Below are 68959 nucleotides of genomic sequence, written 5' to 3'. Positions count from 1 at the left end.
CACAGCTAATGATCCAAATCGAACTCAAATATGTTCTTTGTTCCAATGTTACAATCGTCAAAGCTATTAAAATCCTGCATTTGAGAACACCTTTTAAAGTCTTATAGCTTGATTATAACCCATCTTTTGGGAAGGAACAAAGCAAGACAACAAATGTCTGCCATTGCCTGGGGAAACTCAGTGTAATAGTGTCAACTATGAAGTTTAATGAGTAAAAATAAATATTAAAAGCTAAAAACACCATGGCTTGAATTTGGTGGGAAAAAATGTGAACAATATTATTTGACATGTTAATCACATTAGATTGCCAAAATGATGACCAATATTCTTTAAGTTATATTTTAGTGAAAAATACTAATTTATCTTCCAAAATTGTGTGAGATTTCTAAAATTATAATGTCTGAATATATACTATCTATCATAATTAAGGATAAAGTTATAAGCCACGGAGATAACTAAACTTTTTTGTCAGCCATGTTTTTAACTGTAACTATCTGTGGGAAGGAGTCTTTGAAATAATAAATAGCTGTGCCAAAAGGGTTGAGCCAGAATGACATGTGTCTACGGATTATTAAGGGGAAAGTTTACAAACACATAAGTATTTGTTCCATATTTTATTATAGTAGCAATATCATTTTCTGTAATGTCAGCTTCTTGCCTAAACCTCTAGGTTTATCTTATGAAATTTAATATAATCCCTCATTCCCTGGGCAAAATTTACATTTCCATGCTTTCTCTTAATCTTTTACTAAAGACTCATATTACTATTTTCATACACCTCACATATAAAACTGTATAGTTATCTCAAATACATGTTGCACTGTTAACTCTTAGCAACTTCTTCTTTTGGTGAAAAACCTAGTTAGTAAGTGAATTGAATTATGTACTGGGTTTGGAGCCTAGGACACAGACAGAAGTAAAGATAAGGTTTGACTCTTTTCAGCACCTAACTCCATGTGTCCCAGGCCTTACCTATCCATAAAGCAGGTAGTATACAGCTTTGGAACATTTAGCAAACATAGCATCTAAGCTGTATAATTTAGACTATTTGCATTTTGACGACACTTGCATTTTACCAATAATCCTTAATACTATTTTTATTTCTTAAAGATTAAAGTCTCATGAACTAAAAAATATTGTATTTAAGCACTTATCTTTCTTTAAGCCAATCAATTAGAGCTCTTTTTATAGACATTACACACAACACACATAAAACCACACAGACAGAAGATTTTAGCACCTGTCAGATTTTTCATTTGCCAGTTTCTTAATTGGATTACTGGCTTTTGGGTGGAGACTTTGGAGGAAAGGGACAGGTAGCATGCATTTTTAGGGCCTAATAAGCAGATACAGCTGAAGGCATAGACAAATCCCTAAAATTAAGGGTGCCATCTTATACTAGATTTTGGATCTCCAAAAGAAGGAAGATACTGTAGAGAAGACAGTGTAGTGCTTCTACTATGCAAGGTAACCCAAAGCCAATTGGCTTATTAAGTAATCAGTCCATCCCCAATGGGAATCTCATCCCTCAGTGAGAGTGGGGATGTTTTCATATCTTTCAGGTGGCCAAGAGTATGCTTCTCTGATTTATAACCACTATTAGTCATCTCTTAAACTGCATTTCCTACCTAGTTATTACACACCAAAACTCTCCTAATGTGAAGTAATTTAGCACCCCCAAAACTCAAAACAGTCAGATAACAAAATTCCAAACAGAACAGAGCCTTTGATTTTGAGAGGAAACTATCTGCTTTTAATTCCTGGGGTTTCATGAGGAAAACAGTTTTTTCCCAAAATGGGGTCTGTGGCACCTCTTCTGTTTTTTTCCAAAGGAGTCCCATGCTACCAGAAGTTATCTTGGGGCCTCTCATGCATGTATTAAGAGTGACAAGAAAAAAAAGTGGAGTAAAATAATTCAGTTGACTGACAAGAGAAGATTTTTCCAGGAAAACAAGATCCAAGAAAAGAAAAACATAAAGGCCTTTTAAATATACCTGTAACTTGAATATCCACTTTTAATTAAGCTGAGCACTCTTTAAGAAAATCCTTTTAAATTCCTTGTTATTCAACTTTAGCCATGCTAAGCAGTTGGATTTTCAGCTTTTAAACTTTACAAGGAATAAACTCATAGGTGAAACCAACAAACTTTAATTAGGTTATGACTTAACTATGAGTGTACAAGGTATTTTTAAAGGGGTGATAAGCAGCTTTTGAAACTGTCATTGCAAAATTATGACTGAGACAATGAAAGAGATCTGACCCAAACAACTCCATTTTGTTTCTTGCCCATCTCTGGGCATAGGCTGAACCAAATTTGGAGGAGCCTGGTTTACTGTTTATAGTCCAAACCAAAAATGACAACAGCCCCTTCTGAAGGTACACTTCCCTCTTGCATAGGGACCAGACCAAGAAGCTAGCCACAGTATTGAAAACCATGGCTTAGGAGTCATGCAGCTGGAGGCTACAAAAATTTGACCCTCCCTTAATTGCCCTAAGGATCAGTATTTAAGATATTTTGTAAATCCTGCCCATGATGAATCAGTTTGCAACACTCAGGTTGACAAATTGTTTTATTTGATTTTGTGGCCCCACCCAAGAACTGATTAAGCGCAAGAAGACAGCCACCATTGTAAAATGGTGGAGACTAAAATGAAGTATTGCCACAAGGTTACAGGTCATGTTGTCAAGCACATGAAACAAGATGGTGCCCTAAGTGCACCAGATTGGCTACAGCTTAAGACCAACCTCACGAATCCTTTTTCATTAATTAAAACTTTACAGATGATATAACCAATGATCCTTATTATCCATTTTGCCAGTTTGCATAGGGAGAGAGAAGTTGAAAACTTGACTGGTAGAAAGAAAACTTTTACCTTTTTGTTGACATGCCAGGCTTCTGGGTTCCCTTCCCCCAGCTCAACTATAAGTCAAGCATTATAAGGTTTGGGAAAACTAACTTTTTCCATGTTGGAAGAATATTGTAAAAGAGCCATTTTAAACTAAGAAAGAAGGAAAAACTATATAGAAAAGGATGCAGGTTCTAATTAGGGTGGTCAAGAGGTACTGCCTCTCTTCCTATTGGGAATGGTGTTTCCCCTATTTCTTTGCCTTTCCTATTTTCTCTTTTCCATCTTGGCCTACTATAGGAGACATATTGCTCATCTCTGAAATTCTCTGCTGCTTCTGGAGATGGCTACTTCTCAGCTGTGGTTAGGGTTTGGCTTAGGAGCAGCATAACATCCCTCCTTGAGAACTGAAATACCTGAGTTAAATTTTGGAAGGCTTCTATATACCTATCAGGGCCATCAGAAAATAAGCCTAAGCCTCCCTTTACTTGCCTAAGGTCCTGTAATGAGAAAGGAACTTAAATAGGCCCCAAATAATGGTTATCTTTAGATGGTTTCCCTGGAAGTTGCTTCCCTAATTTTGGGGAATTGTTCTCTTTGGGCCTACCTGATATGATTGCTAAAAAACTGGGTTTGTTTTGTAATACCTGCAAAAGGTCTAGTAAAAATGTCATGCCCTTATGCAAAGGAAAATGAGCCACTTTTTCTTTAAAGCATTGGGGTGAAAGGAGATCCAGTGCTTCAGAAGGCACTCCAGGGAAGCACAGGCTGAAGATGATCTGTTACCCAGCTAGAAAGATAAGTGAGAAAAAGTTGTCCCCTTTGTCACTTTCTTTTTGATGTGACCTGGGAAGGAGAGGAAGACAGTGGGGACACCCTCTTGCTGTTTTCTCTCCAAGGTTCCTACATCCCAGCATGTGATTAAATGAGCTACCCATGATTGCAGGCATAACCTCCAGCCATGGAACCAGAGGAACAAAGCAACTGGGACTAGTCACACTCACCCAAGTGGCTCTAATCCTCTGCTTGTGATTTCTCTCTGACATCCTGGGCTTGTGTGATCTGTCTGGCTCCCTGAAAAACAGACCTCAAGAAAAACTATTTTGGGGCAAGACTCCTTTAATGGAGGGTGTGCGCTAAAGTGAACTCTATATCCCGCTATTATGGCCCATGCTGAAGCATTTACACGTAGAGAATGGTTCCAGTTAACCTCTGACATTAAAATACTCTTATTAATTAAATACCTCTAATTGGAGGCACAATAGGTGGCTTAAAAGAACATAGGGAGAGAATGGTCATTTTCATGCTGATGGGACAGTATCAACACTAAAATTTGGCTTTGGAGACTATTTTACCCCTAATTGTTGAAGGCAGAATTTTCCTATTTACAGAAACAGCATAAAGACTGGTTTCTAGTAGACAGGTGCAAAAAGGAAGAGAATTGGGAGGCTAGGGTGTTTCAGTAAAGGACCAACACCTTTACTGTTGTGCCTCATTAAGAGGATCCCTATTCCACTAGGTGGCACTGTTGTCCTTGAAACACCATATGCTGTCTAGACCAAGGGCAGAGTGACCTTGATATGCCATGTGCTCTCCAGACAAAGGGCAGAGAGAGGCCTGGAAATGTCAGGTGCTCTCCAGACAAAGGGCAAAGAGAGATCTGGAGATGCCATGTGCTCTCCAGAACAAGAGCAGAGAGAGAAACACTAACTGTGGAGGGAGGGAACCCTCTGTTCCTAAGAAATTATAAAGATATCTTTCCTTGAGCTATATCCCTGGTTACTACGACAGTCCCTGATCTTGCCAAACAAGATTACTTCCCTAAACTGTAAAACTTGCTACACATTTCATATACAATGAGGATAAGAGATATGACGATTGTGAACAGGAAAGGAGGAAATTATGATAGGAAATTTGGACATCCCCTTGCTGACACCACATCAGGGTGGTCAGAGGCTGAGGTCAATCCAGAAGCCTTTAGATAACACCTGGGGGTAGTCTCAGCCAGAAATTCGCAGTTGCCCCAGGACTTCTTCCAGCCTCACGCAATGGCTAAGTCCTCTGTGAAAGGTCTAAAATTGACGCTGAGAGCCTCAGAATGAAAGGGCAGACTCCACTCCTCTACTCACCATTTCAATGAATGTTGTATCTTTGTATCCCAGACAAACCCACACTATGAAGTGGCTATTTTCTGGGTGATATACACTGGGGTTCATTGTCACACACCTGGAAAATTTAGGACATGAACACACACAAGGATTTTAGAAGTGGAGGTTTAATAGGTAGACAAGAAGAGGAAGAGAAGCAGCTTCCTCTACAGAGGAAGGGGTCTCTGAGCAGAAAGGGATGGCTTGTGGTGAATATGATGAGATTTATAGTCCAGTTTGAGGAGGTGGTGTCTGATTTAGGTAGAGCTCACAGATTGGTTTGATCAGGTATGAGGTTTACATAGTGTGAAGGGATGGCTGGTTTCCCCACCCTAACCTTCTTATGCAAATGGGCTTTCTGGTTGATCAGTATCATCTTGTCTGCCCCTTTACAGTACACGTGGCTGTCAGAAGAGGGAAGATGAAGCCATTATCTCAAACATGTCTAGCCCTTAGTTCCTGCTGGCATTCACCCAAGCACACCTGAAGCTTGCAGGCTGCTCTTTGTTAGAAAATTATTTAGGGCTGCTTTTCATTAAAAAAAAAAAAAAAAAAATCTTACCAATTCTCCCATACCCTTGCTATCTGACAAAATTATTTCTTCTTAACTCCTGTATCGGAATCATATCCTGAAGAATCAAAACTGAAGAAATAATATATTTGTTAAAGCAATGTAGATTATATACTGAAATTTCAGAGATTTAGCAGAATAATATAGTTTCTGCTCACACCACCATCCCCAGTGTGATTTTTTTTTTCCTCTGGCTAAAAGAAAAAAAATTATAATTTTTGAGTGATCATATCTTCTTTCATCTTCTACCTACATCCTCCTCTTTCTTCAGCCAATGGATTAGGAAAAAGATGCCCAGAAGACACATTTGCTATTTATCCACACATTACTTCCACTCACTATTAGTCAATGTGGGTAGAGTTGAGAATAGAGGTTTCCTGGTAGAAAAGCCGTTTCTCACCAATAGACAGCACACTGAAAAAAAGGATAAATCTTTCATTAAAAGCTAATGTATTTCAAGCAAAGTAAGCGTATGCATCAATAATAAACTGCTTGTGGTAAAATAAAGATTCATTTTGTGGATTTCTTTTGAGCTCAGGTAATGTTTGACCAAAAGCTAGCAAATATAAAGCAGAAAAGGGAATATTATTTGAAATAAAAATATTGTGAATAAATTTATTCTGTCAATAGAAGGAAAAATATTATGACTTCATACAAATAATCTCATATATAGCTTTATAACATTAAATGTCACTTTTTGTTTTAAATTGTATTTCATATAAGTATTTAATTTATATGACATTCCTTCACTGTTTCAATGCCTTCTCCACTTTATATCAGTAGCAAACAGGCCAGCTGGTTCCAGGAGTGCACATGGTGCTATTGCTATTTTAATGATGATGATGAAGAGCACATGTTTGGGTGATACTCCTGTGCCAAACACTGTTATTTGGCACAAAGTACTGGTTTTCTATTTTTCTCTAAATTTACTGATTAAAAAACTCTCAGCTAAGAAGACATGATCTCATTTAAATATGTTTTATCAAATTTGGTTGACATTTAAATGTCTCCAATTTACCTGGAATATTAAAATTTTTCATGATTCCCAATTGAGTATATAACTGATCTTTTATTAAAAGCCCAACTGAGGCAAAGTAAGATTCATAAAATTTCTTTATAATATGGAAAAAAGAAAAAATATGTTAACCATGTTCTCAGTGATCACTTTGAAAATAGCATTCTCAGTTTCCATTATTCACCATGAGTTAACTCAGGGGAAATGCTATCTATGTAAACATGCAGAAGAAGGTGCTGAGTAGTGATCCACCACATTGCACATAAATGCTTTCCACATGCACCTACTAGAGTCATAGTTTAATTGGGCTGTCAATGGCATGGCTACTTACTAAATCTAGTCATACTATTTTTTGGCAGCTAATGGCATCTGTTACCCATTGGTTTTATCCAATTATTTGCTTGTCCAAAAAATAAATCTTTCGTTAATTTTCTCTAAATTGAGAAACTAATTTGCAATAATCGATCTTTCCATTTTAAAGCAAATCACAGAAGAGCAATGCATGTATGTAGAATGCATTTTCCTGTGTAACTATCAAAATTCTTCGTGTATTGCCTTGGAAGCCCTAAAATGCCACCTAAGAATATTTTCTTCAAATTTTTTAGCCAGGATTTTAGATTTCAAAAGGACAAGGACTTCATGATTGAGCAAAGCCAAAATCTTGTCTTGGTTTCTTGTTAGTAATCTGGCCATTTCAAAAATCACAGCAATTATGCTAAGCCAATTAAAATATGTGGTTTTCATTTTTTATTTTAAATATTTTCTCTAATTGTTGTTTTTATCATATTATTCTAAGAGAAACTACATAACAGTTCATGCAGGCAATAATTATGTAGATTAAGGGGTTTAAAGTTTAATACAGTATAACAGTATATAGTAGACTCCTCTAAAATTAGAAGAGGTGTACTATTCATTATGTTAAGGTTTTTCCATTGTGAAAACAAAGAATTAGATATGCCTTCTTTATGATAAATTTAATTCTAGGAGGGTACCCCCTGGTCTCCATGGTATTTCTGTAATGGACAGTGTATGACTGGGTCATCAGAATGGTGCAGATATGCTGATTTAATCCAAATAAGAATGAGTTTGGCTTTCTTGGTAGACTATTGGTGTCCCAGAGGCTGATCATTCATTACAACTTAGTAAATGTTGCTCCATAATGTCAGTGAGCGTTTTCAAACAGATTGCCTTTTTCCTCCTGGTGATGTGGTATGTTGTGGTCTCCTCTGTTTATCTTAAGCTATCACAGATAAGAAGTGATTATTTCTTGCAAAAGTGAGACCCTCCCTCTTTTATTCCTCTGCTATAGGATCCTCCTTTCCTCCTGATAAGGTTTCACTCTGTGTTTGCCACCCAAATCCCATCTTGAATTGTACTCCCATAATTAGCATTGTGTTGAGAGAGGTACCTGGTGGGAGATAACTGAATCACAGAGGTGGTTTCTCCCATACTGTTCTCGTGGTATTGAATAAGTCTCACAAGATTTGATGGTTTTATAAGGGGTTTCCCCTTTTGCTTCTTCGTCATTCTCTCTTGCCACCAGTATGTAAGAAATGTATTTTGCCTCCCACCATGATTGTGAGGCCACTGTAGCCATATAGAACTGTCAGTTTATTAAACCTACTTTTCCTCCCAGTCTCAAGTATACCTTTATCAGTAGCATGAAAGCAGACTAATACAGTAAATTGATACCAGTAGAGTGGGGCACTGCTGAAAAGATACCTGAAAACGTGGAAGCGACTTTGGAACTGGGTAACAAGCAGAGGTAGGAACAATTTAGAGGGTTCAGAAGAAGACAGGAAAATGTAGGAAAGTTTGCAATTCCCTAGAGACTTGTTGAATGGTTTTGACCAAAATGCTGATAATGACATGAACAATGAAATTTGGGTTGAGGTGGTCTCAGATGGAGATAAGAAACTTGTTGAGAACAGGTGTAAAGGTGATTCTTGCTATGTTTAAGGAAAGAGACTGGTGGCATTTTGCCCCTGTCCTACTGATTTGTGGAACTATTGTGAGATCTTTAAGGAATTAGAGATTGATGGAGTTCAGGAGGATATGATATTTATTAATTATTTAGGTGCACCAGCCCAGATGGATTAACATCCAAAGGACTGAGCCCTGAACAAAGAGTTAAGTTACCTTTTAAGCATTTTGTGGGATGGTGGGGGGAGATCTGTGCAGGGAGAAGCATACTACAGAAGTAAGAAACAAAGGCAGTTATTCAATTGAGACACGCATTATATCATTTCTTACTTTTCAGGGAAAAACATGTTTTGCAACTTGAGTATATCTGTCTAGTGACATTGCAGCTGCACAGCTAGGGAAACAGGTCTTCACAATGCCTGGGAAGGGAGGAGAGATAAGACTCACTAGCCACAGAAAAACAGGCAGTTATTTTTTTAAAGGACTCCAGCTCTTTCTCTTTCTCAAGGGGAGTTGGGTTTTCTTACATATAGCTGAGTTTCTGCTTACCCACTCTTTAATTTCTTTTAATTCCTGTTTCATTCCCCACTTTGGAACTTTTTATAACAGAGATGTTAATAGAAGGCACTACTATTTGCCACCTCCTCGCGGAGCTGAACTTCTTCTACTGGCAGGGCTGATATCTGGTTAATGCCATCAACTGTGTGGTAGTGTGTCAAGCCACTATTGCCTCCATAGTTGACTGAATACTCCTAATAAACAGGGGTAAAAGGCAAGGAAGCATGAGGCAGATGACAAGAATAAGCAAGAACCCATGAGTGAGGGTTTTGAATCCTCCAAAGGCTGAGAACCATCCTTCAAACAAGGAATCAGGGGACCACCCGGACCAAATCTGAACTGAAACATGGGCCAACTTGCACATTCTAGCTGTGATTTCCGGGACACCTCAGCCATTATCATCGATTTCTAGGCAACAGTTGGTTAAATTAAATTTTCCACACACTTGTCCTTCGAAGTCTAAAAGGTTATCTAAAGCCAATCTATTTTGATATATAGCATTTCTCATCTGTGTTGCTTGTATTGCCAATAAATCTAGCGCCCTTGATGTTTCATTGGTTATAATTTCTAGGAGTGTCTGCAAGCTTATGATGTGGTTGAGCATATAGATTGGGGTGTGATACCCCCATGACCCATCTTGCACCCAGGTAGCTGGCCCATAGTATTTAATGATTATTTCAGGAGGCCATTCATTATCTTTCCAGTCTCCTATGTCCACATCTTTGATATTTGTGTCTATTTTTGTGATTATGCTTCTTCTAGTACTTCTTTTATTTTTATCATAAACTGGATATCCTGAGTGCCCCTTACTTTAGAGGAATTAGAAAGAAGGATGGCTTGATTGTTCCTAACACACATGCCCCTGTCCATTTAGCCAGCAGTTGCCCATATGCCCATGCTCCACAGATCCCATATAGGCTAGAGGGTGCTTTCCAAGCAGTTGGAGCCTCTATCTGATGCCCAGAGTAGATTAGAGTAGAGAATCAAGAGAAAGTCCTTGGATCTGGTAAGTAGGAGTTATTCTGGGAATTTCTCCATTACGTTTTGTTTTTAGTCTCATCATAATACTGTTGCCCTATGAGGGTTGTTTCTCCTACTGCCTCAGTGAAAGCCCTTCCCCATCAGGCGATACAGTACTTTTCAATTATGAAGGTTTTTAACAACCGAACACTGGCTGAGGCTGTTGGTTCACTGGTAGGGTTAGGTGAAGTGAAGTTATCTTGTGGCATTAATTCCTTTGTCTCCCATTGCCACTGGTCCCCCATATTAGTTCCTCCACATACATAGCATGGGGAAATCCCTAAGCTGCCAGCTGTTTTCAGCTAGTTGAGAAAATAAGTTTTTTGTTGATGGAGGAAGCTTGTGCACTGACTGATCAAAATGCTTATAGAATGACTTATGGACTGGGAATTGCTGGGTTGGATGCATTTGAGTTCTGCTAGTCTTTTTGACAATTAGTAATGGAACTCCATGGCCTGCTCCTTGTCTATCAACTTGTAATAATGCTGTCTGTCCTGTAGACCAAAAAGTGCTATCTGTCCTATAGACCTGGCTTTAACATAGTAAAATTTAAATGATTGCATATCCTTGTCTTACAATCTGGTTTGGTTGATATGCTACTTAGCAGAGCAGTCCTTCCTGAATATGTGTTGGAGCTGTGTTAGCGAAGACCACTGAATGTTGGTCTGGGCAACCGATTTGTGGTTCTCCACACAGATGTTTAGGACTGCTGCTGCTCGCGTCAAACCATTGCAGACTGCCTCTGGTTTTTTAGGATTATGAACATACGTGGCATGGCAGGCATCAAAGTACAAGGAAATAGGCCCTTTGTAGGAGGAAGGGGTTTTTTTGGTTTGAGCTATAAACTCTCCTTTTTCTCCCTATGATTTAATATATATCTCAAACCAGAATTCATAGGGTAAGAGCTTAGGATCAGAACATACATATAGCTGACTATTTCCTGTGTCACAGATTGATTAGGTGGTCTAGTTGGATGTGCAGATTCCTAAATTGGTTCCTGTACATTCATAGTAGGTATAGTACAGTAGAGTTTTAACTGTGGTATTCCTTACTCAGGTAGTGTGTACACAGTGTGAGCATCCTTCTAGAGATTTCTCTTCTTTCAATATAGGCAGAAATGATAACAACATAGTGTATGTAATAGAAACATGCTTACACTACACATGGGCATGACAAACCTTCCTCTGGGCATAGATATTTGCACCATTTGCAGTAATAACATGACAACAGAACAATCACTCTTGACAGAATTATAGCTAGGCTTATAAATTGTATCCACATTTACTTATCCAGAGAGGATCCTCTTAGCTTCGACTATGTGTAGACTAGTCCGCTTCTGGGATGTGACTAGAGCAGAGCTTGTAGGATCCTCAAGCTTCAGCCATGTGTACACTGATCATCCACTGGTGTGGTCAGAGCAGGGCAGTTGTCCTTCTTACCAGTAGTTGGGTTTCACCGTAGGACTATTTGGGTGGGGTGATCTGGGTCTTGACTAGTCCACTGGTAGAGGTTGGGAGTCACTGCTGTCGCTGGTTTCAGCCAGCTGTGGTGAATCCAAGATGTGAGACCTGCAACTTTAACAGCAGTGGGATCACAATACGGGTCCCATCCCATAAAGGCCCCAGAGTTGTTGGATTCCATCTTTTAACCCAGATAGAGTCCCCCAGCTTATGTGGATGCACTGAGTCTGTTAGACTTATAGGTATCCTTTCATTTACCCAGCCTTGCAACTCCTGCATTGTCAGTCCCAAAGCCTGCATCTGTCTTCTAAGGGTTAGCTCTCCTAACCCCTTTAAATCACCTCTAATTTGTTTAATGATTGGGGTGGCCTTCTGAACAAAACTTCACAGGGTGAATATCCAGTTTGTTTTGTAGGTGTACCCCTGACCTGGAAGAGGACCGTGAGCAAGACCTGATGCCACCTTAAGTGAGTTTCCTGGCAAAACTTTTTTAGTAGCTATTTGAGTGTCTGGTTCATCCATTCCACCTTCCCTGAACTCTATGGTCAGTGGGCTGTGTGCAGTTTCCATTTGATCTTTAAAAGTTGAGCTAGCTATTGTAGTACTTCTGCCACAAATGTAGGACCATTGTCTGATCCTAGGGTTAAAGGCAATCCAAACCTTGGTATAAGATCTTTTAGAAGCACCTTTGTTACTTCTCATGCCTTTTCAGTCTAGGTGGGGAAGGCCTCCCAACCCACCCAGAGAAGGTGCAAATAAACACTAGCATATACTGGTAACCTCCGGCTCAAGGCAACTTGGTAGAGTCTATAAGCAAGTTCTCACAAGGCACAGCTCCCATTTCCTGAATTCCTAGAGGTTGAGTAAGTCCTTGTTTTGGATTATTCTGGGCACAAGATAGACATTTTTTGCAAACAGCATGGGTGATGGCAGAGAGCTGTGGCACATAGAAGTGTCGACGTATTAAAGCCTCTAGGGCCCTCCTTCCCCTGTGTGTTCCTTGATGGATCTGCTTCACAAAGCTTGGGGCTACTGTCTCTGGGATGGCTAGCCTCCCATCAGACAACAGTCACCATCCACCTCTAATATATTGCCCTTCCTCCTGACCAAACCAAACTTTTCACTTGAAGAGTAATTGGGTACCTCCGACAAAGGAGGCTCTACAAGGAGAGGCATTGCTAGAGTTCTTTCTTCAGGTAAAACTTTGCTTGTTGCTGCCTGTCTAGCCTCTAGATCCGCCTTTCTGTTGTCTGTGCCTCATAGCTTTTCCCAATTTGGTGTCCTTTGCAATGAATGACAGCCACCTTCTCCAGAGCCCATATGGCTTCTAAGAGTTGTAGAATTTCCTCTTTATTTTTTTATTTCTTTTTCTTCAGTAGTCAAGTTCTCTCTCTTTGTATATCACCCCCTGGGTGTGCAGAGTTGCAAAAGCGTATTTAGAGTCAGTATATATGTTTGCTTTCTTCCCCTTGGCCAGTAACAATGCTCTGGTTAATGCTGTTAATTCAGCCTTCTAAGTAGAAGTCCCAGAAGGTAAGGCTTGAGCCTCAACCACTGAGTGTTGGGTTACTACTGCATGCCCTGCATATCACACGCCATCTGTTATGAAACTGCTACCATCAGTGAAGTATTCAACAACTGGGTTCTCCAAGTGGGTATCTCTGAGGTCTTCCCAGCTAGAGAACACTTTATCCACGTATTTATGCAACAGTGGGGAAGGTCCTGCCAGCAGTAAAGCAATCTACCATCCTTCCAATCGAGTTCCTCCACAGGCAGCAAGGTAGCTGGGTTCAAGGTATTTACAGTCTCTAGTGTTATCTGGGGATTTTCACACAGAAGTCCTTGATACTTTAACATTCTTTAGTTGGCTGACCAACAATGTCCTCTTTGCTTCATTAAAGTGACCACAGCATGTGGCATCCAAAGTATTAACTTCTGACCTAGGGCTAGCTTGTTGACATCTTCTATAAGGATTGCAGTCGCTGCCAATGTCTCAAGGCAGTGGGGCCAACCTAAGGTCACTAAGTCCAGCCTTTTGGATAAATATGCTACTGGCTGATGCCAAGAGCCCAGCAACTGAGTTGACTCTGACTGCCATTCACTTTCGTTCATCCATATACAAAAAGAAGGGCTTTTTTACATCTGGCAACCCTAGTGCTGGGGCCTGGATGAGAGCTTCCTTTATATTCTTGAAGGCCTTTTCCTGTTTCTTTTCCCATAGGAGAGGCTCTCCCCTTTTTGGTAGCCTCATGTAAGGGCCTCACTATAAGAGTGAAGCATGGAATCCAGATTCAGCAGAATCCCACAGCACCTAGAAATTCCCTGACTTGTCACCCATGGGGTGATAAACAAAGAGAGAGAACTTGACTACTGAAGGAAAAGAAATAAAAAATAAAGAGGAAATTTTACAACTATTAGGAGCCATATGGGTTCCGGAGAAGGTGGCTGTCATTCATTGCAAAGGACACCAATGTCCTTTGTAACTGGGGTAGGCAATGCACATACAGCTTCCTTGTGTGCACTTCCAAGCTTGTGCTGGCCTTGGGATACCGTGAATCCTAGATATCCAACCTCTCAAAAACAGACTTGTGCCTTGTCCCTGGACACTTTATAGGCAGCTTCACATAGCAGGTGAAGAAGCTTCTCTGTTCCTTGGAGGCATTATTCCCTCATGGGGGCAGCAAATAAGTCATCAATGTATTGTAATAGCACAAAACTGACCATAGGTGTCGCATAAGCCTCAAGATCTGTAGCCAAGGCTGCCTCAAAAATGGTAGAATTCTTAAATCTTTGCAGCAGCCTTGTCCAGTTATATTGCAATGTTCTCCACTGGAAAGCAAATATAGGCTGACTTTGGGGAGCAAGCCTCAAACAAAAGAAGGTATCCTTTAAGTCCAGACACATGAACCAAGTGACATCAGCAGGAATCTGTCCCAGCATTGTGTATGGGTTGGGCACTATGGCATGAATAGTGACAGTGGCTTTGTTTACTGCCCAGAGATCCTGCACTGGCCTGTACTCCCCATTTGGTTTGCTCATGGATAACAGAGGAGTATTTCATGAGGACTTGTATTTTACTACAATCCCATGCTTATCAAGTAGATTTAAATGCTTTGTTATTCCATCAATTGCCTCTCTGGGTAGTGGGTATTGACAGACTCATAGAGGGGCAGCATGAGGGTTAAGCTCTACTACCACCGGAGTTCTGTTTGAAGCAAGTCCTAGGGGGTTATCCCTGGCCCATACACCCGGTACCTTGAAAAGCATCCCCCACATATTGTGTAGGTCCAGCTCTGGTGGCCTTCTGGCACACATAGAGCTGCCATTCCTCAGCTGTTGGGACAGTCAGCGTCAATACCACCGCCTTAGACTTCCCAAACTCTGGAGTCATAGTCCCTTCAGGTATAAAGGAAATTTGTGCCGGTAGCTTCTGGAGTAGGTCTCTCCCCAAAAAGGTCACTGGACAATTTGTCATATACAGAAACTCATGCTGCACTTCTTGTCCCCCAATAACACATATCCCGTATTTGCAAACAGGTGTCTTTTCTTTGGCCCCAGTAGTCCCTAGGATAGTGGTACAGTTCTTTCTTTGGGGGCTAACTGGATGAGTTACCACAGAGAAATCAGCACCAGTATTGACAAAAAATCCATTAACTGGCCCCCTACTTCCATAGCGACCATAGGCTCCCTGGGGCCTAAAAAGATGGAGGCTGGTCTGTCTCAATCCTCAAAATTCTTGGTCCCTGCTAAGCTGATCAGATCAGGTTGTGCCCTTGAATCGCCATGACTAGCAGCCGAATGCCACATTCAGGTAACGACTATTGACCATCATCTCCATCCTTTTCCTTTTTGGGGCCCTCATCTTTCCAGTGGCCTATTTGCCTGCACCTTGCACATTGGTTCCTGTCCAACTTGAACCGGCTTTCCTCTCTCGGTCTTGTTTGCCCCCTTCCTCAGTCTCTGCCTCAGCTGCACCCTCTAGCAAGCCCAGGGTTACTTTCTGCTAGTGCAGAAGATATAAATTGAGCTGCCTGTTTGTTCCTATTTCTGGTTTTTGTTTCTTCCTTTCTCTCTGCCTCTTCCTCCTGGTTTATTTATACTTTATTTGCTATTTCCAGGAGTTCACTAATATTTTTCTCTGCAAAACCCTCCAGCTTTTGAAGCTTCATCTTATGTCTCCCTGAGCTTGCCCAACAAAGGTCATATTTATCATATTTTGGTTTTCAGGAGCCTCTGGAATAATTGGAGTATACACCTATATGCCTCACCAAGTGCATTTCATAGAATGCACTTGGGCTTTCATCAGTCTTTTGGTGCACTTCTGATATTTTACTCATATTCATTGACTTTCTTCCTCCTGCTTTTATCCCACCCGGGAGTGCCTTTCTAAATAGCTGCAGCCATTCCATGTCCCTTGCCTCATTTGAGTCCCAGTTAGGGTCCTCATTTGGGTATCGCTCCTGAGCAAACTGGCAAGGGTCAAGGGTGGCCCCTGAGACTTCCCCTTCTAACCAGCTGACAGCTGCCTGTTTAACTCTCCTACACTTCTCTGTATTAAGTAAAGTTAGCAAAAATTGTTGACAATCCAGCCACGTCAGGCTATGTGTCATAATACTAGAATTCACTAAATCAATGAGAGCTGGAGGCTTTTCTGTATAGGAGGGGGTGTGTTGTTTCCAATTTAAGAGATCAGTAGTGGAGAAAGGCTGATAAATGTAAATTATAGGGCCACCTTGTATCAGCCCCTGGTCATCATAAACTTGTGTTCTGGTTTTTCGAAGTGGCATCTGCGAAGTCCACGGTCAGCTGGAGCAGAGGTGCCCAGCTGCATCACCCTGTCCAGCTTCCTTGTTTGTTTCTAACGGATGCTTCTGTTCCTTGATAGGGAGAGACTGAACCTCACATTTTTCTGAGCCCAACTCTCTGGATGCTGCTCCTGACTCTGCCTCCTGCCTTATTCTGGCCAAAGATAGGTAGATCAGCACATATCGGGGTGGACATTCCCTTTCCTCAGGTGGGGCCTGAAGAATTGGTTTCAGCTGAGGCTTTGGGGATTCCTTTTCCTGGGAGACACTAGGGGATTTGGGTTCCTCTGCTCTCTTTGGTTGGGCTGCTCGAGTCACTAATGCCTTGCAATATCCTCTAGGCAGGGCTATAACTACTTGGGGCATATTTGTTCCACATTGAGCAAAGAGTGTATATAGAGAAACTGGTCCATGTATCCTGGTTGTCCTCCAACTCCAGTAACCACCTTAAACACATGACCAATTAATTCTCTGTCTATTATACCTTCAGAAGGCCACCCCACATTGAAAGCAGGCCAATGTATCTTACAGTATGTCCTTAACTTTTGAGCATTATGTTTCATTCCATAATCACCTGTAATTCCTTTTTTAAAATTATTTATCATGCACTCCAAAGGAGTTGGTTTTGACAACTTTCCACCCATTTCTTCCCTTGTGGCACATTTTCACTCTCATTTTCACTCTCGGATCCACCAGACCATGTCTTATTATGGGAGTTTTGGACATTGCTTAGCCAGGAACATGCTTTACCCTGTCACAGTCTGCTGCAGCTGCAGAGCTGATCCTATCATCTGTACGCAGTGTTCTAGGTCTGATTCCCACACACACACTCCTTGGAGCACACAACCCATGCTAAGGGATCTGTGCCTCCCCACGTGACTCCCCACATTGGCCTCTCCCAATACCATCTCTTTCACATACTCTCACACACCTCCCCTTTCCTAGTTCCTGTCTTCAGATCCAGTGAACCACTTTCACTTTGTTACTAGGAACACGAGGTTCATCCAAATTTGCAAGTCACTCTTGCTGCCCCCAGTGGCTCTGGGTTGGATTAGTGGTAGTTCCCCAGGAGGTGATCAAACTCCCCTTCATCCTTATGGGATGGGCTTCCCTGCCTCGGGCCCTTGCTCCTTGCTGTAGTTCCTGAAGTGCCAGTATCATCCTGTATCCCCATTCCATTGTGCTGCCAAGCAGGGTGCTGGGACATGGGGAGAGCCAGTCTCCATTCGGGTGAAGCTCCCCTGTGGCATGCCTTGGGTTTTGGGTCTCCCCAGATCCCCAGAGCTCTAGTCCCATAAGCAAAGGAGACAGTAAGTCTGTCATCTCCAATCCCCATATGGGCCACCAGAAAATGTTATGGGATCTTTAAGGAATTAGAGAGACTGATGGGGTTCAGGAGGATATGATATTTATTAATTATTTAGGTTCACCGGCCCAGTCAGGTTAGCATCCAAAGAAATGATCTCCGAACAAAGAGTTAAGTTACCTTTTAAGCATTTTGTGGTGGAGGCGGAGATCTGTGCGGGGGAGGGGGGCTGCATGCTACAGAAGTGAGAAACAAAGGCAGTTATTCAATTGAGACATGCATTACATCATTTCTTACTTTTCAGGGAATAACATGTTTTGCCACTTCAGTTTATCTGTTTAGCAACCTTGCAGCTGCACAGCTAGAGAAACAAGGTCTTCACAATGCCTGGGAAGGGAAGAGAGATAAGACTCACTAGTCACAGAAAAACAGGCAGTTAATTTTTTAAAGGACTCCGGCCCTTTCTTTTTCTCAGGGGGAGTTGGGTTTTCTTACATACAACTGAGTTTCTGCTTACACACTCTAATTTCTTTTAACTCCTGTTTCAGAACTTTGAACTTGAGGAAGATAATCTTGGATATCTGGAAGAAAAAATTTCTGCATGGCAAAGCATTCAAGAGGTGACTTGGGTGCTGTTAAAAACATTCAGTTTTAAAAGGTAAAGAGAGGATAAAAGTTCAGAAAATTTGCAACCTGATGATGTGCTAAAAAAGAAAAACCCATTTTCTCAGAAGAAATTCAAGTTGGCTGCAGAAATGTGCATAAGTAATGAGAAGACCAAGTGTTAATCACCAAAACAGTGGGGAAAATTCCTCCAAGGTGTATCAGTGACCTTTGAGGCAGCCCCTCCCATTACAGGCCTTAAGGCCTAAGAGGAAAAAATGGTTGCGTGGGCCAGGCCCAGGGCCCCCGTACTGTGTGCAGCACAGAGACTGTGTCCCAGCCACTCTAGCCATGGCTAAAAGTGGCCAAGGTACAGCTTAGGCAGTGGCTTCAGGGAGTGCAAGCTCCAAACCTTGGCAGTTTCCATGTGGTGTTGAGCTTTCAAATGCACAGAAATCAAAAATTGAGGGTTGGGAACCTCTGCCTACATTTCAGAGGATGTAGGGAAACATCTGGATGTCCAGGAAGAAGCTTTTCTGCAGGGGTGGAGCCCTCATGGGGAACCTCTCTTATGGCAGCACAGAAGGGAAATGTGGGGTAGAAGCCCCCACACTGAGTCCTACTGGGGTGCTGCTTAGTGGAGCTGTGAGAAGAGAGCCACCATCCTCCAGACACCAGAATGGTACCATGCTCCTGGGAAAGCCAGACACTCAACACCAGCACATGAAAGCAGCCAGAAGGGAGACAGTACCCTGCAAAGCCACAGAAGTGGAGCTGCCCAAGACCATGGGAACCCACCTCTTGCATCATCATGACCTCAATGTGACACATGGAGTAAAAAAAAACAAAAATCATTTTGGAGCTTTAAGATTTGACTGCCCTGCTGGATTTTGGAATTACATGGGGACTGTAGTCCCTTTGTTTTGGCCAATTTCTCCCACTTGGAATGGCTGTATTTACTCAATGCTTGTACCCCCATTGTATCTAGGAATTAACTAGCTTGCTTTTGATTTTACAAGCTCAAAGGCAAAAGGGGCTTGCCTTGTCTCAGAAGAGACTTTGGACTATGGACTTTTGAATTAATGCTGAAATGAGTCAAGACTTTGGAGGACTGTTGGGAAGGCATGATTTTGAAATGTGAAGACATGGGTTTTGGCTTGAGCCAGGGATGGAATGATATGGTTTGGTTCTGTGTGCCCACCCAAATCTCATCTTGAATTGTACTCCCATAATTCCCATGTGTTTTGTTTGGGAAGGATCCAGTGGGAGATAATTAAATCATGGGAGTGCTTTCTCCCGTACTCTTCTTGTGGTAGAGAATAAGTATCACAAGATATTATGGTTTTATAAGAGGTTTCTACTTTCACTTTTTTCTCATTCTCTCTTGCTGCCACCATGTAAGAAGTGCCTTTCACTGTGATTGTGGGGCCCCCCTCAGCCACATGAAACAGTGAGTCCATTAAACCTGTTTTTCTTCTCAGAATTGGGTATGTCTTTATCAGCAGCATGAAAAGAGACTAATATATCTCCCCACTGGAAGCAACATGTAGGATGCAGGAATAATGACAATATACAAATATATTTCCTGCCATGTGGCCACCATAAGCAGCTTACAACATGGCCTACCTAGAATTCACTTACTTCCAGGCCAGGAGAGATGTTTTCTCATTATGTGACTTTTTCACTTAAAAGCACCTCTGATTAAGTTTAGACCAATCAGGGTAGTCTCCCTTTAGATAAACACAAAGTCAACACATTAGGAATCTAATTTCATGAGTGATTTTCCATCATAGTCACACATTTTTTTACACTCAAGAGGAAAGAATTACACAGTAGGTGTGTAAAAGACTGGAATTCTGGGGATCATTTTAGAATTTTGCCTACCCACCTGAACAGACTATTAAAACAGACTATTAAACAGACTATTAGTATTTTAGTTTCTTTTGTTATCTAACAAAAATATCAAATAAAATTACTACTTCTCAATTTCATTCATTGCAAATAATGCCTTTTTTTCTGGCCTATATTATTTCTCCTTAATGTACTGTTTTATATATTTACACACATATATAACAATAAAATGTATGAAATTATTCAATTTTTATTAATTTGTATTAAACTCTGTTGTAGTCAAGGGTGTTATCTCTGGAGATAAAGTTGCCTGTGTTTTAATATTGGCTCTGCTATTGTGAGCAAAGCATTTTTTTCAGTGGCTCTGTTTCTTCCTCTGTAAAATGAGGATAATTATAATACCTATTTTATTAAGTTACTGTGAGAATTAAATTTATTTACACATATATGGTGTCACTGAGCACTGTTAGTGCTCAGTACAAATTAAATATTCTTAATAAGATATTTCTATGCTGAACTACATTAAATACATGCTTTAATACAGAAATATAAAAGAATATGGTAGTATAGATACACAATAGAATACTATTCAGCCTTAAAAAGGAGGGTATTCCATCATTCAAAACAATGTAGATAAATATGAAAGACATTGTGCTAAATGGAATAAGCCTGACCCAAAAAGATAAATGCTACATGATCTGATTTATATGTAGAATCTAATAAAGCTTAACTCTGAAAAAGTGGAAAGTAAAATAATGGTTAGCAAACGCTGGGGTTGGTGGAAGGAAATAGGACGTCATTGATCAAAGGGTACAAAGCTTCAAATAGATAGGGTAAATAGGTTTTGAGATCTATTACACACCAGTGTGACTATAGTAAACTATAATGTCTTGTATATTTCAAAATAGCTAAGAATAAATTTCAAATGTCTCATCACAAAAAATAAGTAAGCAAGTTGATAGATACATTATTTAACTGGACTTCAACATTCTGTATTATATACGTATATATACACACATATATAAAACACATTACATATACATATATAATACATTGTATATATACATATATAATACATTATATATATACACATATATATCACATTGTGTTCCATAAATGTGTATGACTCTGGTTTTCCTATCATAAATACTATTAATACATTTTTTTTAAAAAAGAAAAATAAATTTTAAGAAATCGAGCCAGGGAAAATTTATTTTTTTCAACTTAAAATTTTAGGAAACGTACTTTTTTATTTCAAACGGCTTGGTCGTTTAGTGATGTAGTAAGTAAACTTTTAATATCATGAATAATCTGAACCCAAAACTCAGGAATAAAATACTTTAATTTTTAATTTTCAAAACAATGTAATACTTTAAAAGATTCTAAAGCAACTACTTGGAGTAAAATTTTCTAAATGCCTAAATAAACGAGTTTTACATGTTAGAGAAAAAAGTGATTTCAATATATATTTTTAAACTACATTTAAATTTATCAAATGAACATAAATTTATTAAACAAATAGATGAAGAAACAATTTGTTTCCTTCTCTAATTTTAAAACTAACACAGAGTAAGCATTTAAGTGCTTATTTATCTAGTGTTACTGGAGTGCTAAAGAGAAGTACTCAATGAGAAATCTTTCCATGTTTATATCCATGCTGTATGTGAATATATGGGAATTTGCCAAGGATAGTATTAAAAATGTTCAGCTACTATTATAGCCCCAGACTAACTGATTAGAATGAACATGCATGGGTTGCAATCTACTGATGTGGTCACCTTGTTTTCAGGCTTAACATTAATCATGATCTAATAGAATCAACAAATAAAAGCTTATAAATTTTCTGTGTACTTACTATGAGCTGGGAGCTCTTTTGGAAACTTTGTTTGCATTAAATGCTTTAATTTTACCCAAACCTTAGGATTTAGGCAGAATTATCCTAACTTTACAGCTGAAGAGTCAGACATAGAGACATCAAGAAACTGTATTCAGGTCATACAGCCCATAACTGGCAGAATTGGGAAGCAATCAGGAACCACCTTATCCCAGAGTTTCAGTCTTAACCATTATGCCCAACACCCTCTCACTCAATGCTTTTTTAAATTACTGACCTCACATTTTGACTTTGACTTTTCTAACTTAGTAGAAATAAAAACAAATTTTAAAACGACTTTTTAAACCCTTAGAAAGTATGTAGAACTTGATTTTTGGTTTCAAGTACTCAATACTAAGCCTAAAATAAATACTTTAGTAAATGGATTCTAACAATTGTATCCCTCTCAGACTTAAAAAAGCCATTAATTTTATTTTTAAAATATATTGCATTTTTCCCATCAATGATAGACTGGATAAAGAATATGTGGCACATATACTCCATGGAATACTATGAAGCCATGAAAAAGGATGAGTTCATGTCCTTTGCAAGGGCAGGATGAAGCTGGAAACCATCATTCTCAGCAAACTAACACAAAACTGAAAACCAAACACCACATGTTCTCACTCATAAGTAGGAGTTGAGCAATGAGAACACATGCATGCAGGGAGGGGAGCATCACATACTGGGGCCTGTTGGGGGGTGGGAGGCTAGGGGAAGGATAGCATTAGGAGAAATACTTAATGTAAGTGACAGGTTGGTGGGTGGAGCAAACCACCATGGCACATGTATACCTATGTAACAAACCTGCACGTTCTGCACATGTATCTCAGAATTTAAAGTATAATAATAATAAACAAGTTATATATATCGCATTTTTATAATAAACGCTAGAATGAGTCTATCATTATATAGAAAATTTGTGGTCTGCATGTGCATCATTACCCATTGAGTGGTCTACAGTTCCTGAAGTTTTGAAAATACTGACGTAAGAATATTTTTTCCAATTGTATAATTTAAAAATATTAAGTTTTCTGTGACTAAAATGAAATAGATTGGAATTACTGATCAGTCACTTACAATGTAGTTTTAAATGATATTTGATGAACATATGTGAAATTTCTCTTTTTGGAATTTTAAATTCACAATTAATAAATATTTACTGAGTTATATCAGGTAGAAGCTAATCCTATCAGTTGCGTTCTTGGTCTGTTTTTTCCTTCCTTTAGAATAGGGTTTCTTGACCTCCACATTGTTGGCATTGGCCAGATAATTCTTTGTCATGAGGGGCTGTGCTGTATATTAAAGAATATTTAGCAGCATCCATGGCTTCTACCTAGCAGATCCTGGTGACAACTCCTCTAGCCCAGTTGTGACAACTGAAAACGTTTCCAGATATTGAATGTCCCTGGTTGAGAAAAACTTTGCACACTTGGTTAGTCCTTCTCTCCAGTCTTCATGTTCAGCCTCTATTGGCTCCTTTCCATCATAAAAATATGCTATTTTCTACAGTCTTTAAAAGCAAAACAAATAAAACAACCACAAAACTCGCTCACATCATAGTCAAGCTCTCTAAAAGTACAGACTGCATTTACCGTCACTTTCCATCCATTCTTCCACCTGCTGAAGTGAGGCTCCCTATATCCTACTTCCTAAAGGGTCTTGGCAAAGCTCCTACTGAGAAATGGCAAAACCCCATGCCCTCTTTGCACTGTTCACCTCAATTTGCCTGTATGACAATTCACAGTTGGTGAATTTCAGGATTTTCTTTCATAGTTCTTTGAACCTCCTTCCCAGACCCTAGTGTTATCTCCTTTGCTCTGCCCCTTAAATCCTGGCATTCCCTAGGGATCTATTCTGTTATTGTTGTTGTTGTTGTTTGTTTGCTTTTGTTTTTCCTGAGACAGAGTCTTGCTCTGTCACCCATGCTGTAGTGCAATGGCATGAACTCAGCTCACTGCTACCTCTGCCTCCTGGGTTCAAGCGATTCTCCTCCCTCAGCCTCCCGAGCAGCTGGGGTTACAGGCACCTGCCACTGCACCCAGCTAATTTTTGTATTTTTAGTAGAGAAGGGGTTTGACCATCTTGGCCAGACTGGTCTTGAACTCCAGACCTCTTGATTGACCCTCCTCGGGCTCTCAAAGTGCTGGGACTACAGGTATAAGTCACCACATCAGGCAACTAGGGCTCTATTCTTTTTCTTAAGTTCTATGGTACATGTGTACAATGTGCAGGTTTGTTACATATGTATACATGTGCCATGTTGGTTTGCTACACCCATCAACTCATCATTTACATTAGGTATTTCTCCTAATGCTATCCCTTCCCCAGCCCCCGACACCTCGACAGGCCCTGGTGTGTGATGTTCCCCACCCTGTGTCCAAGTGCTCTCATTGTTCAATTCCCACCTATGAGTGAGAACATGCAGTGTTTGGTTTTCTCCTCTTGTGATAGTTTGCTGAGAATAATGGTTTCCAGTTTCATTCATGTCCCTGCAAAGGACATTAACTCATCCTTTTTTATGGCTGCATAGTATTCCATGGTGTATATGTGCCACATTTTCTTAATCCAGTCTATTGATGGATATTGGGTTGGTTCCAAGTTTTTGTTATTGTGAATAGTGCCACAATAAACATATGGGTGCATGTGTCTTTATAGACTTATTTATAATCCTTTCGGTATATACCACCCAGTAATGGGATCACTGAGTCAAATGGTATTTCTAGTTCTAGGTCCTTGAGGAGTCAACACACTGTCTTCCACAATGGTTGAAGTCATTTACACTCCCACCAACAGTGTAAAAGTGTTCCTATTTCTCCACAATCTCTCCAACATCTGTTGTTTCCTGACTTTTTAATGATCGCCATTCTAACTGACATGTGATGGTATCTCATTGTGGTTTTGATTTGCATTTCTCTGATGACCAGTGAGAATGAGCATTTTTTCATGTGTCTGTTGGCTGCATAAATGTTTTCTTTTGAGAAGTGGCTGTTCATATCCTTTATCTACTTTTTCATGGGTTTGTTTTTTTCTTATAAATTTGTTTAAGTTCATTGTAGATTCTGGATATTAGCCCTTTGTCAGACAGGTAGATTGTAAAAATTTTCTCCCTATTTCTATGTTGCCTGTTCACTCTGATGATAGTTTCTTTTGCTGTGCAGAAGCTCTTTAGTTTAATTAGATCCTATTTGTCTATTTTGGCTTTTGCTGCCATTGCTTTTGGTGTTTTAGTCATGAAGTCTTTGCCCATACCTATGTCCTCAATGATATTGCCTAGGTTTTCTTCTAGGGTTTTTATGGTTTTAAGTATTACATTTAAGTCTTTAATCTACTTGAATTAATTTCTGTATAAGGTGTAAGGAAGGGATGCAGTTTCAGCTTTCTATTTATGGCTAGCCAGTTTCCCAGCACCATTTATTAAATAGGGAATCCTTTCCCCATTTCCTATTTTTGTCAGGTTTGTCAGATATCAGATGGTTGTAGATGTGTGGCATTATTTCTGAGGCCTCTGTTCTGTTCCATTGGTCTATATATCTGTTTTGGCAACAGCACCATGCTATTTTTGTTACTGTAGACTTGTAGTATAGTTTGAAGTCAGGTAGCATGATGCCTCCAGCTTTTTTCTTTTTTCTCAGGATTGTCTTGGCTATGCAGGCTCTTTTTTCATTCCATATGAACTTTACAGTAGTTTTTTCCAATTCTGTGAAGAAAGTCATTGGTAGCTTGATGGGGATGGCATAGTGAAATTTCTTTTAAACACATTTTAACAACTCATTTCTATTGTTTTTCACTTTTATTGGAAAATATTAAAATTTCTGTTACTAGGAGCCTATAAATTTTATTCAAATTTAAACATAGTGATAATCTTAAATGATCTGTATGCTTAGGATTATGAAAAGCCTATTTTCTAATTACACTTAGAAGATAACTGCTTTCCAGTGAATCCACTGGGGCAATTTTGACTCACTTAAGCTATTAAATACTAATATTATCATCTAGACAAAACTTTTAGGCATCTGCATGTTCAAGTTGCTTAAGTTAATATTTCAGAAACTTTTTAAAAACTATAAAAATGATTAAAAATATAAAGTATCAATTTCTTTGCCTCAGTTTTGAAATACTGTCATTATCTCTAGTTAACATAATACTAGATTTCAGATTCTGTGTCTGTAGAAACTAGAAATGTCATTGTTGACTCTGCTTCGCTACCTGTCTTCCTATTTCACTCAAACTCAGCAGCACCAAAAAAAAAAAAAGGGGGGGGGGTCACAAACGCTACACCTTGATTGCAAACACGTAAGTGACCTTCTAGGAAGAATGCATGCATCAGTATATTAACTTGAAATTTATGACATCTTTCATTGAAGTATAAACTTCAGTATGGCAAATACTGAAGTCAAAAATTTAACACAAAATGATCTGCGGATATAATGCAAACTCTAATAAAGTATCCGTGATATACTTACTAAAAATTTTATAAAATATAGCTAAAATTTGTATGATACCACAAAAGACCCTAAATAGCCAAACCAATCAAGCAAAAAACAAAACAAAACAAATCAAAAAATACATTGAAGGTATCATCTTGACTTTGAAATATATGAAAAGGATATGGTAACCAAAAGAGTATGGTGCTTGAATAAAAACAGACACACTGCACAATGGAGCAAAAAAAAAAAAAGAGACCAGAAATACATCCATGCATTTACAGCTAACTGATTTTAAGTAAAGTTGACAATTTCTTAGGAAAAGGACAGTATCTTCAATAAATGGTGTTGAGAAAACTTCATATCCACAAGCAGAGGAATAAAATGAGACTCTCATTTCACAACTCAAAATAAATTATACTTAAATGTAGGCTTGAAACTCTGAAACTACTAAAAAATATATGGAGAGAGTGAAATCACCAAAACATTGGTCTGGGCAGTGACTTTTGAAATTTAAAAAATTTCAAATAACACGAAAAATAGATGAGTCAGATTGCTTAAAATTAAATACCTGCTGCATGTAATCTGATACAATCAACAGGAGGAGACAACTAAAAAATTGGACAAAATATTTCCAAATCATACATGTGAAAAAGGATTAAAGTCAAAAATACATGAAAATCTCAAATGACTATACAACAAATGACCAACAAACTATTAAAATGAGCAAAAGGCTTAAAAACTATTTTTTGAGAGAAGTTATGACCAACAGATATATTAAAAAATTCTCAGCCAGGCACAGTGGCTCATGCCTATAATACCAGTACTTTGGGAGGGCAAGGTGGGCAGATCATTTAAGGTCAAGAGTTTGAGACCAACCTGACTAACGTGGTTGAAACACCATCTCCACTAAAAATACAAAAATTAGCTGGGCGTGGTGGCATGAAGCTTTAATCTCAGCTTTTGGGAGGCTGAGGTGGGAGAATCACTTGAACCCTGGAGGTGGAAGTTGCAGTGAGCTGAGATCACACCATTGCACTCCAGCCTAGGCAACAGAGCAAGACTCTATCTCAAAAAAAATTTGTCAATTATTGTCAGGGAAAGGCAAGCCAAAAAACTATACAATATTTACTTACTTCTGTTAGGATGACTCTTATTATAAAGAAGAATAAAGATGTGAAGAAAAGGGAATTCTTGCACATTGTTGTTATGAATGTAAATGAGGACCCCATCATAAAAAAAAGAAAAACAGAAATTTCTTAAAAATTTAACATCAAACTACCATATAACACAGCAACTACACTACTGGATATATATCCAAAACAAATTAAATCAGAATGAAGAAACATTTGCATTTCTATGTTGTTTGCAGCATTCTTCACAATAGCCAAAACATAGAATCAACAGTTCAACATCTAATGATGAAATGAAGAAGACATGATTTATATACACAATTAAATACTATTCATCTTTAAAAAAGAAAATTCTATGACTTTCAATCACATGGACTAACTTAGAGGACTTATTAGTTGAAATTAGTTGAAATAAGCCAGTTACAGAAAAACTAATATCTCATGATATAAGCCAGTCACACATGGACTCTAAAACACTTAATCTCATTGAAGTAGAGAGTAAAATGGTGACCACCAGATGCCAAAGTATTTGGGGGTGGGGGCGGGTTGAAAAAAATGTCTGTCAAAGAATAAATAATTACAGTTGTTTAGGAGGATTACGTTTGAGATATTTTTTGTACATCATGGTGACTAGTTTAATATATTTGTACTTTATAAAATGCTAAGACAATCTCATGTGGTCTCACCACAAAAATGTTAACTATGTGAGTTAAAGCATTAATTATCTAGAATTAAGCATTTGATAATGTATATATACTTCAAAATGTTTTACAGAATATACATTTCATCTGTCAAGTTAAAAAACAGATTTTTAAAACATTATAGAAGGTTAATAATGTTTCAAATGTTTTCTATATATTTGTCATAAACTTGACTGAATAGTATCAAAAATACGTAGTTTTTGTGCTGTTTTGCTGTTTTGGTCATTTATCAGTCATAACCATAGAAAGTCTGATAATTCACTGCATGTTCTGGACCCAACACAGCGCATGGGAAGAGCCAATGTACTTTAGGGCTTTTAGTTTAAGGTTGAGGCACCTGGAGTTTCTGGTGCTGATGGTAATGGAATGAAAAACAATAAAAGGGTATGTGTTGCCTATGGTACCATGACTGGTCACTCTGTAAACACAGTAAACAAGTTTGCAAGCAAAAATCACAGAAAATCTTTTGATCCAAAAGCTGACATGATCTCCAGAAGTTTACCAGAGAAAAATACCAAGAAAAATTATGTAAAAGAGAAATAGGCCCTAAAAATTGTAATGTCAGCATGGAAAAAAATATTATTTTAAATTTCAAATCCACAGAGGTCATTTTAATATTTGCAATCTTTAACATTAAAACTTAAGAATAGGAGATTCTGCATGGAAATGTAAGTTGTGTTATAAGTATATCATAAAAAAATTACATTTAAAATTCTTGGCCAGGCTCAGTGGCTCATGCCTGTAATCCCAGCAATTTGGGGGGCTGAGGTGGGTGGATCACCTGAGGCTATGAATTCGAGACCAGCCCTAGCCAACGTGGTGAAACCCTGTCTCTACTAAAAGTATACAAAATATTTAAGAATTAAGGAACTTAAAATATAAGATATATATATATGCAAATTAGCCAAGCATGGTGGTACACACCTGTAATCCCAGCTACATGGGAGACTGATGAAGGAAAATCATTTGAACTTGGGATTCAGGGGTTGCAGTGAGCCGAGATCCAGCCACCACACTCCAGCCTGTGTGACAGAGCAAGACTCTGTCTCAAAAACCAAATAAAAAATAGAATTCTTTACTTACTATTAACCTTCTTAAAAATTTAATTTCAGAAATATATTTCCTAGAAAATTTTATATTTATAAACACATTGTGTTAGAATCTAATAATATATTCTTTTTACAAACAGAGAAAAACAGTGCTGATTTAATCATCTCACCTGTGGACAATGTATGCCTTTATCCCAAATGATCTAAAAGTTATATTGATAAGCAAACCCTCAAGTTAAAATAAATTTTTTGGTACATTAAAAATATCAACTTTCCCATCAAAACCTAGGACGTATCGTGTGAAATGATGTGGCATAAAGACAAGTGAGAAAACTGTAGCCATAACACAGAAGAAAAAGAAAAGGGGCTTTGAGGCATACATAGTTGGAATACTCATAAAAAGACAAGCAAAACTGAAGATCACTAGGAAATGAAAGAAGAGAATTTCTTTTTTTTTTTTTCTTTTTTTTTTTTTTTTATTATACTTTAAGTTCTAGGGTACATGTGCATAACGTTTATATCATGTATAACTCCCCAAAGCGATCCCTCCCTCCTCCCCCCTCCCCATGATAGGCCCCAGTGTGTGATGTTCCCCTTCCGAGTCCAAGTGATCTCATTGTTCAGTTCCCACCTATGAGTGAGAACATGCGGTGTTTGGTTTTCTGAAAGAAGAGAATTTCTTTCTAAATTCAGCAAGAGTCAGCTTTACAGTCTGGAAAAAAAAATCCTCTTTACATGAAGAATCAATCTCATTGCTTCACCACTGATATTTTCCATCTCTGACTTGAAGTTACAGACACTCCAGCAGGAATATTTATGGTTTTATCTTGAAGCATCTGTTGCACAGCAAGCATTATGTTTGTTCCATACATGTACATATAAAAACATCCTCATGACTTATGAAGCCTCCCTAGTACTTACCCAAACAAATTGGCTCAATAAATAAACTTCATACACTAATTCTGGAATTATATCTAAAAATATTGTGTATCCCAAATTTCACTAAAAAATCATTTTTATAATCACTGATGAGCTCACATAATGAATCCTTCATAAACTATAACACACAAAAAAATAAGAAACAAGAAAATTATGAGTCTAGCATGAGTACTAGGCAAGTAAAAACAGAGAATATGCATGGGGAGATTCTGAAGCATAAGCCATAAGTTTTTACAGTGCAGAATTAAATACAAAGCAGAGAGTATAGATTTGTGTTCATTTTTGCTTTTCAGCTTCCTACTAAATTAGTCACTTTATTAAATGATTTTTTTCAATATTGTTCTCTTCTTATGAAAATAGTACCTATTTTCACAAACTCATACTCACCCAAACACACTTACTTCATAATTTCCTTACACCTAAGATTTATCTTTGGGGGCTAATATACGTGTATTTTTTAACTCCAGGTAAATCAAAACTGGAAGTCCATATGTGTTTGCAGAGCAGAGAAGTCACATGTTTAAAGAAAAATACATAACAAATTTTAAAAAATACTTAGAACTCAGATATGTATAGATTTTATATATACCCATATATAACATTCCTTGAATATTTGTGACCATAAAAATGACCATGTAGCCAATAACAATTTGATTATACATTTTTAAATAAAAGTGTGGAATTGGACTGTCTGTAAAACAAAGGAAAAATGCTAGAGGTAATGGATACCTCATTTACTTTAATGTGATTACCATACATTGTAGGCCTGTATCAAAATACACCATGCCTGACATAAACATATACACATACTATATACACACAAAAATTAAGAAAAATAAATTTAAATTTTAAAAAAAGAATAAAATTTTAACCTACAGGAACAAGATTCTTTAACTTATTTGCAACTTAAAGCCATTGGCAAAAGAGATCACCAGAGAGGTAAGTTTAGTATGTTACCAAATAGTATATTGTTACCATCTTTTACCTGCACCCTTGAGTAAGATGGGATAGGATAAAGTTAGTGACAAAATAACAACTTATTGAATGCACAGTTGTCTTCACATGTTAAAAATGTTGTTAAAAAACTAAATTCACATGAACACTAAAATTTTAAAAATGTACTGCGTTTTATTGCATAAAAGTACAATTAATAAAATAATATACCACTAAACTTAATTAATTTAATTTTAACTATAATTAAAAATGATTTTCTCTTATGATAATGCAGGAAATTACTCTGAACACCTAACTCATGCATCAGTATTATAAGTTAAACACTTATATACATTTCTCCATTAGATTTTCATCATCTTCTTACATTTTAATGTCCTTACTCTTCTCAAGGTTATAAATAATGCAAAATTAATAAAAAACATATCTCGGCTGGGCGCGGTGGCTCAAGCCTGTAATCCCAGCACTTTGGGAGGCCGAGACGGGCGGATCACGAGGTCAGGAGATCGAGACCATCCTGGCTAACACGGTGAAACCCCGTCTCTACTAAAAATATAAAAAACTAGCCGGGCGAGGTGGCGGGCGCCTGTAGTCCCAGCTACTCCGGAGGCTGAGGCAGGAGAATGGCGTGAACCCGGGAGGCGGAGCTTGCAGTGAGCTGAGATCCGGCCACTGCACTCCAGCCTGGGTGACAGAGCGAGACTCCATCTCAAAAAAAAAAAAAAAAAAAAAAAATATCTCTGATATAGCAACAATTGATTACATGCGTTCACATATGAATATAATAGAAACAAGTTCAATTACATCATTATTCACTTTTCAAAAATTCTGTAATTTTTTTCAAGGAAAAAGTATACTTTGAATATAATGATAACTATCTAAACAATCTTGTATTCGTTTTGAAGTTATATACAAATAATTTATCTAACAACTTTAGTTTTGGATTATTTTCTATGCTGAACACTCTGATACAGTGTAATGTCTGAAGTGACTTTGTTATTTCTACTGTGAATTCTCTGATGTTTCCATTGTCTTAATTTTGGATTAAATATTTTTTCATATTTTCTGCATGAAATATATATTTTAGTATTTTAGTATAAGATATATTTTAGTGTAAACTCTCTGGTGTTTTCTAAGCCCTAGGTTTTGGAAAAAAAAATCTTTTTTCAAATTCATTACATTTCTATGTTTTTTTACTCCAATATAAATTCTGTGATGTTGAACAGGGTTTGAGCAACTGCTTCAGGGTTTTTCTCTAGTACAAAATGTATACAATAAGATCTGTGATACAAATAAATGTACTATAATCTTCTTTATATTTGTAATGTTTGTCTTCAGAATATTCGTCTTCACTTTAAAGGCTTATATTTTCTGAAAGACTTTTTGACAGTAATTGTACTTATAATGCTTTTATTAGGTATAAACTCTCAGAAGTCGAGTAAGATGTGAGCAGATACCAGTAGCTTTTCCACATTCCTTATATTTATACAATTTTTTTTCAAGTATAAATTGTTCCTGTGCAATAAGATGTGAGCATTGGTTAAAATTTTTGTCACATTTTTCACACTTGTAGTTTTTCCCAATATGAATTATCTTATGTACAATCACAGGTGACAACCACTTAAAGACTTTGACACATTCTTCACATTTCAAGGGTTTTGTACTAGTATGATTTCTTTTATATTTAAAACAGTTTGAGATGTTGTCAAAAGCATTGTCTCATCTTTGAGGTTTGTAGAGTTTCTCTCCGGTATAATTTATCTTATGTCTGTTAAGAATTGAGGACCTGTTAAAGACTGTACCACATTTTTCACACTAGTAGAGTTTCTCTCTGGTAGGAATTATGTGTAATAAGTATTGAGAACTTGTTAAAGACTTTGTTACATTCTTCATATTTGCTGAGTTTCTCTCCAGTATGAGTTACTTATGTTTAGTAAGGGTTGAGAATACACTAAAGGTTTTGCCCTATTCATCACATTCGTAAGATTTTCCTCCAGTAAAATTTATCTTTTTTTTTTTTATTATTATACTTTAAGTTCTAGGGTACATGTGCATAACGTGCAGGTTTGTTACATATGTATACTTATGCCATGTTGGTGTGCTGCACCCATCAACTCGTCAGCACCCATCAATTCATCATTTATATCATGTATAACTCCCCAATGCAATCCCTCCCAAATTTATCTTAAGTTCAGTAAGAATTGAGAACTGATTGAAGGGTTTGCCACATTCTTCTCATGTGTAGGATTTCTCTCCAGTATGAATTATCTTACTTTTAGTAAGGGCTGAAAACTGGTTAGAAGATTTGCCACATTCTTCACATTATTAGGGTTACTCTTCAGCTTGAATTCTTTTATGCATAATAAGATTTGAAGATTGATTAAAAGCTTTGCCACATTCTTCACATTCATAGGGTTTCTCTTCAGTGTGGAATTTTTATGTCCAGTAAGGTTTGAAGACCACTTAAAAGCTTTGCCACATTTCTCACATTTGTAGGGTTTCTATCCAGTATGAATTATCTTATGTTTAATGAAGTTTGAAGACAAGTTAAAAGCTTTGCCACGTTCTTCACATTTGTAGAATTTCTCTCCTGGATGAATTATCTTATGTGTAGTAAGGGTTGAGGACCAGCTAAAAGCTTTGCCACATTCTTCCCATTTGAAGGGTTTCTCTCCAGTATGAATTCTCCTATGTCTAATAAAGACTGAGGACCAGTTAAAGACTTTGTCACATTCTTCACATTTGTATAAATTCAATCTACTATGAATTATTTTATGATGAATTAGGTATAAAAACATGCAAAATGACTTACCACATTTTTTACATTTCCAAAGTTTCTTTCTAGTATGCCCTGTCTTATGTCTATTTGAATTTGAAAATTTATGAAAGACTTTCGCATATTTATCATATTGAAATATTTTGCTATGGGTAGTTGTCAAAAATTGGATAACTTTCTTATAACCTCCTTTGTGTACTTTACAATCATGCACATGTTTACAGCCTTTTCTTAATTGTAAATTCTCATGTCCACATTTTCCATATTTTCTCTGTATCACTTTTTGGAAAAAATCTTTTTGTCCTGCTCTGGCCAAAGAACTTGCGCAGAATTGTTAGGCCTCTGAGCCCAAGCCAAGCCATTGCATCCCCTGTGACTTGCACATATATGCCCAGATGGCCTGAAGTAACTGAAGAATCACAAAAGAAGTGAAAATGCCCTGCCCCGACTTAACTGATGATGTTCACCACAAAAGAAGTGAAAATGGCTGGTCCTTGCCTTAAGTGATTGACATTACCTTGTGAAATTCCTTTTCCTGGCTCATCCTGGCTCGAAAAGCTCCCCCACTTAGCACCTTGTGACTCCCACTCCTGCTCACCAGAGAACGATCCCCCTTTGACTGTAATTTTCCTTTACCTACACAAATCCTACAAAACAGCCCCACACATATCTCCCTTTGCTGACTCTCTTTTTGGACTCAATCCGCCTGCACCCAGGTGATTAAAAAGCTTTGTTGCTCACACAAAGCCTGTTTGGTGGACTCTTCACATGCATGCACATGACATTTTAGTGCCGTGACTTGTATTGGGGGTCCTCCCTTGGGAGATCAATCCCCTTTCCTCCTCCTCTTTGCTCCGTGAGAAAGATCCACCTATGACCTCTAGTCTTCAGACCAACCAGCCCAAGGATCATTTCACCAATTTTAAATCGGGTAAACGGTCCCATTTTAACTCTCTTCTCCAACCTCTCTCATTATCCCACAACCTCTTTCTCCCTTCAATCTTGGTGCCACCCTTCAATCTCTGCCTTCTCTTAATTTCAGTTCCTTTCATTTTCTGGTAGAGACAAAGGAAACACATTTTATCCATGGACCCAAAACTCAGGTGCCAGTCACAGACTGGGGAAGGCAGCCTTCCCTTGGTGCTTAATCATTGCAGGGACACCTCTCTGCTTACTCACTCATGTTTCAGAGGTGTCTGACCATGCTTCAGGGATGCCTGCCTTGGTCCTTCACCCTTAGCGGCAAGCCCCGCTTTTCTGGGGGAGGGTCAGGCACCCTGACCCCTTCTCTCTCTATCTCTACTCCTTCTCTGCTCTTCTGGAGGAGGGGCAAGCTCCCTGACCCCTTCTCTCCCTGTTTCTACCCCTTCTCTGCTTTTCTGGGGGAGGCGCAAGAACCCTGACATCTTATTTTTGCACCCCAACCTCTTATTGTTATGCCCCAATCCCTTATTTCCATGCCCCAATCCCTTTCCCGCTTTTCTGAAGGTCAAAAACCCCTGAACTCCTTCTCTCTGTGTCTCTACTCTCTCTTTTATCTGAGCTTGCCTCCTTCACTATGGGCAACCTTCCACCCTCCATTCCTCCTTCTTCTTCCTTAGCCTGTGTTCTCAAGAACTTAAAACCTCTCCAACACACACCAGACCTAAAACCTAAATGCCGTATTTTCTTCTACATTGCCGCTTAACCCCAATACAAACTTGACAGTAGTTCCAAAGAGCCAGAAAATGGCACTTTTGATTTTTCCACCCTACAAGACCTAAATAATTCTTGTCATAAAATGGGCAAACAGTCTGAGGTGCCTGACATCCAGGCATTCTTTTACACATCGATCCCTCCCTAGTCTCTGTTCCCAATGCAACTCTTCCCAAATCTTCCTTCTTTTCCTCCCGCCTGTCTCTTCAGTCCCAAGCCCAAGCATCGCTGAGTCTTTCCAGTCTTCCTTTTCTACAGACCCATCTGACCTCTCCCCTCCTCACCAGGCTGAGCTAGGTCCCAATTTTTCCTCAGCCTCCACTTCCCCACTCTATAATCCTTTTATCACCTCCCCTTCTCACACCTGGTCTGGCTTAGTTTCATTCTGGAACTAGCCCTCCACCACCTGCCCAGCAATTTCCTCTTAAAAAGGTGGCTGGAGCTAAAGGCATGGTCAAGGTTAATGTTCCTTTTACTTTATCTGACCTCTCCCAAATCAGTCAGCATTTAGGCTCTTTTTCATCAAATATAAAAAACTTAGCCCAGTTCATGGTCTGTTTAGCAGCAACCCTGAGATGCTTTTCAGCCCTAGATCCTGAAAGTCAGAAGGCTGTCTTGTTCTCAATATGCATTGTATTTTATTACCCAATCTGCTTCTGACATTAAATAAAACTCCAAAAATTAAATTCCAGCCCTCAAACCCCACAACAGGACTTAATAAACCTCACCTTCAAGGTATACAATAATAGACTAGAGGCAGCCAAGTAGTAACTTATTTCTGAGTTGCAATTCCTTGCCTCCACTATGAGACAAACCCCTGCCACATCTCCAGGATACAACTCCAAATGCCTGAACCGCAGCTGCCGGAGGTTCCTAGAGAACCTCCTCCCCCAGGAGCTTGCTACAAGTGCTGGAAATCTGGCCACTAGGCCAAAGAATGCCCGCAGCCTGGGATTCCTCCTAAGCTGTGTCCCATCTGTGCGGGACCCCACTGGAAATCGTACTGTTCAACTTGCCTGGCAGCCACTCCCCGTCCCTGGAACTCTGGCCCAAGGCTCTCCGACTGACTCCTTTCCAGACCTTCTCAGCTTAGCAGCTGAAGACTGATGCTGTCCCATCAACTCAGAAGCCTCCTGGACCATCACAGACGCTTTGGGTAACTCTTACAGTGGAGGGTAAGTCCATCCCCTTCTTAATCAATACATAGGCTTCCCACTCCACATTACTTCTTTTCAAGGGCCTGTTTCCCTTGCCTCTGTAACTGTTGTTGGTATTGACGGCCAGACTTCTAAACCTCTTAAAACTTCCATAGCCCCCATTACTTCAGTCAAGTCTAAATTTCTTCCTCATCTGTTACCTATCTTGGCATAATTCCCATAAATACACACTTACTCTCCCTGCTAATCTTGTGTGGCTAATCTCCCAAACCCCAATCCCTTCTACAAAACAACTCCTTTCCTTCCTAGGCATGGTTAGTGTGGACAGAATTTTTACACAAGAGCTGGGACTGCGTCCTGTAGCCTTTCTGTCCAAATGACCTTACTGTTTTAGCCTAGCCCTCATGTCTGCGCTCAGCAGCTGCCACTGCTTTAATACTGTTAGAGGCCGTAAAAATCACAAACTATGCTCAACTCTCTACAGTTCATATCTTCCAAAATCTATTTTCTTCCCCCAACCATCGCTTAGGACAATGCTTATGCTGATAAGTTAGCTAAAAAAGCAGCCAGCATTCCAACTTCTATCCCTCATGGCAGTTTTCCTCCTTCACATTGGCCACTTCCACCTACTCCCCTGCTGAAACTTCCACCCATCAATCTCTTCCCACACAATGTAAATAGTTCTTAGACTAAGGAAAATATATTCTTCCAGCCTCACAAGCCCATTCTATTCTGTTGTCATTTCATAACCTCTTCCCTGTAGGTTACAAGCTGCTAGCCCACCTCTTAGAACTTCTCATTTCCTTTCCATCCTAGAAATCTGTCCTCAAGAAGATCACTTCTCAGTGTTCCATCTGCTAGTCTACCACTCCTCAGGAATTTCTCAGGCCCCCTCCCTTCCCTACACATCAAGCTCGAAGATTTGCCCCTGTCCAGGACTGGCAAATTGACTTAATCACATGCCCCAAGTCAGAAAACTAAAATATCTCTTAGTCAGGGTACAAGACACTCCTTTCAGCACTCTTTCTCACCTTTTTACTTTGCATCTCCAGTTTTGCCTTGCACAAGGTCTCTTCTTCGTTTGTGGATCCTCTACCTACATGTATCTACCTGCTAATTGGACAGGCACATGCACACTAGTTTTTCTTACTCCCAAAATTCAATTTGCAAATGGGACCAAAGAGCTCCCTGTTCCCCTCATGACACCGACATGACAAAAAAGAGTTATTCTACTAGTTCCCTTGCTGGTCGGTTTAGGACTTTCTACTCTTGCTCTTGGTACTGGAATAGCAGGCATTTCAACCTCTGCCATGACCTTTCATAGCCTGTCTAATGACTTCTCTGCTAGTATCGCAGGCATATCACAAACTTTATCAGTCCTCCAGTCCCTAGTTGACTCTTTAGCTGCAGTTGTCCTCCAAAACTGCCGAGGCCTTGACTTACTCACTGCTGAAAAAGGAGGACTCTGTATATTCTTAAATAAAGAGTGTTGTTTTTACCTAAAAACAACATAAAAAAACCCTCAAGGATAGCGCCCAAAAACTTGCCAGCCAAGCAAGTAATTACGCTGAACCCCCTTGGGCATTCTCTAATTTGATGTCCTGGGTCCTCCCAATTCTTAGCCCTTTAATACCCATTTTTTTCCTTGTTTAATTTGGACCTTGTATCTTCTGTTTAATTTCTCAGTTCATCCAAAACCATATCCAGGCCATCACCAATCATTTTATATGACAAATGTTTCTTCTAACAACTCCACAATATCACCCCTTACCACAAGATCTCTGGTCAGCTTAATCTCTCCCACTCTAGGGGTTCCTATGCCACCCCTAATCCTGCTTGAAGCAGTCCTGAGAAACATTGCCCATTCTCTCTCCATACCACCCCCCCCAAAATTTTTGCCACCCCAACACTTTAACACTATTTTGTTTTATTTTTCTTATTAATATAAGAAAGCAGGAATGTCAGGTCTCTGAGCCCAAGCCAAGCCATTGCATCCCCTGTGACTTGCACGTATACGCCCAGATGGCCTGAAGTAACTGAAAAATCACAAAAGAAGTGAAAATGCCCTGCCCCGCCTTAACTGATGACATTCCACCACAAAAGAAGTGAAAATGGCCAGTCCTTGCCTTAAGTGATGACATTACCTTGTGAAAGTCCTTTTCCTTGCTCATCCTGGCTCAAAAATTTCCACCACTGAGCACCTTGTGACACCCACTCCTGCCTGCCAGGGAACAACCCCCCTTTGACTGTAATTTTCCTTTACCTACACAAATCCTACAAAACAGCCCCACCCTTATCTCCCTTCACTGACTCTCTTTTTGGATTCAATCCACCTGCACCCAGGTGATTAAAAACTTTATTGCTCACACAAAGCCTGTTTGGTGGTCTCTTCACATGGACGCAATGGACGTGCATGACAAAAATGAGAACACATAACTGAAATAAATAAAAATAACAACTTACTCCACTTGCTAAACTCAGATGAATATATGTTACAAATCTAACCTATAAAATTATGCACACTATGTAAGCAAGATGGCAAAGCAAAGTACCACAAGCCCTAATTCCTTCATAGACATATAAATGTAAAAAGAAAAAAAAAAAACTGACCAAAATACATTAGTGGAAAATTTATAAATGAATTTTGTGTGTGCATGTCCCAGATGAGCATAATGCAAAGAGTCACATAGAAAAGAAGGAAAAGTCTGTTACATTTACCCAGCACAGCTCTTCTTTCACCTCAGTATAACATAGTAACCTTAGAAGTAGGTTGCCAAGTCCTGATTTTTTTGTAAAGACAAGAAAAATTGTGGCAAACACATCCTTATTTAAGGCTGCTACAGGTCTTTCCAGACAATAGTTTCTGTCCCTCATGACATAAAGTACTAAAAATAAAATGGTCGTTTGAGTCTGCTGAGACCAAGGGTAAATGTTACAGCAGCAGAGAGACTGCAGTACCACAGAGAGGAAACAGGTATAGCAAGTAATGACTGACCATTAAGAAGAAACATGAATAAACTTGTTTAAAAACACACACACACACACACAAAATTTCAGACAAGACTCATCCTAAGGACATGTGTGAGACATTCCCAGAATCTCTAGCTAAGATTATTAGTTTTAGACTGTGCCAGGACAAAGCTACATGATAAAGATTGTGACAGGTTTTTTTTTAAATGTCCAGTTCTCACTCAATGATAATAATATATACAAAATGTTAGGGAAACATGTCCCCATTGAAATAATTATAAAATGTTCAGAAAGTAAGCACAGAAATAAAGATATATAAATTACTTTTAAAATTTTAAAATAAACTGAATACTCTGAGTGAAAGAGAAATACAGACAACCATAGAAAATCAGAAAAATGAGGATAACAGCAAAAATATTTAAAATATCAAAAAACAAAAATTGTGGAGATACAAAACAAAAAAGAAATAATAACTGAAAAATCCTAAAAGTAAGAAAACATGATGTAAAAATAAAAAAGCTCAAGAAACAAACTAGGATACACACAAAGATATTTATAACAAACACATATATAAGCACAATTTTGAAAGTCACAGATCACAAGAGAATCTTGGGAGCTGCAAGATAAAAGTAGCGTGTCATTTACAAGCATAGTCTTATGAGATAACCTGCAAACTTTTCAACAAAAATTTTTCAGACCAGAAGAGAACTGTGCAATTAGTCAACGTCCTGAAAGAACTAGCTGTCAAGTGAGCATAATACAGTCAGTAAAACTGTCCTACCAACTTAAAAGGTAAAGGTCTTCCAAAATAACCAAATCCTGAAAAAGTATATTGGTACTCTTACGCCCTACGTATCAAAGATGCTGAAATGAGTTCTTTCTATTGAAAATAAGATGATGCAAGAAAACAACATGTAATTACATAAAAACGCATTACTTTTGGGGAAAAAATATGCACATGCACAGAAATAGAATTCTTCAGCATTATTCTAATGATGCAGAAAACATTTTATTCTCTAAAATCTGAAAAATGAAAGTATAGAAATTATAAACATCTGTTAATGAATATACAACTTTAAAAATATATTATTGGCGACATCAACAACAAAGTTGGGAGCAGATATAATGAGGAAGAATTTCTGTATGCACCTGAAGTTAACTTGTTATCAGATTAAAGGATACTGTATCTTTTAGAGGTTTTATGTAATCCCCAAGGTACCACAAAAAAAATCTCTATAGATACATGACAAAAAATGAGAGTGTGAAAGCACATTAATACAAAAAACAAAAAGACACAAAGGAAGACAGAAAGAGAGAAAACGAGAAATAAAGATACAAGAATTAAGTAAGACAATTAATAAAATAACGTTAGTAAGTCTTTCTTTCAGAAAGGTATTTTAATATATATAAAATTAACTTTCCAATCAAGAGATATACTTTCAATTAAGAGATTTTTCCAAAACATACTTTTAAAAAACAAGATCCAGCTTTCTACAAGTCAGTTGATATCTAATGATTTTAAAAACCTGAAAGTGGTAAGATAGAAGTAGATAGTACATGCAAATATTAACCAAATGATAGATGTCAAAATAATGTTACACAGGCTACATCTTAAGTCAAAAACTGTCATATTTTACAAAATGTACTCAAAAATCAAAACTCCAAAGACACAAAGAATGTTAAATAATAATAGATTTATTCACTGGGAATCTATTAAAACTTTGTATATAAGTGTGTGTGTGTGTGTGTGTGTGTGTGTGTGTATCTCACATTAAGGCACCAAAAATATAAAGCAAATCTTGATAGAATTGAAGAAACACACAGTGAGTAATATAATTATAGTAGGATATTTTAATACTCCACTTTCTATAACAATAATAAAACAGGACAGTATATTAGTAAGGAAACAGAAAACTTGAAAGCAGTATAAAACAATTATTTCTAAAAGAGGTATAGAGAACACTCCTCAACAACTTCAGGATACAACAACAACAAAAAATAGCTGGACATTGGAATGTATGCCTGTAATCCCAGCTACTGGGGAAGCTGAGGCAGATTTGCTTGAGCCCAGAGGGCAGAGGTAGCAGCAAGCTGAGATCGTGCCACTGCACACCAGCCTGGGCAACAGAGCGAGTCTCCATCTCAAATAAATAAATAAATAAATAAAAAATAAATAAAATTTAAATAAAACAATTATACAAAAAGCTGATCTATGATTACATAGAAATTAAACAACACACTCTTGTGTATGCTCTTGTTCAAAGGTTGAAATAACTAATATTGTGAAGATGTCCACACTACTCTATGTAATCTACAGATTTAATGCAATACTTTTGAAATTTCTCCTTGCATTTTTGAAGAAACAGAAACAGCAACCTCAAAAATATATAAAATCTCAGGAGGCAAAAAGGTATCCAATGATCTTCGAAAAAGTAACAATGTTGGAGGCATTAAAGTTTCCGATTTCAAAACACATTACAAAGCTACAGAATTAAAACAATTTCATATAGTATAAAGACAAAGATAGACTAATAAAATAGAATGCAGCACCTATATAATCTTTCACATATATGATCATATGAAGAGTCATTTACTACCCATAATTATTGCAGCATTGTATTCAAAGCCAATAGGTAGAAGCAATGCAAACTTCTGTCACCAAATTATTCAGTAGATATAATTTGAAATATAAAAATAATGAAGTATCACTCGATTTTCTAAAAGCAGGAAATATTCTAACAACTATAAAGATAAATCTTGATGACATTATGCCACAAGAAATGAACCAGCCACAAAAAGAGATTTTATAGCATATATAAAGCAGTTACATTCTTAGAAACAGAAAGCAGAGTGGTGTTGGAAAAATGCCAGGAAATTAGTAAAATTGGTAGTCGTTTAATGTGTATTGAGATTGAGCTTTGCAAGATTAAAACATTCTAACAATATGTTGCATAACAATGTCAACATAATTAACATAAATTAAATTTTAAAAATATTGTATTGTAAATGTTGCTTTATGATTTTGACAAGTCAAAATGAACAATAATACCTAAAAAAGATTCAGAATTAGGACACTTTTCAACTTATCTTCAAATCAAATAGTATTTCTCCTACACAAAAATAATATAGATTCACAAATAAATAGATAATAAAACTGGAAGAATTTTTATGACTATTCACCTAGACAGGATTAAACAATCATTCACAACAAACCTACATAACAAATATAAAAATCATTAAAATATACAGAGATAATATTTATCCAGACAAACAAACATAGAGATAATTATGTTGGCAATAGACATATGGCTGATTTATATTTGATTTTGCTCCACACAGTCTTAAATTGCAGAGTTAAATATTTTCATACAGAATTGTAAACTAAAAAATCAAAACACAATTAACTGGTGTAAGGTGGCATACCCTAAAATACATAACACAAAAATATAAAACTGTGAATTAAAAGATGGATTTTAAACTTATTGGACACCATCAAGTAAATCAATATATTCATGAAAGGAATCTTAAAAGAAGAATATAGGGAAAAAGTAATACAGAGATTACTTGAAGATAAAAAACGGCTGAAATCTTCCCAAATTTTGATGTAATAAAAAATTTCCAACCAATATTACTTAATTCACAATTATTTTACTTCAAATCTAAGATACAAATAAAGACTTTCTAAAATAGAAGGTGAGGGTGTCCATCACTACAAGCACAGTCCTACACAAAAAACTCTACATGGTGGCCAGCCACAGTGGGCCATGACAGTAATCCTACAGCTTTAGGAGGTCAAAGCAGTCAGATCACTTGAGACCCAAAGTTCAAGATCAGCCTGAGCAATATAGTGAGACTCCACATATAAAAAAAACAGGAATGCCAAAATGAGTTCATTATGTTGAAAAATGAAATGATACTGAACAGTATCATAAAACTGTATACAAGTATAAAGCTCTCTGTTAAATGTAAATATACAGACACATAGAATTCTTTACTATCATGATGGTGCATAAATCCCTTAAAGTTATTCTACAGAATATGAAAAATGAAATATAAATCTGCAAAATCTATAAAAAGATATACAATATAAAGTAATATAATCTTTAATATCAGTAACAAACTAAACTAGATATATAGTTTTTGTATTCAATTGAAGTTGTCATGAGATTAAAACATACTGTTTTAAATTTAAGATGTTTTATGTAATCTCCATTTCTCAAGATTAAAATCATAATATTTATAGAAAGTATGCAAAATAAAATTAAAAAATCAAATCATCACTGCAAAATTAAACAAAAATTAAAACAGTAAAACAGGAAATGAGAAAAAATCTACAAAAAACACATAAAACAGTAAAAATAAAGCTGGTAATAGTAACTTCATTTCCTTAAGCTATCATTTTAAATATAAATTAATTAAACTACTTTATAAAAAGAAATGTAATCCCAGGACTTTGGGAGGCCAAAGTGATTCTAGAAGTTTGAGACCAGCCTGGGCAACATGACAAAACCCTGTCTCTACAAAAAATACAAAATCCTAGCTGGATGTGATGACACAAACCTGTCATCCAGCTACTTTAGAGGCTAAAATGAGAGGATCATCAGAGTTTGAAAAGTTGAGGCTGCAGTGAGCTGTGATTATGCCACTACAAACCAGCCTGGTTGACCGAGGAGATGCTAATTAAAAAATAAGTGAACAAATAAATAAAATTATAAAAAGAAACAGAAATAAAATTCCTGACTGGCTTAAAAAAATGCATACAGCCAGGCATGGTGGCTCATGCCTTTAAATACAGCAGTGTGGGAGGCCTAGGCAGGTGGATCGCCTGAAGTCAGGAGTTTGAGAACAGCCTGGCCAACATGGTGAAACCCTGTCTCTACTGAAAACACAAAAATTAGCCAGGCATGGTGGTGCATGTCTGTTATCCCAGCTACTTTGGAGGCTGACATAGGAGAATCGCTTGAACTCAGGAGGCAGAGGTTTCAGTGAGCTGATATTGCACCACTGCCTGTCACTCCAGACCCAGTGACAGAGCAAAATTCCATCTCAAAAAAGAAAAAAAAGAAAAGAAAAAATGACACAATATGCTGCCTAAAAGAGATTGATTTTAACATTGAGTCAAATAGGCTGAAAGTAACTGGATGGAAAAAATATATATTCCATTCAAATGGTAACTATAATTGGGTGAGATTGTCATAATTATATTAGACATTATATGATTTAAGGCAAGTACTAGCATGAGACAAAAGCTGATACTATGTAATGGTAAAATGGGTCCATTTGCCAAGAATCTGATTATTATATTTATCTATCTATATGTATATGTATATATAACATCAGTGCTCCAAAATATGTAAAGTAAATATTTACAAAAGTGAAGCAAGAGATACATAGAAACATAATAATTGCAGCCAGCAAAACACCATTTTCAGTAATAAATAGGAAATTCAGATGAAAAATCAGTAAGAAAATAGAAAACTTAGACGACATTAGAAACTGGATTATTTTGCATATAGAGGAATACTTGAGAGTAGATATTTTATTTTAAAGAAGGTTTATTTGGCTCACAATTCAGCAGACTTTACAAGAAGCGTGTGCCAGGATTTGCTTCTGTTGAGGGTCTCAGGAAGCTTACAATCATTGTGGAAGGTAATGAGTAACTGGACATATCTCACGGTAAGAAAGAGAGCAAGTGTGAGGTAAAGGAGCCACGTTCTCTTAATGAACCAGCTGTAATTTGGATTAATAGAGTGTAAGCTTTTTGTTTACTAAGAAGCTAGTGTCAAGCCATTCATGAGGAATTTAGCCTCTTGACCCAAACACCTCCCACCAGGTCCCACATCCAACATTGAGGATAACATTGCAGCATGAGGTTTGGAGAACATGGACATCTAAACTATACCATAGACCAACTAGGCTTAACAGACATGTACAAACTTTTGAGTCAAAGGCCAGATAGTACGTTATATTTTTATTTGCACCTGTTATATTTTGTTAGGACACACTAACAAGTCTTAATTAAATTTAAGAATACCATCTGGGTGCAGTATCTCATGCCTATAATTTCAACACTTAGGGAGACTAAGGTGGGAAGATCGCCCGGGACCAGAATTTCCAGACCAGCCTGGGAATCATAGTGAGACCCAGTACCTAAAAATAATCAAAAAGTTAGCCGGGCATGGTGGTGAAGGTCTGTAGTTCCAGCTACTTGGAAGACTGAGGTGGAAGGATCTCTTGCACCCAGGAGGTTGAGGCTGAAGTAGGTCAAATTTATGCCACTGCACTCCAGTCTGGGCAACAGAGTAAGACTGTGTTTCCAAAAAAAAAAAAAAAACTACAGGGCCAGGCACAGTGGCTCACACCTGTAATCCCAGCACTTAGGGAGGCTGAGTCAGGCCAATCTTGGAGGTCAGGAGTTCGAGACCAGCCTAGCCAATATGGTGAAATCCAGTCTGTACTAAAAAATGCAAAAATTAGCTGGGTGTGGTGTCAGGCGCCTGTAATCCCAGCTACTTGAGAGGCTGAGGCACAAGAATCAAATTAACCTGGGAGGTGGAGGTTGCAGCAAGCTGAGATCACACCATTGCACTCCAGCATGAGCAACAAGAGCAAAACTCTGTATCAAAAGGAAAAAGCCCAACAACTACAAATAAATTTAAGAATATCAAAATAATACATCTGTGTTTTCAGACCAAAACTGAATGAAACTAGGAATTAAAAAAACAAAGTAAAACTAAAAAAATCCACAAATGTATAAAATTAAAATACACTATTCAACATATTATTGCCCAAGATTCAAAAACTTTAATTGTTAAAGATGCTACTACAGAGGGAAGAGATCAAGGTGGCAGAATAAAAACAGCTCCGGTCTGCAGCTCCCAGTAAGACCAATGCAGAAGGTGGGTGATTTCTGCATTTCCAACTGAGGTACCCAGTTAGTCTCAGTGGGACAGGTTAGGCACTGGGTCCAACCCATGGAGGGTGAGCAGAAGCAGGGTGGGGCATCCCTTCATCCGGAAAGTGCAAGGAGCTGGGGGACCTCCTTCCCCCACCAAAGGAAGCCATGAGGGACTGTGCCACCCAGCTGGGTTACTATGCTTTTCCCATGGTTTTTGCAGTCTGCACATCAGGAGATTCCCCTGTGTGCCTACACCACCAGGGTCCTGGGTATCAAGCACAAAACTGGGCAGCTGTTTGGGCAGACACTGAGCTAGCTGCAAGAGTTTTTTTCATACCCTAGTGGCACCAGGGACACCCAGAGAGACAGAAACATTCACTCCCCTGAAAGGCAACTTAACATAGGGAACCAAGTGGTCTCACTCAGCGAGTCCGACTCCATGGAGCCCAGCAAGCTAAGAACCACTGGCTTGAAATTCTCATTGCTAGCACAGCAGTCTGAAGTCAACCTGGAACAACTGAGCTTGGTTGGGGGGGGTGGTCCGCCATTACTGAGGCATTAGTAGGTGGTTTTCCCTTGACAGTGCTAAAAAGCCTGGGAGGTCTGGTCTGGGCAGAATTCATCACAGCGTGGCAAAGTGGCAGTGGCCAGACTGCTTCTCTAGATCCCTCCTCACTGGGAAGGGCATCTCTGAAGGCAAGGTAACGGCCCCAGTCAGGAGCTTACAGACAAAACCTCCATCTCCCTGAGACAGGAAACCTGGGGGAAGAGGCAGCTGTGGATACAGCTTCAGTGGATTTAATCATTTCTGCCTGCTGTCTCTGAATAGAGCAGTTGATTCTCATAACAGGGATTCTCATAGCACAGCACACCGGCTCTGCTAACAGACAGACTGCCTCAAGGTGGGTCCTGACCCCCGTGCCTTCTGATAGGGAGAGACCCCCCAACATGGGTTAACAGAGACCTCATACAGGAGAGCTCCAGCTGGTATCAGAAGATGGAAAGATCTAAAATCAACACCCTAGCATCAGAATGAAAAGAAGTAGAGAAGCAAGAGCAACAAATTCAAAAGCTAGCAAAAGACAAGAAATAACTAAGATCAGAGCAGAACTGAGGAGATAGACACATAAAAATCTCTTCAAAAATATCATTCAATCCAGGAGGTGGTTTTTTGAAAAGATTAAGAAAATAGATACACCATTAACTAAACTAATAAAGAACAAAAGAAAAAAAGAATCAAATAAACACATTAATAAACGATAAAGGAGATACCACCACTGATCCCACAGAAATGCAAACTACCATCAGAGAATACTATAAACACTTCCATGCAAATAAACTAGAAAGTCTAGATGAAATGGATAAATTCCTGGACACATATAGTCTCCCAAGACTAAACCAGGAAGAAGTCGAATCCCTGAATAGACCAACAACAACTTCTGAAATTGAGGTGTAATTAACAGCCTATCAACCAAAAAAAAAAAAAAAAAAAAACCCAGAAAAAGAAGGATTCACAGCTGAATTCTACCAGAAGTACAAAGACGAGCTGGTACCATTCCTTCTAAAACTATTCCAAACAAGAGAAAAACAGGGACTCCTCCAGAACTGACTTTATGAGGCCAGTATTATCCTGATACTGGAAAAGACACAACAAAATAAAATTTCAACCCAATATCCCTGATGAACATCGATGCAAAAATCCTCAATAAAGTACTGGCAAACCAAATCCAGCAGCACATTAAAAAGCATATCCACCAGGATCAAGTTAGCTTCATCCCTGGAATGCAAGACTGGTTCAACATATGCAAATTACTAAATATATTCCATCACATAAACAGAAGCAATGACAAAAACCACATAATATTCTCAATAGATGCAGAAAAGCCCTTCAATAAAATTCAACATTCCTTCATGGTAAAAACTCTAAATAACCTAGGTGTTGAAGGAACATATCCCAAAATAATAAGAGCTAATTATGACAAACTCATAGCCAAGATCATACTGAATGGGCAAAGGCTTTGAAGTATTTGCTTTGAAAACAGGCACAAGACAAGGATGCCCTCTCTCACCACTCTTATTCAACATAGTATTGAAAGTACCAGCCAGGGAAATAAGTCAAGAAAAAGAAATAAAGAGTATTCAAATAGGAAGAGAGGAAGTCAAATTGTCCCTGTTTGCAGATGACATGATTGTATATTCAGAAAACCCCATCATCTCAGCCCCAAAACTCCTTAAGCTGATAAGCAACTTCAGCAAAGTCTCAGGATACAAAATCAATGTGCAAAAATCACAAACATTCCTATACACCAGCAATAGACAAGCAGAGAGCCAAATCACGAGTGAACTCCCATTCACAATTGCTATAAAGAAAATTAAATACCTAGGAATACAACTTACAAGGAACGTGAAGGACCTCTTCAAGGAGAACTACAATGCACTGCTCAAGGAAATGAGAGAGGATACAAACAAATGGAAAAACACTCCATGCTCATAGATAGGAAGAATCAATATTGTGAAAATGGCCATACTGCTCAAAGTAATTTATAGATTCAATGCTATTCCTATCAAGCTACCATTGACTTTCTTCACATAAGTAGAAAAAAAACTACTTTAAGTTTCATATGAAACCAAAAAACAGCCTGTATAGCCAAAACAACCCTAAGCAAAAAGAACAAAGCTGGAGGCATCACACTACCTGAATTCAGACTATACTACCACAGCTTGTAGCTACAGTGAGCACCGAGAATGAAGTACTCCGACAATTCCAGCTGAGCAGAGCAGAGAGCAGCTTCTCTGAGAAACTGCCACCTCAGAATCCATCTGCCAAATATTTATTGAAAGGGCTTCTTAAACCACAAACACCCATCAGATGGCCTTTTGCATTCGGGTCATGAGACACATGTGGACTTGAAAAAGCATTCAGATCACATTCTGAGGAGGCTGTTTTCAGCACTCCTTATCACACATTCTACTCCTTGTCCTGTTTTCAGGGTCATGGAGTTACAGTCTGATGTACAAACAACATACACACACAACTTCAGTATTTTTCCTTGCCTTGACCTCAAATGCCTTGTACATAAACTTGAATATATTGCCATGCCCGCATCTTCCCCTTCTTTAATTCTTTTTTTTTCTTTTTTTTTTTTTTAATTATACTTTAAGTTCTAGGGTACATGTGCATGACGTTTATATCATGTATAACTCCCCAATGCAATCCCTCCCTCCTCCCCCCTCCCCATGATAGGCCCCAGTGTGTGATGTTCCCCTTCCCGAGTCCAAGTGATCTCATTGTTCAGTTCCCACCTATGAGTGAGAACATGCGGTGTTTGGTTTTCTCTTCTTGTGATAGTTTGCTAAGAATGATGGTTTCCAGCTGCATCCATGTCCCTACAAAGGACGCAAACTCATCCTTTTTGATGGCTGCATAGTATTCCATGGTGTATATGTGCCACATTTTCTTAATCCAGTCTGTCACAGATGGACATTTGGGTTGATTCCAAGTCTTTGCTATTGTGAATAGTGCCACAATAAACATACGTGTGCATGTGTCTTGGTAGTAGAGTAATTTATAATCCTTTGGGTATATACCCAGTAGTGGGATGGCTGGGTCATATGGTACATCTAGTTCTAGATCCTTGAGGAATCGCCATACTGTTTTCCATAATGGTTGAACTAGTTGACAATCCCACCAACAGTGTAAAAGTGTTCCTATTTCTCCACATCCTCTCCAACACCTGTTGTTTCCTGACTTCTTAATGATTGCCATTCTAACTGGTGTGAGATGGTATCTCATTGTGGTTTTGATTTGCATTTCTCTGATGGCCAGTGATGATGAGCAATTTTTCATGTGTCTGTTGGCGGTATGGATGTCTTCTTTTGAGAAATGTCTGTTCATATCCTTTCCCCACTTTTTGATGGGGTTGTTTGTTTTTTTCTTGTATATTTGTTTGAGTTCTTTGTAGATTCTGGATATTAGCCCTTTGTCAGATGAGTAGGTTGCAAAAATTTTCTCCCATTCTGTAGGTTGCCTGTTCACTCTGATGGTAGTTTCTTTAGCTGTGCAAAAGCTCTTTAGTTTAATTAGATCCCATGTGTCAATTTTGGCTTTTGCTGCCGTTGCTTTTGGTGTTTTAGACATGAAGTCCTTGCCCATGCCTATGTCCTGAATGGTACTACCTAGATTTTCTTCTAGGGTTTTTATGGTATTAGGTCTAACATTTAAGTCTCTAATCCATCTTGAATTAATTTTTGTATAAGGGGTAAGGAAAGGATCCAGTTTCAGCTTTCTACTTATGGCTAGCCAATTTTCCCAGCACCATTTATGAAATAGGGAATCCTTTCCCCATTTCTTGTTTCTCTCAGGTTTGTCAAAGATCAGATGGCTGTAGATGTGTGGTATTATTTCTGAGGACTCTGTTCTGTTCCATTGGTCTATATCTCTGTTGTGGTACCAGTACCATGCTGTTTTGGTTACTGTAGCCTTGTAGTATAGTTTGAAGTCAGGTAGTGTGACGCCTCCAGCTTTGTCCTTTTGACTTAGGATTGTCTTGGCAATGCGGGCTCTTTTTTGGTTCCATATGAACTTTAAAACCGTTTTTTCCAATTCTGTGAAGAAAGTCATTGGTAGCTTGATGGGGATGGCATTGAATCTATAAATCACCTTGGGCAGTATGGCCATTTTCACGATATTGATTCCTCCTATCCATGAGCGTGGTATGTTCTTCCATTTGTTTGTGCCCTCTTTGATTTCACTGAGCAGTGGTTTGTAGTTCTCCTTGAAGAGGTCCTTTACATCCCTTGTAAGCTGGATTCCTAGGTATTTTATTCTCTTTGAAGCAATTGTGAATGGAAGTTCATTCCTGATTTGGCTCTCTGCTTGTCTGTTACTGGTGTATAAGAATGCTTGTGATTTTTTGCACATTAATTTTGTATCCTGAGACTTTGCTGAAGTTGCTTATCAGCTTAAGGAGATTTTGGGCTGAGACAATGGGGTTTTCTAAATATACAATCATGTCATCTGCAAACAGGGACAATTTGACTTCTTCTTTTTGAAAGCATACTTCTCCAGGCGAGTGAGTGGAGGCAGGTTATCCTGGCCTGGAATGTCCAAGAAGGCTGTTACTCTCATGTTGTCACAATCTGGACCATAGTCTTCAAATCCATAGTCGTCTAAGTCATCCTGCAAGTCCACAAAGTACAGGGGGATCTCCGCCATCTTGGGATGGGCCTCTTCCCCTTCTTTAATTCTTAAAGCATGCTGGCTATCCAATGCAAAGTAAGCTTCTATTGTTCTTCCCTGGTCATAGATCCATTGGGTGGCAGCACAGAGTCATTTGTAGATGCCTAGCAAACAGATACAAAAAAGGACAAGTATAGCAGCCATCACCTAAATGTGTATGTTTAACCCTGACATCCAAGTATTCAGGTTTAACCATTGAAAGCCCTGTCATTGCTGAAGGGTATTTATTTGTAATTGCTGTGGCCATTCTTCAAGTTGTTTCTTTAACTCACCCTTAAGAGTAGAAATTTGAGAGGACAAGGGGTCATGATAATCCCCTTGCAAGTATGACTTCACTCTCTCCCAAGCATACTGGGAGCTATTAGATGGCAAAGGTGTAACACAGATAGAATTATATTGCCAATCACAATGTAAATTTTGATGCGTAATGAATGCCTGCTGCTGATCCCCTAGATGTTCAACTGTGGCTTCAGGAGCCTCCAGGTGAGACAAAATACTCTTACCAATATTGACTTGTTCTTGAAATTCATGGGCTACATTGTACACCATGTGGTTCACTACTGAGACTATATGAATAGATTCTGTCAGAGAGGCAGCTGCAGTAGCAGCAGTTCCTAATATAGTAATAGCTGAGATTAAAAAGGCAATTACAGTGGCCAGAATTTTTTTTTTTTTTTTTTTTTTTTTAGTATGAGACAGTGCCTTTCTAAACAACTACAGGGTGGAATCCTCTTCCCAGCTACATGTTAAATTTACAGGGAGCCACAATTTTGCATGTCATTTTAAGATCATAACATGTTCTACTTAACTGTGTAATGTTTTGATGAGACAACCATGTAGCAGACCAACTATTGGAAGAGACATTAATACTATAAAAAGATTGATTCTGCTCTATGTTAGGAACACCTTGTCCAAAAAAAGTATATAACGGTGTGTAGAACAAATCAAGACTGTATCAGTAAAATTATTGGGCAAGAAAAGGGTATAGTTGCCACCTCTAGTAATGTACTCACCACGTGAAAGAACCTGTCCAAAAAAGGAAGTCTTAAGTTCCAAATTTGGGTATGAGCAGGGCTTAAAGCTTGTTCCCTTTTAGTTGTAATATTGGTCCTGATAGCCCATACTCTGACCAGGTGATTTATGTTGGGGACCAACCTCAACACCACCTGTAGGGTACCTGAAGTCTGGTGGCGATGAAGGAATGAGAAGAGACAAGTTAAGAGAGCATAAACGTGGGGCCAAGGGGCCAGTGCAATTATGAGGCTGCAAAGTTGCAGAGCTCTAGTCTCCATACTATTTATTGAGTACCATCACTTAGATCTAAGAAGCAGATGTTCAGGGGTGAAATGGTGAAAGGGGGGCAGTGTATCGTACACCTAATCTACAGCAGTGGCAGTTTAGGTAAATTTTCTTTGTGACGAAGCAGCATAAACTTAACTATTGATTTATTCTTTAACTTATTGGAGAGCAGATGTGGGAAGTGGACTTAACTAGGAGCCAGCATATCTGGCCACATTCCAATGCTTCAAAGGAGTGTCTTTCTCCTTGAGCACAGTGTCTATAGATAAGAGAGCAGGTCACACTCTGGTCATGGGAACATGATATCAATAAGAGGCTTTCCTCCTCAGAGCCCTCCTGTGGCTTTCCACAACTTATTGTCCCAATTTTTATGGCCAGTGTATACAGACATCTCATAAGCCTTTTTCCCAACAATGTAACTATTGGAGGGACTCCCAAATCCAATAGTCTGATTTGCAGACAAAAGATTATCATTAGGACCCCAATCAAGTAAGGTGCCATTATCAAACAGCCCTTGGTGCGGCATAGGATGTTTGCACAGACACCACCAGATGGCCTTAAACTTATATTGCCAGTCCCTACTCAGACGGCTACTCAGACGGCACATAGGAAGATCAGGCACTTGCATAGTTTCATTAGAGACCTCAATAAGATTAGTAGTAATAGCAGAAATAAAGGTCAAGTTTATAAGTTGGCATCCCCTTTGGGCTGATAGTAAAGATACTCCTGACGAATGAGAGTAACAAACTTATCATATGCTATTATGGAAATACAAAGAGGGTGTTAGTAGACAAAAAAGTCAAAGAGTCATTAAGTGTAATCCATCCCAAATTTTCAGTTAAGGGTTAAGACAGGGACATCCATCTACCTCTTGTCCAAGAAATATCATTAAATGACAAAGGTGGGTCAGCATCCCAGCACGAAATAACATTAAAAACAGCGAGATTCAGAACATGACTCCAACAAACATGTTCTTGACTTGATTGCACTTGGCAAAAGACAAAAATTACCAGCCACCCCAACATCCAAGTCTGTCTTACTTTCTCAGAAGTTTCTCCAATGACCACCAAATACATAAGAAGCTGATTCTCTGCAGTTGCAGGGGCTCCCACAGCAGCAAGTTGGATAGATGCCTATTGATCCAATCTCTTTAGCTGTCCCCAGGCTATGTCAGGTGCCTTCTGAGTCATCATCAACATTGTCAAGAAATTCTCCAATGACAGTTCCTTCATCATCGGGAGGAGATTGTTCAGTGGTCTCCAACTCATAATATGGCTTTACTCATTTTATAGAGATCCACTCTAATCCTCTAGTTCATGAAACACAAACCACACCTTGACTCCATTGCAGTGCCTCATAAGGTCCCTCCTAATTCCCCGTACAAATGTCTCAAATTAACACCTTTCTTTCTGTGACCTCGACCGGCTGCATCCTACGATCAATAGCCGTCTGGCCTTCCTGTCCAATATTCAAAAAATTGAGAGTAAACAAGACCTTTGCTATCTGTTCTTGAGGAGACAGTCCTATATTCCCTCTTTTTTGTTTATTAATATATATTTTAAGAGTTAGATGGGTTCATTCAACAATGGCCTCACCAGTTGAGTTATAGGGAATGCCAGTTTTATGTTGTATGTTCCAAAGTTATAATGCTTATGCAAAGTGAGCACTAAGATAGAAAGGGCCATTATTAGTTTTCATAATATGTGTAAGGCCTAGAGTCATAATAGATTTAAAAAGATGAGTAACTGCATCTTTAGTTTTTTCTCCAGTCCAGGGGATAGCATGTATCAAGCCTGTATAAGTGTCCACAGTAAGGTGGAAGAATTTGAAACAGCCAAAAGGTGGATACTGAGTAATGTCGTTTTGCCAGATAGCATTAGGCACCAGACCTCATGGGTTGGCACCAAGTCCTAATGAAAAAGTTGAGAGAGAATGCTATTGGCCATCAGAACAAGTTTTAATAATCATGCAAGCTTGAGCAAGCATCAAATGAAACTGCTGTTTAAGACTGCAGGCATTCTCGGCCGAGCGCGGTGGCTCAAGCCTGTAATCCCAGCACTTTGGGAGGCCGAGACGGGCGGATCACGAGGTCAGGAGATCGAGACCATCCTGGCTAACACTGTGAAACCCCATCTCTACTAAAAAAATACAAAAAAAACTAGCCGGGCGAGGTGGCAGGCGCATGTAGTCCCAGTTACTCGGGAGGCTGAGGCAGGAGAATGGCGTGAACCCGGGAGGCGGAGCTTGCAGTGAGCTGAGATCCGGCCACTGCACTCCAGCCCCGGCGACAGAGTGACACTCCGTCTCAAAAAAAAAAAAAAAAAAAAAAGACTGCAGGCATTCTGATGAAAAAAAGAATGATCAGCTTGAGCTCGCAAAAAGACAGGAGAATCTGCAAACCACATCTGTGGTCATACCAGAGCATCAGCTCGAGCATTCCCTTCTGATAAGGGACCAGGTAGCCCAGACTGAGAGCAAATATGTGTGATGTAACGAGGGTGATGATGGGCACAGAGGAGCTCTTGCACTGTGATGAATAAAGCTAACAGAGACTCATTAGTAATACCCTTCATGTGTACAAGATTTACTTGAGTAATACAGTACACCACATAAGTGGAATCACTATATTTATGCCGTGGTGAGGAAAAGTTTGTAAGGCTAGCCAATTATCCCAGCACGACTTGTTGAAAAGGGTGTCCTTTCCCCACTTTATGTTTTTGTTTGCTTTGTTGAAGGTCAGCTGGCTGTAAGCATTTGGGTTTTTTTCTGGGTTCTCTGGTCTGTTCCATTGGTCTGTGTGCCTATTTTTACACCAGTACCATGCTGTTTTGTTGACTATGGCCTTATAGTACAGTTTGAAATCAAGTAGTGTGATGCCTCCAGCTCTTTTCTATTTGCTTAGTCTTACTTTGACTATGCAGGTGCTTTTTTGGTTCCATATAAATTTTTGAATTGTTTTATCTAACTATGTGAAGAATGATGGTGGTGTTTTGATGGGGATTGAGTTGAATTTGTAGATTGTTTTCGGCAGTATGGTCATTTTCACAATATTGATTCTATCCATTTATGAACATGGGATGTATTTCCATTTATTTGTGTCATCTATGATTTCTTTTAGTAGTGTTTTGTAGTTTTTGTAGAGGTCTTTCAACTCCTTTGATAGATATATTCCTCAGTTTTTTATTTTTTGCAGCTACTGTGAAAGGGGTTGAGTTCTTGATTTGATTCCCTGCTTGGTCATTGTTGGTGTATAGAAGAGCCACTGATACGTATACATTAATTTTGTATCCTGAAACTTTTTCTGAATTATTTTATTAGTTCTAGGAGCTTTCTGGAGGAGTTCTTAGGGTTTTCAAGGCAAACGATAATATCATCAGAAAACAAGGACAGTTTGACTTCCTCTCTACCAATTTGGGTGCACTTTATCTCTTCCTCTTGTCTGATTGCTCTGGCTAAGATTTCTGGTACTATGTTGAAGAGGAGTGGTAAGAGTGAGCATCCTTGTCTTGTTCCCATTTTCGGGAGAATGCTTTCAACTTTCCCCATTCAGTATTATGTCAGCTGTGGTTTTGTCATAGATGGCTTTTATTACACTAAGTTATATTCCCTGTATGCCAATTTTGCTGAGGGTTTTGATCATAAAGAGATGCTGGATTTTGTCAAATGTTTTTTCTGCATCTATTGAGATGATCATGTGATTTTTGTTTTTAATTCTGTTTATGTGGTGAATCATATTTATTGACTTGTGTATGTTAAACCATCCCTGCATCCCTGGTATAAAACCCACCTGATCATGGTGGATTATCTTTTTGATGCGTTGTTGGATTCAGTTACCTAGTATTTTGTTAAGGATTTTAGCATCTATGTTCATCAAGGATATCAGTCTGTAGTTTTCTTTTTTGGTTGTGTCCTTTCCTGGTATTGGTATTAGGGTAATGCTGGCTTCATACAATGAATTAGAGAGGATTCCTTCTTTCTCTCTCTTGTGGAATAGTATCAAAGGGAATGGCATCAGTTATTCTTTGAATGTCTGGTAGAATTCTGCTTTGAATCCATCTGGTCTTGAACATTTTTTTGTTGGTAATTTTTAAATTACCATTTCATTCTCATTGTTTCTTATTCGTCTGTTCCTGGTATCTAATTCTTCCTGATTTAAGCTAGGAAGATTGTATTTTTCCATGAATTTATCCAGCTCTTCTAGGTTTTTTAGTTTATGTGCGTAAAGGTGTTCATAGTAGCCTTGAATGATCTTTTGTATTTCAGTGGTGTCAGTTGTAATATCTCCTGTTTTATTTCTCAGTGAGGTTATTTTGATTTTCTCTCTTCTTTTCTTGATTAATCTTGCTAATGGTCTATCAATCTTATTTATCTTTTCAAAGAACCAACTTTCTGTTTCGTTTATCTACTGTACTGTTTTTGTTGTTGTTGTTGTTTCCATTTTGTTTAGTTCTGCTCTGATCTCAGTTATTTCCTTTCTTCTGCTGGATTTGGGTTTGGTTTATTCTTGTTTCTCTAGTTCCTTGAGGGGCGACCTTAGATTGTCTGTTGTGCTCTTTCAGACTTTTTGATCTAGGCGTTTAGGGCTATAAACTTTCCTCTTGCTCCATCTTGGCTGTATTTCAGAGGTTTTGAGAGGTTGTGTCATTATTGTCATTCAGTTCAGAGAATTTTTAAATTTCCATCTTGATTTCCATTTTGACTTAAAACACTGTTAGAACTTATAAATGAATGCAGTGAAGTAGCAAAACACAAAATCAACATACACAAATAAGTAATGTTTGTGTACACTAACAATGAACTATCCAAAAATAAGAAAACGATCTAATTTACAATAGCATCAAGCATAATAAATGCTTCGGAATACATTTAACAAAAGAGAGAAAATGTATACACTGATAAGTACAAAATATTGATGAAAGAAAATGTAGAAAATACAAATAAATGTAAATCTACCTCATGTTCATCAATTGGAAGAAATAAAATGTCTATGTTATTCAAGCAATCTACAAATTCAACATTGGCCTTTGCATAAAAGTTTGGGCTAAGTCCTCAAAAACAATTGCAACAAAAATAAAAATTGACACATGGGACCTAATTAAACTGCAGAGTTTCTGCACAGCAAAAGAAACTATCAACAGAGTACATAGACAACCAAGAGAATGGGAAAAAATATTCACAAAGTATGCATCCAACAAAGGTCTAATATGCAAAATCTATAAGAAATTTAACAAATTAACAATCAGAAAAGTGTGCAAAGTGTGCAAAGGACATGAACAGACACTTCTCAAAAGACATACAAGCAGCCACCAAACATATGAAAAAACATTCATCACTAATCATCTGAGAAATGCAAATTAAAACCACAATGAGACACCATCTCACACCAGTCAGAATGACTGAAACAGTAAAATTCTGAAAAAGAAAAAAAGAAAAACAGATTTTGGCAAGGCTGCAGAGAAAATGGAATGCTTATACACCATGGGTGGGAATGTAAATCAGTTCAGCTACTGTAAAAGGCAGTTTGCAGATTTTTTTTGAAGAACTTAAAACAGAGGTACCACTTAACCCAGAAATTCATTTACTGGGTAAATGCACAAACAAAAATAGATCATTATACCAAAAAAATACATGCACTTGTATGTTCATTACAACACTATTCACAATAACAAAGACATAGAATCAACCTAGGTGCCCATCAACAGTGGATCAAATTTTAAAAAGTGATACATACACTTCATGGAATACTATGCAGCCATTAAAAAGAATCAAATTGTGTCCTTTGCTGCATAATGGTTGGAATTGGAGGCCATAATTCTAAGTGAATTAATGCAGAAACAAAAAAGCAAATACTCCATATTCTTACTTGTAAGTAGGAGCTAAACATTGAGTACACATTTACATACACATGGGAACAGACTGCAGACATGAGAAGGTATGGGTTGAAAAACTACCTACTGGGTACTATGCTCACTACCTAAGTGGAATATGCCTATGTACCAAACCTGCATGTGTACTCCCTGTATCTGAAATAAAAGTTGAAACTTAAAAAAACAAAAACAAAAACAAGAATCCTTATCAAAATTTAAATGACATTTTTCCAGAAATAGAAAAAAAAAATCCTAAAGTTAGCATGGATCCAAAAAAAATTTCTAATAGCCAAAGCAATCTTGAACAAAAAGAACATACTATCTCATTTCAAAACCTACTTCAATGTTTTCATAATTGAAACAGCACAGTAGTAGCATATAAGCAGACATATATATTAATAGAGGAAAGGATACAGAAATAAATCCACCCATTTACAGTCAACTTATTTTCTACAAAGATGGGAAGAGCACACAGGGGGAAAATAGATTGTCTTCAACAAATTTTGCTGGGAAAATGGAATATCCACATGAAGAAGAATGACATTATATTCTCATCTCACACTCTATACAAAAATCCACTTAAAATGAATTAAAGAGTTAAATATAAGACCTGAACTTACAAAATTACTAAAAAAAAAAAAATACAGAAAAAAGTGTCATGGCATTTGTCTGGGCAATGATTTTTAGATATGATTCCCAAAGCATAGGCAACAAAAGCAAAAATATACAAATAGTGTTGTGTCAAACTACAAAGCTTCTGTACAGCAAAGGAAATAATCAACAGAATGAAGAGACAACTTGGAATAGAATAATTGAAACCATACGTTCAATAAATGGTAAATATCTAAAATACATAAAAAACCTCAAACAACTCAATAGTAAGATAATAATACTAATAACCCAACTTAAAATGGGCAAAGGACCTGAATGACATTTCTTAAAAGAACACAGACAAATGGCTAATGAGTATATTTTTTAAGTGTTTCACATCACTAATCATCAGGAACACGCAAATTGAAACCACAATGAGATATCACCTCACATCTGTTAAAATGACTATTATAAAAAAGTTGAAAGATAACAAATGTTGGAGAAGATGTAGAGAAAGGTGTACCCTTGTACACTGCTTGAGGTAATATTATTTAGTGCAGCCATCATGGAAAACAGTATAGAGTTTCATCAAAAAATTAAAAATTGAACTATCATGTAATCCAGCAATCCATTAATGGGTACATATCCAAATGGCATGTATCAGTATTTCAAGGAGACGTCTGCACTTCCATAAGAATACATTGCTAGTGGAAATGTAAAAGTGTAGTCATTTTGGAAAACAAAGTGGAATCTATGAAAGTATTACTCATAAAAAAGACAGAGTGAAATAATGATTACCAGAGGCTGCAAAGTTGGGAGATTGGACCAAAGTTGGTCAAAAGAAAGAAAATATCAATTACCAGAAAGAATTTCAAGAGATCTATTGTGCTTCATATTTCTCTTTTATTTTTTATTTTTATTTTTTTTGAGATGGAGTCTTGTTCATTGCCCAGGCTGGAGTTCAGTGGCACCGTCTTGGCTCAGCATAACCTCCGCCTCCCGGATTCAGCCTCCCAAGTAGGTGGGACTACAGGCACCTGCCACCACACCTGGCTAATTTTTTTTTGTATTTTTAGTAGAGATGGGGTTTCACTGTGTTAGCCAGGATGGTCTCTATCTCCTGATCTTGTGATCTGCCTGCCTCGGCCTCCCAAAGTGCTGAGATTACAGGCATGAGCCACCACACCCAGTGATTCATATTTCTTTAACATGTATGTTAAATGGCTTTGTTTAGCCATTTTACAATGTACACATATATCAAAATATGTTGTATACCATAAATATATACATTTTTACTTATCAATAAACAAAATATAAAACTACATCTTACATAATTTTAAGTAATGAAGTTGGTATATAATCCCTGAGGCAGTGCAATGAGAAAAAAGGCCCTTCATACTGTGATATTCTTCCCTCTCCTAAAAGAATACCAAGCTAATTATAAGAAAGACACAATTAAATTGATGGATATTCTACAAATACCTGACTACACTTGTCAAAACTGTCAAAGTCAAGAAAATAAGAAAATATTGAAAAACTGTCATAGAATGAAGAAAACTCAGAAAACGTAAGGAATAAATTTAATAAGGGATCTTGGTTGGAGCCCTGAGCCATAAAAGAACATTAGAAAGAAAACCACTAAAATCTAAATAAAGTCTGTAGTTTAGTTAGTAGCAGTATGTTGATGTTAATTTCTTCATCTTGAGAGATGTACCACAGTTATGGAAGAGGTTAAAATAGGAAATCTGGTTGAAGGGAATTCCTTACTCTCTTTGCAACTTATTTTGACCACAGCAAAGGTCTACAGCTGCCAGGGTTGGGCATTTTTACTCCAAGAGCTTGTCAATCTTAATTCACAGAATAGAAATGAATTAGTAATTTGTGTAATGAATGCATTCATTCTCTAATTCCTATCATTTTACATGAATTGAATTTGCATTGCCAGATCAAAATGTTCCATTTTAGGGTAAAATAGTTTACAAATGGAGTTTGTCCCCAAATCACTTTAAACCTTTCAGTCCATGAATAGTAATCCTGGCTGTGATAAGTTTGGGTAAACACTCTACTGTCTGCGAATGAGTGCCATTTTCCTTTAGAAAATAAGGTGGTGCTATTAACTCACTTCCCCATGGCCTTGTAGGTGGTACATCCCCAGAGCATCATGGATTGTGATTTTACTTGGCTTAATAAAATTGGCAGAAGTATGTCCTTTCACCTATGTCAGACATGTCCCAAAATCTTTCATTCAGAGAGATGGCCTGTCTTCCACACACTGCCCTTTAATGTAATGTCAAACATTTCATAATACATAGAATGTATATGTTCACCAATATGTAACTATGAACAAATAATGTATGTCCAGGTATGAACAATAAATGGGGTAGTTACATACTTTACAAATTTAATATAATCACTTAGAAAAATTAGAGTGAATTGCCTCTGTCCTGACACTATCCACAGACCATCACATCACTGGTGGCCACTCTGTGTTTTAACTGTAACAACAACCACAACAAGCCACTGCAAGTTGTGTTGCTTCTATTTTGGAAATAGTCTCACATTCCAGGTACCACACATACCTAGATCCACAGTCCATCAGGGGACATGAAATTTAAACTTTGACTTGGGGCATAGCTCCCATAGTAGGGGTAGCAGGGCCACAAACACCACACTGGAAAAGTACAATAAAAAGACTTCTTACCTTCAAGTGGCTTCAGAGTCATAAAATGTATTTTTAACAACCTCATTCAATTACATAATCAGAAGTCCTAGGAAGCTCAGTCATTTACAAAACAATGTATTATTCTTAAATAATTTTATATTTACCGAAATTACTTAAATCAATAAAGGAAAAAGAAATGAAAAACAAAAACAAACCTGAACTAAACCAGCAACAGCAGTCTTGGGGAAGATCAGAACTCAGAGGTGCTATATTATCTCAAATGTCCAGCTCCCACCCTAAAAATTATGAAGCATGCAAACAAATGAGAGTGAGGCCTATACATGGGAAGAAAAAACAGTCAATCAAAGGGAGGAGTTGGGGGAACATGATGGGATCCCACCTTGCTGGAGAAAGATGAGCAAAGAATGGTTTTATCTGGCCCCACCAGTTTGTTTCCTGGAGAGAATGTTTATAGTTTTTTCTCTCTTTCCAATTTACCTGCAGTTTGGCCATTGATATTTCCAGTCACCCCATGCAGGATTTTAACTGCACCACACACATATTATGTAAATACTTAATCACTGCAGGAAATTGCATCACTGCAAAGGTCCATTATTAGTAGGTGAGCCCATCCCCACTTTAAGCATGAAGGGAAAGGTTGTAAGTGATTTGCCAAAGTTAGATAGCTAGAAAGCAGCACAACAATGCTCACTGCTGACCTCAAACTCAAGCATCTACGTGTCACAAAACATCTGCCCTCAGAGCTCAAACACTGTAAATGCAAAGGTTCTGTTTCTGAGCTCCCAATTCTTCATTCCTCTCCCCATTCTCATCCCCAGTACTGCTTTTTCTGAACCTTCCTGGTCTCCACCCTTTGCCTAGTTTCTCAGGACAAACCCTCATGTGATTCTTACATCATCCCTTCAACATCCTCCTCCACTGAAGGAAGAAACCTGGCAAGTCTACCTTCAAAATACATCCTGAGGCCAGTGTCTCCTCATGGCCTCCATCACTTACTCTAAGCAACCACATTCTCTCACATGAAACACTAAAAACAACCCCACACCATTAGATGCTTGAGGTCTGAGCCTTTGACCTCCACTAGCTTCTATTCATCAAAGGCTTTCCAAAACCTAAATTAGGTTATGCCCTTCCTTCTGTGGTTTCTGTCACACTTCAAATACATTCTGAAGCAAAGGCCATGCTTGCTCTATGTGACCTGATCCCTAGTTATATCTAGGCCTTTATTACCCACTGTTGTCCCGCTGCTCACTGTGTTCCAACACATAAGCTAAAAAGCTTGTCACTGGGGATAGCAGGTTTCTTTTATTTTCACAGTCTTAGCATTTTCTGCTCCCTCCAGCTAAGACATTCTTCTCACACAGATCCACTGGGTCCCTCCCTTACATTATTTTGTGCTCTGATTAACTGTCAGATCTTCAGGGAGGCCTTCCCTGCAACTCACCTAAAGTACTCTCCTTTTTATTTATAATTATTTATTTCTCTTCATACTGCAAAGCACCACCTGGCAAAATGTCACCTTTTTATTTCTGAACTACTTTTTGCATGTCTTCCCATTTAATGAACACTCATGGTGAGCAGGATCTTCGTCCCTTTTGTCCTCTGCTATAGACCTGTGCTCAAGTGTAGATAACAGCTGCTGAAGAAGCCCAAGATCTTCATATATTTTATGGTTGTTGAGTTAATAAATGAAAAATAAAGTGAGCAAATAAAGAGAATTGGACCACAGACAAAAGCCCATGGGCATGCAACCTCATGGTAATCTTTGAACTATTCATTTTGTAAAGGAGCTATACTTCTTACATTATTGTCACATTATGACCTCCCTTGTAATCTTTTGATTGGAGACAGAGTCTTGCTCTGTCACCCAGGCTGAAGTGCAGTGGCACGATCTTGGTTCTCTGCAACCTCTGCCTCCTGGATTCACGCCATTCTCCTGCCTCAGTCTACCAAGTAGCTGGGACTACAGGCACCCGCCACCACGCCCGGCTAATTTTTTCTATTTTTAGTAGGGACGGGGTTTCACCTTGTTAGCCAGGATGGTCTCGATCTCCTGACCTTGTGATCTGCCCACCTTGGCCTCCCAGAGTGCTGGGATTACAGGCGTGAGCCACCGCACCTGGCCTTAGTCTTTTGATTTTGATTTATGAATTCCCATTGTTCAAAGGGAGGCATCTAAGTTGTGCAGCATCTAAACTGAGGTTAGGGTATCAGGCACATTGTGATCAAGCCAGGGGCCTTCGGTTGCACATGGAGGTGTAGCTAGTGTTTCTGTTTGGGCCCCAAAAGAGAAACTAAGTGATGAGGTGGGAAAGTGTGGATCCCAATCCGACTTTATGCATTTTCCAGCTTTGTGACTTTGAGCAAATGATTCAAGACTCTGTACTTCATTTGTAAAAAAAGATGGTGATAAAATGATCACCTTACAACTGATTACGAGAGTCAAATTGTAGCTCATTGGACTAGTCTACCATTTAGCTTTCATTAAAGATCCTGCCATTGCAATTATTCAGGAGAAGAGGAATCTCAGGAAAGATCACCAGATTCACCTTTCCTTTATTTACATTTTTTTTTTTTTTTTTTTTTGGAGACAGAGTATTGCTCTGTTGCCCAGGATGGAGTGCAATGTCATGATCTTAGCTCACTGCAAACTCTGTCCCTAGGCTCAAGTGATTCTCATGCCTCAGCCTATCTAATAGCTGGGACTACAGGCACACACCACCACGTCCAGCTAATTTTTGTATTTTTAGTAGAGATGGGATTTTGCCATGTTGGCCAGGCTGGTCTTGAACTCCTGGCCTCAAGTGATTCACTAGCTTTGGCCTCCAAAAGTGCTGGGATTACAGGCATGAGCCATTATGCCCCGCCACACAGAAATTTTTTATGTAGAAAATCCTAAAGATTGTACACACAGAAAAAAAAAAAAAAAAAAGAGTTGGAACTAATAAATTAAGCAAACATGCAAGACACAAAACAAACATGCAATAATCAATCACATTTTTATACAGTAACAGTAAATAATCTGAAAAACATTAATAAAACAATTCCATGAATAATAGCATAGAAAAGAATAAAATACTTGGGAATTAATTAAAAAGGCCAAAAATGTACATGTAAAACTACAAAATGTGGCTCAAATAAATTTAAAGATATACAAATAAGTGGATGCACATCTTGTGTTCATGAGTTGGAAGACTTAATATTGTTAAAATGTTGATACTACTCAAAATTATCTACAAATTTAATGCAATCTGTACCAAAATCCCAATGACATTTATTTTCACAGAAATAGAAAGCACCCTCCTACAATTCAAATGGAATATCAAGAAATTTCAAATAGCCAAAACAATTAAAAAAGAAAAACTAATTTGCAAGTCCCACTTTTCCTGATTTCAAAAGTTACTCAAAGTTATAGTAATCAAAACAGTGTGATACTGGCATAAAGACAAACATACACACCAATGGAACAAAATAGTGAGCCCAAAAATATATCCTCACATATATAATAAAATGATTTTCAGCAAAGTGCCATAATTACTCAATGGGAAAAGAAAGTCTTTGGAAAAATGGTGCTGGGAAAACTAAGTATTCAACATGTAGAAGTATGAAGTTATACCTCATGTACAGATGAAATCAAAATGAATCAAAGAGCTAAACCTAAACAACTCTTAGAAGAAAATATAGAGCAAATGCTTCAAAACACTGAATTACACAATGGTTTATGGAATACAACAAAATGAACATGGCCAACAAAACAAAAAGACATTTGATTTCAACAAATCAAAAATGTGTTTCTCTCAGGAAACACTGTCAATGGACTAAAAAGGCAACCCAGAGAATTGTAGACAATACTCACAAGTCACATACTTGGCATGGTATTGATATCAAGAATTTACAAAGAAAAAGAGATCTTCCTCAAGAGGCTATAGGACATCGAAAATCCCAATAGCTAATGTCATACTTTATGATTAAAGAATGAATGCTTTCTCTCTAAGATCACTGACAAAACAAATATTGTGCTCTCACCACTTCTATTCAACAAGGGAAAGGAGGTGCTACCAGAGAAATCAGGACAGGAAGTAAAGTACTCCAGGTTTTAAAAGGTCATACACACATAGCTCCCCAGAAAGATACAAAATCACAGACTTTTTCACTGCACATATAGGAGAGTGCAGCCAGAGACAAACACACAAGCTCACTAATCCTCAGAGATGGCCATCCAATGACACCAACAAATACTCAGATAGACACACACACACAACTCAGGCCTCTGTTCCCTTCAGCACTGGCATCTCACTTTTTAATAATAACCACCATCTGTGTTTTTTACTTATATCTCTCATTTATTGTTGCCTAATATATCAGGTTTAGGTAGACAGAATCTTTGCTGTGTTGTATTTACAGCAGAACCTACTAGAAGAACTGTTACACGGAAGAAAGTTTATACTTAATGAATCACTGGGCATATGTGCGCACGCACACACACACACATATACTAGTTTTACGTAAATCTTATCCACTTTCACTTGATTTCTCACATAGATTGTTCTTAATCCCATACTATGTAGCAGACAGCTGCCTCCTGTACCCCAAACCAGTTCCCAAAGGTTAATTTACCAATATGAGTTGAAAATGAAAACTTGCACAGAGATGTTTGTAGTAGTAGTCATAATTTTTAAAATTTGCCAGCAACTAAGATGAAGATGTGGTCACCAAGGCTAGAAGTACAAAACAAATGCACAAACATGAATTCTACTTCTATATACTTGCAATAAGACATCTTATAAAGACATTTAAGGAAAAAAATCCATTTACAATAGCACCCCCCAAAAAAAAATATGTAGGAATAAATTTAACAAAAGAGGTACAAAACTTACACTCTAAAAACTACAAACCTCGTTGAAAGAAGCAACAAATCTAAGTCAACAGAAAACCATCCCATGCTAATGGATCAGTAGGCTTAATATTATTTAGATGACAATAACTGCCCCAGAAATTTTCAGATTTAATACACTCACTATCAGAATACAGGTACCTTGTAGAAATTCAAAATTGATCCTGAAATTTAAGCAGAAATACAAATGCAAACAATCTCAAAAGGCAGCCAAGTACAAAGACTCAAACTTCACAATTTTAAAACTTGCATCAAAGCAGCAGTAATTAAAATAGTGCAGTAATGGCACAAGGACAGTCATTTAGATTAATGAAATATGGCAGAGAACCCATGGAGCATAAGGTCAGCAAAATGACAGAGTGAAACCCTCCAAATAGTTGTTCCTGAAGAGAAACATGAAAAAACAAACAGAACTGTCAGAAATAACCTTGTCAAAGCTATTCAAAACTGTCAAAGACTGACAGCAACCATGTGAATGCAAAGTCAAGAAACACAGTAAAAATACAAGCAAAGCCTTGGTCAGTATTTACTTGTTGCCCTAATGCTCCCTTACCTCGCTGCCAGTCTTAAAGATAGCAGGCGGAGCTCCCAGCTTGGGATCATGGCTACTGGTTCCAGAGGGAGCAGAACAGACCTTATTTGCAAATGATTACATTTTTATATTATGATATTTATAAGGATAACTCAAAGGCCTGAAACAAGTATCTTTTCACTGTTTTACCTCAGTCAGAATTTACAAGACTTGTTTGAAAATGTTGTTAAGTAAACAAAAAGCCTGCAGTCTTCTGAAACAATAGATTATGGTTGACACATAGAACAGACTACCTAAAGCAAGCTTGTCCAACCTGTGGCCCATAGGCTGCATGCAGCCTAGGATGGCTTTGAGTGCAGCCCAACACAAACTTGTAAACTTTCTTAACACATGATGAGACTTTTTGAGATTTATTTATTTATTTTTAGCTCACCAGCTATCATTAGTCGTGGTGTATTTTATCTGTGGCTCAAGACAATTCTTTTTCCACTGTGGCCCAGGGAAGTCAAAATATTGGACACCCTGACCTGAAGCCTGGGAAAAAGCTTGAATAGAAATTTCTTTTAGAAATTAAGATACTCAAATGCACCCATGTATACATGGAAGTTCAGAAAATTATGTGCATTTTCAATAATAAAATAAAACACCTCGCTTTCAGAAAACAACAGAGAAAGAGAACACTAGGCTCAGTTCAGCAGGAAGTAAAGGCTGAAGCAGAGTATTAAACAGGCTGGCTGTGTGTTAAAGAATTCCTCCAACACAAATCCATTGATGAAAACTGGAAGATGTAGTTTTTTATTGTTGGCTGCTTCATTTTAGTTTTTATCTTCTAGCGTTTAAAAAAATCTTTGTCAAAACACTGGCTAAACACAAATGAAAAAATCGGATTTCAGTGACTGCACACAATATTAATACAGTCTCTATAAAAATACTTTGGAAAAGTCACCAAACAACTGGAAATGACAGCTTTCAACAAGCAGGAAAAGCAAACACTGGAGAATGGGGAGCAATTGATTTCCAGAATTATCCCATTATAATACTCAAATTTCCACTTTTCAACAACAGAAACTTAGGAAGAACACAAAGAATCAGGAAAATAGGGCTCATGCATGGGAGAACACCCTGAAGATAAAACTTCTGTGAGAAACCCCAGACATTAGACTTACTAGATAAAAACTTT

At 38.1% G+C, this 68959-nt stretch overlaps 1 long non-coding RNA gene across 1 annotated transcript; it reads left to right on the top strand.

Moving 5' to 3' along the window:
- Positions 1-8403: 8403 nt before the first annotated feature.
- On the top strand, positions 8404-18681 carry LOC117074919. The gene is made up of 3 exons (XR_004433786.1): positions 8404-8414; positions 16203-16207; positions 18583-18681. It is a non-coding gene; the product is annotated as an uncharacterized LOC117074919 (long non-coding RNA).
- Positions 18682-68959: the final 50278 nt, after the last annotated feature.

The sequence above is a fragment of the Trachypithecus francoisi genome, unplaced genomic scaffold (assembly GCF_009764315.1).
Source record: "Trachypithecus francoisi isolate TF-2019V2 unplaced genomic scaffold, Tfra_2.0 Contig00180, whole genome shotgun sequence".
NCBI lineage: Eukaryota > Metazoa > Chordata > Mammalia > Primates > Cercopithecidae > Trachypithecus > Trachypithecus francoisi.
This window is presented reverse-complemented; position numbering and strand designations above follow the sequence as displayed.